This window comes from Lytechinus variegatus, chromosome 6 (assembly GCF_018143015.1).
Source record: "Lytechinus variegatus isolate NC3 chromosome 6, Lvar_3.0, whole genome shotgun sequence".
Classification (NCBI taxonomy): Eukaryota; Metazoa; Echinodermata; class Echinoidea; order Temnopleuroida; family Toxopneustidae; genus Lytechinus; species Lytechinus variegatus.
Genome location: NC_054745.1, coordinates 32,150,621 through 32,215,429, shown reverse-complemented (window position 1 = coordinate 32,215,429; position 64,809 = coordinate 32,150,621). Strand labels below are relative to the sequence as shown.

Below are 64,809 nucleotides of genomic sequence, written 5' to 3'. Positions count from 1 at the left end.
ACCAACCTGGCATCAAGAGAAGGCTTACGTATTCTCCTTATTTACAATTTGCTTTTAAAAGAGCATTTGGATAACAAATATCCAAATTTTAATTCTTACGATAATTGCCATTTATTTAAGTACACTCATATTAATTTACTGCTCGTGGGGGACTTATTTTTAGTTTGAATTTTGTATTAACGAAAGTTCACAGAAGACTATACTCTCTAAATGTAACTGAGCTTATGATCCTGGGAGTGTTTTACAAAGATTCGAGTGTGACTAAACTTACCAGATACATTATATAACGCATCACCGCACTTTAAACCGTGCTAAACGGACGCTCAGTATTGTGTATTAAAGATTTCGCGTTAAATATCATGTGTGCACCGCTTATGTCAACAACAACAGCAATGACTACTACTACTACTACTATTACTACTACTACCACTATACTACCACTACTACTACTACCACTACCGCATACATTCGTAATTCCGAAGCTTCGTTATTCCGAAGGTTCGTATTTACGAAGGTTGGTAATTCCGAAGGTTCGTAAGTACGAAAACGAAATGAGGTTCGTAATTCCGAAGGTTCGTTAGTCCGAAAACAAAGTGAGGTTCGTAATTCCGAAGGTTCGTTAATCCGAAAACGAAATGAGGTTCGTAATTCCGAAGGTTTGTTAGTCCGAAAACGTAACGATTAACGAACCTTATTTCGTTTTCGGACTAACGAACCTTCGGAACAACGAACCTTATTTCGTTTTCGGATTTACGAACCTTCGGAATAACGAACCTTCGAAATAACGCCACAAAGGTTCGGATTAAAACCCGTTTACGTTTTCGGATTAACGAACATCGAGGTATAGGCAATTTACATGTTTCAGAATTACAAGCCTTCGGAATAAAATACCTTCGGAATTACGAAGTGTAACTACTACTTCTGAATCAATGTTGTTAAAATGATATATAACATACTTTATCCTCTTCATTGCTAGTAATGCACCTTGGATATAAGTAAGAACTGACCACTAACACTAAGATATCTGTAATTCACATATACATGACATAAGCAAGTTTGTTTTTGTATTCAAATACAAATTTCATATTTAATCAAGAAATTCAACCATTCGGGGCTAATTTGAAATGTCAGAGAGTAATTAATCATCATCATAGTCGTTTAAAAGTGTTACTCTTAATCAAATAAAGTAGATTCCAAATTAACTGTTCTTGGAGTTATTTATCAGTTCTTCGTGTGTACGAAAATTCCTCATTAATTTCATAATTGTTTCGTCGTATTTTCTTGCCATAACAAAAAAAAAATCATATGTGTTTTTTTATCTTATTAGTACACTCTAAAAATGTTTTACCCAATATCGGGTAAAATGAGAACATGCATGTTGGTTGGGTAGAAAGATACCCAATAATTTTGTCAATATAACGCAATGTTGCTTTGAAATAGCCCAATACGTGGTAAAACAAAAAAATACCCAGCAAACATGCATGTTTCCTTTTTACCCAATATTGGGTAAAATTTTACTTAGTGTTTTTAGAGTGTATATGCAATGTTTCACAAATATTATTCTTGCGGGGGAAGTTCACCCTGAAGAAATGTTTGTTGTGAAAATAGCAGAAAAATGGGGAAGGTTTTAGGAGAATTTGTTTAAGATTAAGAAAGTTATTAAAATGATATGTTTAGGATTTCTGTAATATAAAACCTATGAATTTCATCCTCTTTCATGGTATCTGATGCCTTTTTTTTCTTTTAATGACTGGGAATGAAATGATTTGTCTATTGATATATAACAAGCACAGTTAAAGCCATTTACAATTTTCTGAGAAAATGGCATTTCAGTTATTTTTTACCATTCGCTATCTATGAATGCTGCTTGCATATGACGTCACAAATCAAATAATTGAAATTCTAATAATATTTCAATTCTCCTTCGGCAACATTTTAAAATTATTTTCTAATATTTCTTAAATAAACTTTTTGTCAGGGTGAATATACATTTCAAGATTTGGACTGTTTAATAAATGGGTAACGAATATGGTATCTGCAGCATTAAGAAAACTACTAATACCATAATAGCAGTCAATAAATATTAAGTTTCCATGGTAGTCAAAACAATGGTAAAATCACCGTAATGTTGAATATCTACGAAATTACTCCCTGATCCCTACATCTTGTTCATAAACTTATCAGGTATTAATTGTTCATTTTTAAAACAAAAATGTTGATATCTAAACAGATTTGAAGATTTTTAGAGGCCCTTTTACTGCTAAAAGGGTAAAACATTGACATAGATTTTTTTTTAATTCAAATATGAAAACGTTTTGTAAACTCTGAGAGAACAGCCATTCCTATGGTAAAACAAATGGAGGAGAATCGAACAAAATAGTATGCACACACATATAGCTATTTACATATACACACACACGCACACACTCACACACATATATATACCATGGAAACTCGTGAATTTGTTTCGCATTTCTAGTATTTCTAGCATTTCTAGTATATATATACATACATACATATATATATGCTAGAAATGCGAAACAAATTCACGAGAAAACCAAGATGCTTATGTGTGTGTGTGTGTGTGTGAGAGAGAGAGAGAGAGTGGGTGTGGGTGGGTTAGTATGTGTGTGAGAGGGTGTGTGTATCTATCATGTAGTCATGTAATACTATGTATGGTTGAGATTCTTCAACATGAAGATGCGGAAGGCAATTTTATTTCAAGCTGATTATACATCCATTACCTCTGTTCGCATTTACAGAAATATATATATATTCACAACAAGAAAGTAAGTCCCTCCTTTTTTTGAACAAACATCCATTTTCTGAACAAGGAGGACTTTTGGAGATCCTTTTACATGACTAGGTAATTTTATAAGCTATGTCAGTCTGAGTGAATCATGTATTACGGACATTTTTCTATGTCATACTCCAGTGAGCACCACCAAAAGGCCAGCTTGTAACATAAAAGTCACGTGCCAATTATCATGACTTAATATTAGAATGATTCCCAAATTAAAAAGTCGTCAGTAGGCATGCAAAAGGTAGACTATGCAAGTTCTATTTAGTAAATTTTACGGTTAAATAAACACAAGTTAAAATTTGCTATAATAATTTTTGTACATTTCTATCGTAAAAAATAGAGTTAACCGAAATGAAAAATAATTATCTGTAAATTCAAACAGAATTTGACTTTGTTATAATATGCCCCTCATTAAATAATCACCTTGAAATTTAAATTAAATGCAATACGTGCAATTGTAACTTCTTTCATTATAGGACAAATCTACCCCAGAAAATATTGATTTCAATCAATAACGAAAACTTAAACAAGCACCCGAAATATTTCATCATAATAGCATAGCAGAAAGTTATGACATTTTAAAGCTTCGCATATTTTTCACAGAAATGTTATTAATAAACAACTCAATAATTATTATGCAACTTATGAGAGAGACGATGATATCCATCACTATTTATTTTGTTTTTATTTTTCAAAGGGCAACTCCACCTCAACAAAAACTTAATGAATAAAAAGAGAAAAATTCAACAAGCATAAAGCTGAAAATTTCATCAAAATCGGATGTAAAATAAGAAAGTTATGACATTTTAAAGTTTCGCTTCGTTTCACAAAACAGTTACATGCAAATCTCGGTCGGTATGCAAATGAGGGAACTGATAACATTACTCACTATTTCTTTTGTATTCTATTATATGAAAATATTTTGATTTTCTCGTCATTGTCATGTGAAATGAAGTTTCATTATTCCCTGAAAACGTGGAATTCCATTATTTTAACATTTTGTGCTTCAGACAAGGAGGTCCTGATCATCAAATTCATAAAAATTTACATCCGATTTTGATGAAATTTTCAGCATTGTGCTTCTCTGATTTTTCTATGGTGGACTTGACCTTTAAATAACACAATATTTCATTTTTACATCAGAGCTGACTATAAGCGTCATAAGGAGTTGACTAAACATTTCAGTGTTTAAACAATGGTAATTCCAAATGTCCATGGAGGAATAAAAATGTTCTGCAGGACAGTGAGAAAATATATTTCATATTATAAAAAGAGATAGGGTTGGGGTCATCAGTCTCCCCATTAGCATACATACCAAGATGTGAACATTACTTTTTGTGAAATTTGTGAAAGCAAATTAAAAAAAAAATGCCATAATATGCTCATTTTGCATGTGATTATGACGAAATTTTAAGTGTTACACTTGTTTGATTTTTTATTCACACCATCTTTTTGTTGAGGTGAATTTCTCTTGTAATGAGTGCAACAGGTTATTGGCTATCTGGAAATAGTGATCAAGGTTTTCTTCTTGAATTGTAAATTTGAATGAACTTTTAACTCGCCAAGGAATCTTTGATCTTTTTACCTGTGCACAGGCACAACGCTTAAGTGAAGAAGGAAAAAAATATGAAGTGTCATCTTTTATTTATCTTACATCGGCTTTGGGTGAAATTTAAATACCATGCGCGACCAAGGGGTCTTGAAAAGCACATGTATTTTCCATATTCTGAAAATGCACCCCTTAACAAGTATTGGCGTGTGAAACCCTACCCTTAACAACTATTGGCAAGTATTCCCAGAACTGAGCCCCTAAACAAGTAGAAAGATGTATTTTCCATATTCTGAAAATGCACCCCTTAACAAGTATTGGAAACAAACGACACTCTTAGCAAGTATTCCCTGAAATGAACCCCTAAACAAGTAGAGAGATATAGCTTAGCCGGGTAATATAGGAGCGCCTTGAGCACCTAACAAGGTGGATATGTGCGCAATATAAATACCCTATATTATTATTATTATATTTTATTGTTACTAGTATGTCTCGTGTCCATCAGTTATTTACCTTTAGACGCCATTATTTTGGTGAGTACGGCCCCATCTTCACACCTCGCGCAAATCGGACTCTAAGTGTTGGGGCAAAAAGGACATCCTTTATGAAACATTTTGATTTTGTTTTATCATCCCCGCATATTTCACCCTAAACACGTATATTTTCCGAGCGAAATAGATAACCCTTTTCAATATTTTTGTGTTTTTGACACCCTTATCACGTTAAATACGTAACATGCCCTATCTTGAAAAAGATATCCTTTTTACGTGTTTTGGGGTCGCTCATGGTATCCACTCGTCAATTAAAGCCCCCCCCCCCCCCCGGATTCTAATCCTAAATCCTAATTCTATCCTACATCCACCGAGTCCTGCTTAGGCCTACTTGACAAATTAACAATTTTTCATATTCAACCCTAAAACATTCTTCTAAAATTAAAAGTTACGAACATGAATGAAACCCTTATCATTGGCATACCAGACATATATTCTTGAATGATGGAGGATTATTTTTTTCTCACATAGTACGGTATGTATTATATTGACACTAAGATATACATTACTTTGGTTTTGCAACAAATTGGTGTTTTGGGTTGTTTTATTTTCTCATTATTTTTTTCTTCACCCGGAGCTGCATTCCCATTCTCACTTTCCACCCCCCCCCCCTTTTCTTTCATTTTTCTTCTTTTCTTTTATTTTCTAATTCAACTTATTTGGATCCTCCACGATTTTTTAAAGCCTGCAGTTTTAGGCACGGAACTCGCGTGAGAATTCCGTTGTAAAAGGCCTCAATTGCATCGATGCCTCATTGGTCAGAAGTTCCACGTTTTACAAATAGCTTTCCATACATAGGTACATACAGCCGCGAAAGCAGGTGGAGTGATCGAGGTCAGGACAGGAGGTGAGATTTCAAGTTTACAATTTGGTTTTTCCCAGGGTTTTTTCACTTCACGTCTAGTTACGATAGTGTTATTGTTTGTGCGAAGCCTAAATGTCACTGTTTTATTTGCCTATCGACACATGGATAGTTGGATACCCGACTACTTACTTAGCTTTAACTTGTCGACGATCCCAATCAATTCACGACCTTTTCACGTGTCCCCATATGTTGAAAAATATGTTTGATGAGCAATGCCATGATTATGCTCTCATTCAATGAACAATGTTATTAGGCCTATATGACCTTGTTCTCTGTTGTTCGTATGATGTGGTGACCATAATTTGTGCACATTTTAGAAATAATCATGAATAGGCTTGAATTGAAACGGATATTTCAATATTCGGATAGGGGCCTACCCGACACAAAACCGGACGGCGCGGTGGACGGGTTTCCAAAAAAAATTTGGAGTACCTTTAGAATCCAATGTCATGAATCGATTACAAGAGCAACCTCCGATCCTATTCCTAATTGTTGCTGCCGTTGTGCAATGATAGCAATTTTGTCGCCCTCTACGTTACGTTCGTGAACGAATAAATAGGGAGATGGATAAAGGATAGGGGGGGGATAGCCCCGTAAGGAGTACGGGTACACGACTTGTCCAATATGGTTGATGCCCGGGGGTTGATGTATAAGAGAGTGGCAGCAATATTAGGTGTATAATGAGAGGACTTATAAAGGGAAGATTTATGAAGGGATCAATGAGGGGGCGCGTGATGGAGGACATGTGCAAAGGTATATAATCATGTTGATGATGTTTATGTTTTGGTTAAGGAATGATATACGTTGATATGTATACAGGGATACTGGGAGATTTTTATGTTATGGATATGAATACTTATACTTGGATACTATTGGATACATGGATACTTGGATACGTGGATACATGGATACTTGGATACTATTGGATACATGGATACTATTGGATACATGGATACTTGGATACTATTGGATACATGGATACTTGGATACGTGGATACGCGGATACGTGGATACTTGGATACTATTGGATACATGGATACTTGGATACGTGCATACGTGGATACGTGGATACGTGGATACTTGGATACTATTGGATACATGGATACTTGGATACTATTGGATACATGGATACTTGGATACGTGGATACGCGGATACGTGGATACGTGGATACTTGGATACTATTGGATACATGGATACTTGGATACGTGGATACGTGGATACGCGGATACGTGGATACTTGGATACTATTGGATACATGGATACTTGGATACGTGGATACGCGGATACGTGGATACTTGGATACTATTGGATACATGGATACTTGGATACGTGGATACGCGGATACGTGGATACTTGGATACTATTGGATACATGGATACTTGGATACGTGGATACGCGGATACGTGGATACTTGGATACTATTAGATACTTGGATACGTGGATACGTGGATACGCGGATACGTGGATACTTGGATACTATTGGATACATGGATACGTGGATACGCGGATACGTGGATACTTGGATACTATTGGAAACATGGATACGTGGATACTATTGGATACTTGGATACGTGGATACGCGGATAAACTGATACGTGGATACTTTGGTACTATGAAGGAACATCAAGGAGTTCCTGATACTCTAGAACATGGAAGCCACATAAAGAAGTACATGATACTAAAAGAACTTTTAGAACGAAGCATCACACACCCTAATTACCCTTTCTGCCAGATAATTTACATCGTTTTTAATTTGTATTTTTCTTGAGAGAAAGATAGAAAAGGGTATACTTTAGTGAATTGTTCCAAATTGGCTGTTCTCTTTATAGCGAAACATGTATCAATTGCCTAAGCCCATATTATTACAATTTGACCTATAAATTTTAATCCTTTTTAGAATTGATTTTATTTAATTAAGTTGATTTCAGTAAACAAAACATAAATAAACTATTTGGATTATTACAGATTTTTCAGTAAAGGCTAATATAATAACATGTACGAATATGCAGCTTATAAAAGGTGAAGTCTATACCCAAAAAATTATTGATTTGAATCAGTAGAAAAATAAGTAACAAGCCAATTTCATAAAAAAAATATGTAAAATAAGAAAGTTATGCCTTTTGAAGTTTTTGCATATATTACGCAAACCAATTACAATCATGTACAGCTCAGTGATAAGTAATAAGACACGAGCAACAGATAACAACAAAATAGTAAGAAAGGGGATATTAAGAACGATATACCACACTGAGACGTTTTGGTTATATTGAAATAACCAATCAATTTCAAAACATGTCGCATAGAGACATATTTGACATGGTTACAATTCGACGATTAATTTCACCCCGTCCTGCTTGTGATTGCAACGAGACACATCGTACAGGGCCTACATCACAATCCCTTTTTTAAACAAATTAATTTCATTCAGGGCTATGTCTTGTTGCGCTTTTATCTCGTTGTTTAAAAAGCGCTAAAGAACCAATTTTACTTAAACACTTACAGATTCGGTCATCGGATTTAAGCAGTCATTCCTACTCCCTGGGTGTATCTTAGCCATTCGTCAATGTGAATGTCTCGTTCTGATTATGAATTATCTAATATGAGTCGTTCTATTTATCATTTTTAACTTAAAACTAGAGATTTAATAGTTCAAAATTGACCTGATAATTATTTTTTGTCCGATTTTTTAAGAAAGATGTGAATAAGAAGTAAAGGAGTGAATATAAAGTTTTGTGAATGAGTTATTGCATGAATGGCATACATTGTATAATTTATTTTTTTCAAAAATTATAGAAAGAATGAACTTGATGAAGAGAAAAGGAAAAGAGGGAGAAGAGAATGAAGAAAAATAGGAATAAGAAGTAAGGGAGTGCAATAAATTTTTTGTGAATGAGATACTGCATCATTGGCATATAAATTACTTATTTTAAAAAAATTATCTTCCTACTTATACATCCAGAAGACTTTCAAAAGAGCATGGAGTACTAGAACTGCATTTGTAACAGAACATCGGCATGCAATGACGCCTTTGATATAATATTTTTTGAGCACAAATGTTTTGAGCACAAATTTGATTTGACTTTCATTGGTTGGTTATTATGTGAATGTCTCGTTCTGATTATGAATACGAATAAGTATTAGTCCTATATGACTCGTTTTATTCTTAATTCTTTATTATGAAATGTAATTTCTAATATTTCATGAATTCAGTTTATACCTAGATAAAAATTGAATAAAGTGACCGGTTTATGAAAAGACATGACCGTGTTAGCGCTATTTGAAGTGGTGAAGAGGAATGTTATCTGACTAAACTTAGTGATTCGAGTGCAAAGCGCGAATAAAAATATGTTATAGGGCCTATTGGCTTGCGATCAGAAATTTCATATTTTAATCACGTTTTGTATATACACAATCAGTCCGAAGCGCGTTTTTTGTGTGGAAATCGTATTTTGCTCCTGTGTCCCGGCGTCCCGACAAACCCTTCCCGGGACGCCTATTTGTCCCGTATTTCAGAATATTGAACAAAATGTAGTTAATACATTTAAAAGTGGCGAATTTTCATTAAATAACCAACAGCTGACGAAGCAGGGACAACAATTAAATCGATAACTGTAAACTTTTGCAAGTTCTGCGGTGATTTCTTGCTAACCTAATACATTGCAAACGAACTGGCCTCCTGCCTGTGTGTGGCAGGCTACTAGCTAGGCATGGAGGATCGAAGCAAATTCTCAATGGTGCAAAAATACAGTTTTTCCACCAAAATAATCACAAAATCGGCGGGAAATTCTTATAATTATACTATGGATTCTCAGATTAATGATTTGGAGATGTAATCGGAGGAACATGTTATTGACTTTTCATAGATCTAGTTGTTTCAGCGTTCGTTTTGAGTCTTGGTGTGCACGATGCCGCGATGTTTCATCTAATTTTTAAGTTTGACAATATTTTTCACTTTGAAATTTTATTCATTTCTAAAACATTTTATGTTTAAAATTTTGAAAATACATTAAAAAACACCAAATAAAATTATGATTTTTATTAGATGATTGGATTTTTTTGTTTACTTGAAGTTTGAACTTTCCCTTTTTCTCTATTTTATATATACCCTATCCTTTCTGCTTGCCTTTTTTGTTCCATCTATCTTTCTTTCCTAGACATTTTCTTTTCTCTCTCTCTGTCTGTTCATTTTTCTTTCTTTCCTTCTTAATCATTATACTTTTTTATTTCCTTCATTCTTTCTTTCCTTATAATTACCTTGGCATCCTTCTCTCTTCGTCTCCTGTTTCTTTTCGTTCTTTCTCTCCTTCCATTATTTTCTCTTTTTTCGTTCTTTCCTCCTAGCTTCATTCTTCCCTTCCACTCTTTATTCCTTTCTTTATTTTTCCCTTCTTATTCTTTTCCCTTATTTTCACTTTCTTTCTTTTGTTTCTTTCTTTCAAAGAATGAAGGACATTTTTCTTTCCTCCTTTTTCTCACCTTTCCCCCTTTAATTCCCTCCTTTATTTTGTCTTTCAGACATTTAGTAATCTTCCCTTCCTTCCTTTCTTTCTTTCTTTCTTTCTATATTCATTTCAAAGAATGACGGAAACCTTTTTTTATCTCTTTTATTATTTCTTTCATCCTTCTTTTATTCTAACTTTGTTATTTTTTCTGTTTTCCTTTATTTTCTTTCCTTCCCAATCATCTCTTTTCTTTCTCTCCTTCATTCTTTCGTTCACCTTCCTTCTAATTATTTATATTTTTTTCGAAAGTCTTATAATTATACTATGGATTCTCAGAAGCCCACACTTTGTGTGGGCTTCTTTGTTGATCTTATTGTCCCGTATTTCATTTTGTGAAATCTGGTCACCCTGGACTCTCCCTTCCTTTCCCCCTTTTCCACAAACATCCCAGATGCCCGGCCGTATCCTCGTATCCACGTATCCGCGTATCCTCGTATCCATGTATCATCGTATCCATGTATCCACTTATCCTACGTATCCACGTACGTATCCCAGTAGTATCCACGTATCCTCGTATCCATGTGTATCCACGTATCTTAGTATCCATGTATCCACTTCTGTCTCAAAGACTTATTAAGTATAAAGTTCTGAAAAAGTACGTCGTATCCATTGTTTTTCTCGTTTTAAAATCTAGAGATTTTTGTAATCGATTCATGACATTGGATTCTAAAGGTAAGCCAAAAATTTTACCCTGAAAATTTAATTTGTACCTATGTGAGTTATAAATTTAAGATTTTCAGTTATACTTGAGTTTTGAACCTATCCGATGATGGCAAGAGCACAATGAACAATTGTCCATATAATTTCCACACAATGATTCGGAGACCGCTGATTGGTCAATTGCGCAGATCACGTCATGATCATGTGGTCCCCAAAATAATTCCTTCGGACTGCGTGCGGAAGTATCGATAGCGATAACGATATCCAGTCACGTAATTTACCGTCACGTTGTGTATGCGTGAAATGGTCTTGGTTTGTGATCGGATCGCTCCGGTATTGATTGAAAATTATCAAAACTCTGCCATTTCATGCATATTCATGCGACGCTCTGAAACCCGGAACAACAACAACAAAACCCGGAAGTTAATTGACTTTGTGCACGTTGTGATAGACCAAGGCCCCACATTAACTTTTTTTGTTGGTGGCCCGTTTTGGCCACCAAAACCTTATAATAATTTTTGTTGGTGGCCTGTAGTTTGGTGGCCCCAAAAATATAAAGAAAACATTAGGCCTAATTAAAAATGAATAAAACAAACTTCTGAAATATCAATTCTGCAGCCACTACCACTAAGTTACTTTCATTTTGTACATCTTGTATGTAAATCGTGCTTGCTGTTATTTTTACTTTGCTTATTGATTTGTGGTAATATATATGAATTGTTCTGTCATTGTAAATATGATGAAAGAGAATAAAAGAATTATATTGTTTCCAGATTGTGTGGACTTTTTTTAAATCTCTGCATAGGCACACACTCATAATGGTAAAGTAAATAAATAGTGCATAGCAAACTCAGATAGATGTACAAAACAGTGATTTTTCCTTTCTTCCTTTTTGATCCTAAAACCTAGATTATGCAGGCCCCAAATCCAGTTTATTTTCTCTTTTCCAGCATATAGCAGGAGGAAATCACAGAAAAATATGCTGCAAAATTAGAACAATGCATAAAAGGGGGAAACAAACGAAAAGGATTTTTAGAATAGTATTTTGAAAAAAAAATAATAATAAGTAAGTGAAATAATACAAAAGCTCTAAAGGAAATGAAGAAAGAAAAAACAAGGAAAGAAAAAAAAAATTAGAGTAAAAAACAAAAGAAAATGAAAGAAAACTGAATAAGACCAAATTAATAAAAAATTGGGAAAATTATGATTATTATCATTCAGTAGAAACATATTCTTTACTCATGTATATTTAATGGGAAGGGGTATGAATACTGAATAGTTTAATCACTATAAAAAAAAGGCAAAAGTTATATCTGGAAAAAACAGTGAGAAAAGTCTTTCCCTATATTTGACAAAATGATGGAAAAATTCACATTTCATATCAATGAAATGCCTTCCCAAAGTATTTATTTCCTTAAGAGTGGATTAAGAAGTCATTCATAAACAAGAAAAAAAGAAGCTGTCTCTCGGCAGTGGCTGGATGACGTCATGTAATAATAAAAATGTACACGCCCACTAGCATTGAACGCACCGCTATAATAGAGGGCAAATTCAAGTTTTTGAGCGCTATGGCAGTAGAGGCGCCGGTCCCAAAATGTTAACATTGTTCCGTAAACAAAACAAATCATTTCTTGATAAATTGAGATTGTCCTTGTTTAAGGGGATGTTTTTTTTTCTGCACTTTCCCCTGCCGCGGGACATGGATGGCAGTAATAGGGATTGAGAGTGCTAAAAATTGATTCATTGACCTCAGTTTCCCCAGTTCACCGTCTATATTTCATGAGATGCTGTCTTCCAATAATCTTGTGAAACCTGATATGTTTACATTTATGGTGAGTCCCCCCATGTCTGCGCGATCTCCCAAGTCAGCGCACCCGTGTATCTGCGCGATTCTAGTAAAAGAAGTTACGCAACGAGCATGAACTTTACACATGCAATACATAGACGGGTATTCATAAAAAAATCCGACTCAAAATGGTGGAAAATAATGAATTCAGGGCATTTCATGTGACTGCCTCAAAATGCTGCCTTTGTCATCAAAATCCCCGAATCGTGTGCAAAGTGAATGAGTGCGCAGTCATGGGGTACCATTTTTTTTCAATCTGAAAATGACTGCCCGAGGTTTTTTCAAGGAAATCCTATATTTTCTTTCATTTTTCAATGAGAAATTTGGTATACTTACTCTTAATGATATAAGGAACATTATTAACCCAAAAAAATTTTTGAAATAAGAAGAAATTCATGTTAAATCTTAACTCAAATTGTTAGGTGCGCAGACTTGGGGCCCACCATCATACTAGCGCACTTGATCGATGTCGGTACTTGACAGGTGAATGAACTTGACAGGTGTGGATAAATCTTTGAAATCTAAGACGGTTCATGTAAAACTGGGACAATCCCAATTCACTGACTGGTGCCTCTATTGTCTGGTGAATACAAAAATTATTCCCAAGTCACTAATGAAATATAAATTGCAGAGTATGGAAATTAGTATTTTTGGTCACAAAAGTGTTATTTTAATTATTTTAAAGTTTGGGTTATGTAGTGCAGTGTCATTGGCATACCATAGTCCTACCTGTAGATTCCACACATTGAGCAAGTGAGAATATGATGTGATTGACTTTGCATTTGGCAAGTCCAACTTAAGTCAGTTTATAATGATATAGACTAATCCTGATTTTTTTTTTTTCATCCAGGTTTGATTTGAGTACAGATATAAAGGCCTACAATTGAACAACCATGTTTGCCAGGATCGGATGGAGGATTCTCCTATTACGAAAGTGAGCATTTTCTTTTTCATTAATGATTAGCTTAACGTAATGTGTACATGTAGCCGTTGTCATGGGCGGAAATCCCAGGGGGACACATGTCTCCCTAGACCAAAAGCTTCGGTCTCTGTTATGTTGGTTGTTCAGCTGAACTCCGTTGGCTTCACTCACCAAATACAGAGACCGAAGTTCTTAGCGCGATCTGTACAGGGGACTCAATGGCCATGTGTTTATGTACTTAAGATCGGACAAAACAGGGAAGTGAATTTGCGTGACAGCCGAGGTAAGTCACCGTTTTTGTCTCACCTGCATAGCAGAGTGAGACTATATGCGCCGCTTTTCCGACGGCGGCGGCGTCAACATCAAATCTTAACCTGAGGTTAAGTTTTTGAAATGACATAATAACTTAGAAAGTATATGGACCTAGTTCATGAAACTTGGCCATAAGGTTAATCAAGTATTACTGAACATCCTATTAGAGTTTCATGTCACATGACCAAGGTCAAAGGTCATTTAGGGTCAATGAACTTAGACCATGTTGGAGGAATCAACATCGAAATCTTAACCTGAGGTTAAGTTTTTGAAATGTCATCATAACTTAGAAAATATATGGACCTAGTTCATGAAACTTGGACATAAGGTTAATCAAGTATCACTGAACATCCTGCGTGAGTTTCACGTCACATGACCAAGGTCAAAGGTCATTTAGGGTCAATGAACTTTGGCCGAATTGGGGATTTCTGTTGAATTCCCATCATAACTTTGAAAGTTTATGGATCTGATTCATGAAACTTGGACATAATAGTAACCAAGCATCACTGAATATTTTGTGCAAGTTTCAGGTCTCATGATTGAGGTCAAAGGTCATTTAGGGTCAATGAACTTTGGCCGAATCAGGGGTATCTGTTGAATTACCATCATAATTTTGAAAGTTTATTGGTCTAGTTCATTAAACTTGGACATTAGAGTAATCAAGTATCACTGAACATCCTGTGCGCGTTTCAGGTCACATGACCAAGGTCAAAGGTCAATGAACTTTGGCCGAATTGGGATTATCTGTTGAATTACCATCATAACTTTGAAAGTTTATGGATCTGATTCATGAAACTTGTACATAAGAGTAATCAAGTATCACTGAACATCCTGTGTGAGTTTCAGGTCACATGATCAAGGTCAAAGGTCATGTAAGTTCAATGAACTTTGGCCATGTTGGGGTTTTTTGTTGAATTACCATCATATCTTTGTAAGTTTATTGGTCTAGTTCATAAAAAGTGGACATAAGAGTAACCATGTATCACTAAACATCTTGTGCGAGTTAGAGTAGTTTTCAAAGTCAGCACAGCTGCTATATTGAACCGCGTGATGCAGGTGAGACGGCCAGAGGCATTCCACTTGTTGTTCCTTTTAACTTGATTTTTCTCCGTTTTTTTGGCAATTAATGCCAAGAGGGAATATTAATTTGCATTTTGGTCGCGTTAATTTTCAATTTTTTTATTCATTAAAGACAAAAATTGAAAAGCCCCGACGGGGGGATTTTGCATTGCAAGTCCCCTAATGGTGGCTGCACGATAGCGAGCCGTCTGTACTTTGTGTATGAGGAGTAAAAAAAAAAGGTTAAAAAACTCCTCGAAACAGACGGCTGCCAGCTGTCTAATCTCTCCCCTGCTATTTTTTGTCTTTTTATGATGGAAATACATCATCCAAATTTGAAATAAAACATGTAGACGTAGTTTGGACGAGATGACCTTGCTTTTTTGGTGATAACGTTTTTTTTTTGCTTGTCAAATTTTCCAGCCCTTGCTTGGTCCCCCTCTGGGGAGAGATTTCCGCCTATGGCTGTCAGAGGACTCTTAGGTAGGACAACAAAATTTTTAAAGGCAAAGCTCTTAGAATTGTCATGAAAATACAAGATGAGCCAAGTCCTAAAACATGACTATTTCTTCAAAAGCTACAGAAATTCCTTGTAACTTTTGAAAAAGTAGCAAAATAGATCATGTTTATGTGCCAAACAATACAGTGTATATAGAAAAAAATCCTACCTTGCTGCGCTGTATGTTGCATGGATGAGCGCATGCGCGCATTACACATATTTCGTGCGTAAACATAGCCGCTTGCCAGCAAATCCATGAAAATCTATGAACTTTGTCATGCAAGCCTATATCTATGGCTTCAGTATACATTGAGCGATGCCCAGCGCAGGTCTAATACAGCCACACATTGAAACTTCAACAATTCAAGTTTCGAAAATGATCCATAAATTTGGACTTATTCGAATGCAAAATTCATAAAATAAAAAAATTCAGTTTTTAAATGAATATTTTTTTCTTATAATTACAGGAAAATAACATTCTGCGTGTATCAGAATGCATGCCACCGATGGAAGCATGGACTCGCATCTTCACAAGATACATCACTCCAGTTCATTTACAGAGTGTTCAGACGAGCAGGACTTGTAGGATTGGGAGGATTGTGTGCTCTTCCTGTTCACAATGTAAAGGAGGATGGTGTGAAAGGATTGCCTGTGAGTATGGCAAAATCTGCATCCTTCAGTGATTCATTCACACAAGAATTAATGAAAAATTTTTTTTTTACTTTTCTTGCCCTTCGTCTTTTTTATTAAAGGGAGTGTTGCAAAGTACCATGGATACTGTCAACACAGTGAGATACGCTATTTCGACAAGTTCACATAATGGCAAGATCACTTGTGAACGGCTACACCAACACAAACAATAAGTTGCCCAAAATAAATTTTGAGATTTTTCTTAGTTTGAAATCACATCCTCAGCTTTAAAACCGGCATGTTGCAGACCTTCATTTTTGAGGAGCGCGATCGCGCTGGCGCTCCATAAAAAAAATAAGGAGAGCAAAAAATCGCACTCCTCAAAAAAAAAAAAATTTAAAAAATTTCACATTTCACATCTTTAAATCCATGAAATGGCCTTTATTTTTCCATAATTCCTTGAAATTACTTTGATTTAGTTGAAATCTATCAGAAAAAGTAAGAATATTCATCTCTTTCCCGACTCTGATTTTAATTTAATCTCGGTAAATATTGCAGTCCCATGTAGTCCCATATGTAGATTTTCATGGCAACACCATGGAAGTCTACATGTGGGACTACAATATGTACCGAGGTAAGTTCAAATCAGAGTCGGGAAAGTGGTGAATATTCTTCATCTTTCTGATAGTTTCCAACTAAATCAGAGTAATTTCAAGGAATTACGGAAAAAAGAAGGCCATTTCATGGATTTAAAGATGGAAAATGTGAAATTTTAGCAATTTTTTTTTCTTTTTTTTTAGCAGGAGCACGTACGACATCTTGTAAACGTATTGACGTGACCCAGGCCTAGTTTCACCACAGATTGATTAATATCTAACACAGCTATTACATATATACAATGTTAAGAAAAATCTACAATTTATCATACATGTATTGTAATGAATTGATTTGAGCTCCTCACGGAGAGCGATTCTGAGGAGCTCAATTGAGCTCCTCAAAAAAATAAGGAGAGCGATTTATTGAGCTCCACAAAATTATAAACGTGAAGGACTGATGTTTGCTCAGTTGATCAGGAGTTCAAACCCCGTCCGCGTCAGACCAAAAGACGTCAATAGATAGGAGTTGCTGCTACCCTGTTTGACATTCGATGATTAAAGCGATAGAGCCTCGTCGATCTGGTGCTGCACAGTGGCTGCCGGGCCCACGATCAATTGGGCAAAACAAACTTTTTGAATATTTCAGTTCATGTCTATTTTGAACATTAAAATCTGAACTGGACTTAAAATGATATATAATTTGTCAAACTTCATCAACAATAACTCACTGAAATACTTGATTGAATGCAGAGAAGAGCTTCAGATAGGAGAAATCAGCGTTTGAAGATCGGGTTAGCTCAACCATGAAATGTGCACAATGCAATTTCATTGAATCTTCCAAGCTGTCTGCAAAAACTTGTGTCAAAGAAACTCTTGTATCTTGTTTTCTATTCAACTTTACAACTTGAAGATTTTTCAGTATGAAGATGAAAGAATTCTCCTTCAGACAAGCTAACTTTTTTAGTTTTTTCTTTTTAAGACAAAACTAAAAATTTACTGTTATGGGTATTACAAAAAACACACCAACCGGTGTGTTGGCTCAGTTGGTAGAGTGTCCGTCTCACAACCGGGAGGTCGGGGGTTCAAACCCGGCCGCGTCAGACCAAAAGACGTTAAAAGATGGGAGTTGCTGCTACCCTGTTTGGCGTTAAAAGGGATAGAGCCTCGTCGATCTGGCGCTGCACGGTGGCTGCCGGGCCCACGATCAATTGGGCAAAGCAAATTTTCGTAGTATTTCATTTCATGTCTATTTCGAACAATAAATTATGGATTTTCATTTTCATTTTTTTCATTTTTTCATTCCCTGGCGACTTATTGGTGGTTGTTGCACTGATGTCAACCTCAATGGCCCGAATTCACAGAGGTGGTCTTGAAAACCCACGGTTGAGTCCATGGTTTATTGCAGATTTCCTGTATAAAATATGCTTAATTTAGCTCGTATGGGGCACGTGTATAAAAAATGTCCAATGCTGATGCGCGATGTTGCCACATTGCGCCAAATTGATGCCTGATTCGCCATTTCATTCATGAGTCCACTGTTTGAAGAGTGGACTCATGTTATAATCTGGTATCAGCCAATCAAAATGAAGGATTACAGTAGCTTTTAACTGTACTTGCAAATTTGTTATTACTACAAGTTTTATGAAACATGCCCCAGATGAATTTTGACAGGGTGTCTTGGATAATTTTTGTCTCAATGGCCTGTAATCTGAAGTCAAGTTTAACTTAGTCCATTGTCTATCTCTGTGCTAAATTATGGGAAGCCAAAAGTGTCAAAATTTTTATTAATTTGTATGTTTTGTATGTTTACTGTGCCCTTACCTGATTCATCGATGGTGAAGATGATCATCTATTTATACTTCCTAGACAATAATGAATGATTTGAGAGCCAAATGAGCTGAAATATGATATTTCTACTGTTAGTGATTTATGTACATGTAACATTTTGCTATCCATACTTAAACCACAACTTTAAACCTGAGTTGAAGTTAAACCCGACTTCGGAATACGGGCCAATATGTTCTTATTTTCATATTACTTCTTCTAGAAAGTTAACCCTGATGCTCTGACCAGTACTACCCTTATCAAGAATGCTGCGGCCATGACGGTCGATTCTGCTTCTGCACTTCTAACCCAGACGTTTGTAGCTGTCATCGACAAGTACAAGGAACTTGCTAAGGTACAAAACATTCATTTAGCAGGTGCTTCATTTCTATGAAAGTATTTCTGATTCAAAAGTGCGGGCGTGCCCATTTCACTCAAATCATCAAACTTGACGTGTCCTGCAGAGTTCTCCAGCCCATCAGGGAAAATTGTTTTACTTTTTTTCCGGTCAGGAAAAAAATCAAGGGAATTTTTATCAGCCTAAAGGTAGAAAGCTCGCTAGTCATACTGTTATATTTTTCTTGCATCAAAACAACATCTATTAAATGACTGGTTATGGTGGTACTAATTAGTTTTACACTATTATTTTTATACTGAAAATACATGTAATTCACTGCAACAGCTTAGTAAATGTGAGAAACTAGGAATGGGTTTAAATAATTATTAGGCAATTTTTAAACTTCAGAGAAAAATCAGGGAATTTTGTTTTCTTGAAAAGCTGGGAACCCTTGTCCTAGCGGGAAAATTGTCCTTCCGATTGCGTTGAAAGGAAATTATGTGAGCATGGGCCACGTCAGATTCTCAGAATTCAACAGATTTCAAGACGGTGTGATTTAATTTCAATTTAATTTTGATTTCGGTTATTTGACACAGATTGACCCTGCAGCAAAAATAGTTCAGTTCGCAATATGTCGTTGTAGCAGCAACGACTTCTGTTTATGGGAAAGGTGTCCTATTTGTGTATGAAACCGTTTCAAATCAAATAAATGAAAATAAATTATAACACGGACCTGTCTTAAAGGGGAAGTTCACCCTGAAGAAAACTTTGTTGTAAAAATAGCAGAAAAAATAGTAAAAAATATTGGTGAAGGTTTGAGGAAGATCCGTTAAAGAGTAAGAAAGTTATTAGAGTTCAAAATTTTGGATTTGTGACATCATAAACGAGCAGCTGTTCCATGTGTTATGTAATATAAAATTCATGAATTTCAAATTTTGTATGGTTCCTGATGACTTAATTTTGTTTTCTATTCATGATCGGGTGTGAAATGATTTGTCTATTGATATACAAAAGGTACAGTGAAAACCATTCTCAATTTTCTGAAAAAATTACATCTCATTGATTTTTTACCATTCGCTACGTAGGAATGCTGCTCGCATATGATGTCACAGATCAAATAATTGAAATTCTAATACCTTTTTAATTATTTGATGAATTTTTCTCAAACCTTCTGCAATATTTTTTATTATTTTTTCTGCTATTTTTACAATAAACTTTTTCTTAGGGTGAACTTCCCCTTTAAAAAGAGATGCAATTGATCCAATCGACCAAAACCATGGAAAGCCAGCAATACTAACATCTAAAATGCACATCTAGTTAAAAAAAAATTCTAGATACGACATACTCTTGCATTCAATGTCATCTTGAAAATTCAGTGTGTGCTTCCTCTTAAAGGACATTGTGCAAATTTCCCGTGGGAAAAATCATGACATTGATGGATTTACATCTGGTTGAGGTTAATTGGATCAATCACACGACAGGTGGGTGTTTCATAAAGCTCTTCATAAGTGACGAATGACCTTACGCATGACTGGTGATTCTTTCTTGTGCTATGTGATATCCCTATGTAATTGATTTATGACCTAAGACCATGTTCCAGTCGTGCGTATAGTTGTGCGTAACTTTACAAACAGATTCATGAAACCCCCACCAGGGGGCCATTTCATAAAGCTGTTCGTACATGTAAGTTAAGAACGACTGGTGAACCTTTCTTACGCGCTTAACCATCGCCAATGAATATACCATTTACCACAAGAAAGGATCACCAGTTCTTAAATTCGCTTGTAACTTACGAACAGCTTTATGAAACACCCACCAGGGGTCTGTTTCATAAAGCTGTTCGTAAGTTAGAGCGACTTTAAGAACGACTGGTGATCTTTTCTTGTGGTAAATGATGTTCACCAATAATTGTAGGTGATTATTTAGCACGTAAGAAAGGATCACCAGTCGTTCTTAAATTCGCTTGTAACTTACGAACAGCTTTATGAAACACCCACCAGGACCAAGAAATTTGCAGTTGATTGCAAATGTTTTCTTGCAACATCTTGGTAAAATATTGGAATCCTCTATTTTTTTTATGTTTCTCATTGTCGTATAGGATATTGAACTTCTGATGGATAGAGTTCAGAAGCATCGGCAAGCTGAGAAGCTTGGCTACCATTCTGAAGAACTGTGGGAAGAGGTCATCGAGGCACGGGTCAACATCGATGATCGCAGGCATGAGCTACAGGTATTTGCTTATACCTCTTTCTACGTTAGGTAGCCCTTATTCTGAAGTCCGGTCTAACTCTGCTAAAATTATGGAAAGCCAAAAATGTCAAAGTTTACTTACATTGTATACTTCTTATGTTAACTTAGACAAGAATAACTGCCGTTTCTGGGGATTTTCTTAACATTTCTGACATTTCACTATGTATTGGTGAGTGGAGCCAATGTAGTTCAGCGGAGCAACCAAAATACAGAGACTGAAGCTTTTGGTCTGTTTACTGTGCTCTTTCCAAAGTTGTGTATGGCGAGAAAGCTATCTTGGTTGTCCTTCTGAAGCAGTTAAGAATGATTTGAGAGAAAAGCTGATTGATTGATATTATACTTTGGGAGATTTTAGCCATTATTCTATCCATAGTTAACTTGACTTGGGGGGGGGGGGCTGATTCATCCCCCCCTCAACATTTTTCGTGATAAATCCACTGCTCAATTTTCTTTCTTGGGGGCGCACGTGGCTTGCTGACTTTTTACTGGTACAGGGTTCCATAATTGCTCAAAAAAGTGAATTTGTGTACAAAAGCCTATGTACATTTTCTAATAAGATAAACACAGAATTATCTTCTTTGAGGTCAATATAATATTAAATTTGTGAATGATTACAAGTCTTAAAAAGATTACGTTCTAATTGGTTACAATCAATAGCCAGTATGAAGATTGCTATGATTTCATTATGGTTCTGAAACAAATTCGCTTTTATACCTTTGGTATTCATATCGTCGCACGCACCACGAACTGTCCTCTCTGCGCACTTTGATGCGAAAGTTACTTTTGCAGAAAATGCATTTAAAGAAAAGTTTTTTTTCAAACCAGCAATAAGCGCACCTACAAGGAGAGCAAATTATTTACCAGTGTCTTTGTTAAAAAGTTCAGGTTCCAAAGTTTCATCCCGTATCTTTATATTTTCTTGAAGTCAATTATTTACGCCACAGTGGGCAACGTAACAGAGAGGACGGTTCGTGGAATAGATACAGTGCGCTTAACTTTCGCATCGAAGTGCGCAGAGAGAACGGTTTGTGGTGCGTGCGACGATATGGTTTATCATCAATTGATCTAATGCCAATTCGTCCAATTACCAACTCATCTACTATCATTTAGTCAACCACCAGCTCATCTTCTCTATCCATATGGATTAATTGCCATTTCATCCACTCACCATTTCTTCACAAATAACCAGTTGGTCCACATACCATTTGGTCTAATTGGACTCGATGTTAATTGGACGAAATGAATGAAAAGAAAATGGGTATTAGATCAGCTGGTTATGAGATGAAATTGCCATATACGATCCGGTGAATAGACGGAGTGATTATTGGACCAATTGATAATTGGACCAAACGGTTGTTAGACGAATGGCATAAGACTAAAGGAAGGTAGACCAAGTGCAGGGTGGACGTATTAGTAATAGACGAATTGGCAATTTACCCAAGTCATAACAATTCAGAACAGGGACTCATTTGTTCCATGATCAAATCATCTCATCAAAGTGGTCTTAGTTAAACCTGACTTCAGAATACAGTCCTAAGAATTTGATTTCATTGACTTGATAATGAATTTGAATGAATTAGGCCTCCCCTTATCCGGATCTCTCTATTATCCGGACGCACACTTGCCGAGATTTTTTTTTTTTCAAATTCAATCAAGGACGTGAGGAAGTGAGATTTCAATTTGAACTCCATCTTTAATGCAAACTCCTTTAATTACATATATTTTCAAATATAGTCTACCTACAACAGCATTATTTTTCATGAAAATATCTCACCCAAATCACCGAAAGAACGAAGGCGGGATAATTTTCCAGTAAATCAGGGGGCAACCCTGATTTCGATTTCAACCGCCTATAATTTCCACTTATACAGCAGTGAATACTGTACGCCCACTAAAATAGATAACGTGTACCGGTAGCTACTGCCGTTACTTCGGGGAGGCGCAGGCAGCAGCTGCGTGTATTATATTTTGGGTCTCCCAGATCCGGATAAATCCCTTATCCAGATTGGTGCTGGTCCCAACGTGTCCGGATAAGAGAGGTCGGACTGTATTGGCAATAACATTTATTGCACTGTTCCGTTCAGTGACAGTTGTCCTAATAGGCTTATCAAACATGATCCATTGCCGACTTTGCATCTTTGGGAATGTCAATTCTCTTGTGTATCCTGCTTCCTCAGGACCTTGAAGCTATTTTAAACAGTGCCCTCTTAACCCTGGAGGCAGCATCCGAAGCAGCCTTCCAGGCCGGCAACGAGGAACTAGCCATGATGGGGCGAGACCGATGCCAGTACGTCAACACGCAGATCGCCCTGACTAGAGCCGTCATCCAGAAAGCGGAGACTGCTCTGGTGAAACTGCAAGCGGAAACCATCAAGGAGACCAAAACAGAGAAGGAGGATGCTGCTGAAGGAGCAGGTTCCTGTAAATAGTCGACAGAGGTATGTTTCATTTTAGATAATGGAAATGTCTGGTGAAGCTGAAAGCAGAGACCAAACCCCCCAAAGAAACAGAGGAGGATGTTGATTCAGGAACAGGCTCCAGTAAATAGGACAGAGTGAGGATTGTTACAGGGCCCTGTCTTACAAAGAGTTATGATTAATCCAATCAATCGTAAATATCTGGAAGTCGATTAGTGTCATAATCTTTTCTTCAGGAAATTTGCAGTGTCCTTTGTAAACGAAGGAGACTGCAACAAATTGTCAAGAAATCAATTAATTTTTCGGATATACAGTCATGTCTAGAATTTTTTATGTTGACTTTGCTGGCTTTCCATAGTTGTGATTGATAGGATCATGCGCAACTCTCTTTAAGACAGGACTCAGATCTCCATATGCAAGATTGGCAATCAACCGTAGAACATTACATGTATTTTACAAGTGATTGCTTTAACTTCACTGTACATTTGATCATAAAAACCAAGCGTGCGATTAACCGCCAATCTTTGTGTTATGGTGCCTAGATCTAAAGATTTGCAATCAATCAATCATCACTAAATGGCATTGGACAAGCAAGATCTAGTTGTTACATACACTCACCAGGGGATTATTTTTAATGTGCCTAATACCAATTAATCTATCTACCAACTCGTCTGTCATTTAGTCTACCATCAGTTCAGCCACTATCCACGTGGTCTAATTACCATTTGAACTAACAAATAGTGGTCCACTAGCCATACAGTGAAATACTATTTGGTATAATTGGACTCGGTGTTGATTGGGCGAAATGAATGAAAAAATGGATATTAGACCAACTGGTTATGAGATGTAAGGGTCATAGACTAACTGGTGATAAGACAAAGTGATGAGTGGACCAAATGGTTGTTAGACAAAATGTTGATGATGGAATGGCATTAGACTAAGTGAAGGTAGCCCATTTGATGAGTGGACGAGTTGGCAATAGACATTTACCTTGCCGGTCAGATTTGTTCTTTTCGTGTTTGCAATCCATCCCCCTCCATTTACAAATGTCTCCTATAACCCCTTTGAATGTTATAACAGAAATATGGCACAGTATAAATGCTGTAGATCATCATCATCATCATACCAAACAATAATTGATCAACAATGATCATGGGCAGGGAAAAAATTTTAATTGTGTCTGATAATTTTTTCTATGTAAATTCGTCCCAGTTTTTGTTGTGAATGAAAAATCTCTCTAGGTATACATATGATAGATTTTTTTTTGCTTTCTGAGATGACCATAGCAGACCTCAGAAATCATATTTTTGTCAAAATTCTTACATTACACATAATTCTGTTGTGATCATGGCAACTTGTAAATGTTGTAATATATTAGCATCAAATTCAGTTACCAATAGGCAGTTGAAGTAAGGGTATTAGCAATCAATGGCAGCTTTGATCACCCTGTGTTTAAGTCCAGGGGGAGTCTTCTTTGTCCATTGCGTCCAAGACGGCTCCCTGTGAAAGTCACACAGAAAGATTTCACATTCTGCAGGAAAAATAATAAGGATAACATAGTGTAGTAGATTTCACGGTACACCATGTATCTTTCTTGGGCAAGTTTTGACCTGAAAAGGACCACCCAATCTCGACGTTGCGACAGGTGTGTTCTTGTCGTCTTCAGAACGACATTCTCCTGAAGACAAGAATACGCTATTTTTCTTTGCCATGGAAACCTTTCAGAATTTACATTGTAAATAAGGATGACAATATCCAGATGGCAAACAAATTACTGCACTTGTACAACTGACAGTTTGATTCTTTCCAATTGATCTCTTATCTCCCTCCGACGCCTCCAGTCCCTGTAGCGCTCCCAGAACTGAAATTACTCCCCTGTTAGTCACATACAATTTGGGGTGTTGCCCCATTCTCCACCTGCCCATTCTGCCTTACCGACAGTTGGATTTATTTCTGGATATTCTCTTATTTCCTTGAGACTTCCACTACGAAGATTGCCTGGAATTTTGCAACCCTAAGCAACGGACACACCCAATCCCTTTAGGCCTGTACATGTTTTCCCTTGCACCAATCCAAGCGATTTCGCTGAGTGGTCTTGCTACAGCATCACATGTAGCACATAGATATACATTTGACTAGTACTGTTAAAAGGATATTCTACTCAATTCCTTCGCTGGTGGTACGGGAAAGGTTCACATCACTGCTCTAGGTGAACCAAACCATAAGCCACTTAAAGGTACATTTCAACATATTTGAATCTGTTCCTTTACAGTGCTGATCCTGCACTTCCTGTCGTCTCCAAAATGACGTGCACTGCAGCTTATTTTTGACCTGCCATCCCAAAACCAACAATTAGTCGACCCTAATGAATATTGAGATTTTTATCGAGCTTGAAAATTCATTTCCTAAGCCTTAAATTAATATATGATATGTTAAAATTGACCAACAATAACCTTAATAAGTACTTGATTGCATGCAGAGGAAATTCAGCAAGAGGGTAAGGAAAATAAGGAGAAAACAAGGTTTAAAAAGTTTGGGGTTCACTCAAGCATGAGATGTGCATACTGTGTAATCTCAGTGAAACTTCCAGCAGTCCGAAAAAGTAGTGTCCAAGAAAATCTTGTATCTTTTCTCTTATTCTACTTTTTCACGACTTATAGATTTTATAGTAGGAAGAAGAATTGCTCTTTCAGATGAGCTATTTTTTTTATTTTGGGTTTTGGAGACAAAATTAGTATTTTGGCTTTTTACAGAGAACCTTACCTGCCAACTTATTGGTGGGTTGGGGATGGTAGGTCACATTTACACTTAGGTCTACCTTTCTTTATCGTTAACGGCATCACATCATCAAGCTCCATGAAATCAGAACAGGCTACATTTTATTTCCTACAGTGCTTACATCCATGACAAGGAAGGGAACTCAGCATATGTCTCCCATCATAGCACTCACACATTTCTGGGCTGCACGGTACATGAGATAAAGCATCGGCATTTGCATGACTAAGACCTGCGTGGTGCTCCGTCTTAAAGTTGAATTGTGTTAAGATCTCTTACCGTCTAGCCATTTGATTGGATCTCTCTCGGAAGGACATTATCCATCTTAAGAGCACTATGATCAGTTCTCACCACAAATTCACGTCCAAGTAGATAGTGTCGAAATTGATTAATAAACGTCACGACAGCGAGAAGTTCTCGGCGACTTACACAATAGTGTCGCTGTGACTTTGTCAGAGATTTTCTTGCGTAAACTATTGGCTGCTCCTGGAAACATTCTGTGAAGAATCCCACTGCATCTGCGATTGCAATGCTCCAATACCAAAATCAGATGCATCGGTATCTAGTATGAAGGTTCCTTCGTTTGAGAGGTATGTCATAACATTGTCAAGAAAATAAAGATTACATTTCCCATCCTTAAAGGTCAAGTCCACCTCAGAAAAATGTTGATTTGAATCCATAGAGAAAAATCAGACAAGCACAATGCTGAAAATTTCAGCAAAATCGGATGCAAAATAAGAAAGTTATGACATATCAAAGTTTTGCTTATTTTTAACAAAATAGTTGTATGCACGAGCCAGTTACAATCAAATTAGAGAGTCAATGATGTCACTCACTATTTCTTTTGGTTTTTATTGTTTGAATTATACAATATTTAAATTTTTACGAATTTAATGATTAGAACCTTCTTGCCTGAAGCACAAATGTTAAAATAATGGAATTCCACGTGTTCAGGGAGGAATGAAACTTCATTTCACATGACAATAACAAGAAAATCAAAATATTTCATACAGTAAAATACAAAAGAAATAGTGATTGAGTGATTTTATCAGTACCCTCATTTGCATACCGATCAAGATGTGCATATAACTGTTTTGTGAAATGAAGCGAAACTTTAAAATGTCATAACTTTCTTATTTTACTTCCGATTTTGATGAAATTTTCAGTGTTATGCTTGTTGATTTTTTTCTCCTTATTCAAATCAAGTTTTTGTTGGGGTGGACTTGTCCTTTAAAAACATCCTGAGACTACAAATATATATTTGGCATGTAATGTAGTAAAGCTCGTAGCATTCTTATACTGAAACCTGCTCCAGGCTGGTAACGACTATATCTCATTTTCTTGAGTTCGTCTACTGGGGGTCTAGGGACCGGTGCGATATTGCTTGGGATATTAGGTAGAGGAACTTCCTCTATGTCTGCAGTTCCACCTTTCAGTTGCAGTATATGTACCTGCATGTCTCTCACATAGTCGTAGGTTTTTGGGGACCTGCTTGTCTTTTGTGCTCCATGACTTTCCACGCTTTGAATAATTATGTGCACTTCACTCTTATTATCAGCGACAGGTTTAGGGTTCTTTGACAGTGGCATATTCTCTCCCGACATTGTTGTTATGGTCCCGTACAGCCAACTGCAGCCTTGCTAGCATGACTGGATACCCAGGACCAAAATCCAATTGAAACCAGTTGGATTTCTAACTGGTTTTCAATTGGTTTCAATTGGTTTCAACTGGTTTCAATTGGTTTTGACTGGAATATATTCATTGAAACCAATTGGAACCAGTCGGGCAACTGGAAACCCTAACTAGAACCAGTTGAGTAACTGGAAATGTCTTCCAACTGGAAATGACTTCTAACTGGAAATGACTTCTAACTGGAACCAGTTGGGTAACTGGAAATCCTAACTGGAACCAGTTGGGTAACTGGAAATCCTAACTGGAACCAGTGGAGTAACTAATGTTTTCCGACTGGAATTGACTTCTAACTGGAACCAGTTGGGTAACTGGAAATCCTAACTGGACCAGTTGGATAACTGGACATTTCTTCCAACTGGAAATGACTTCTAAATGCATAGTCAAATTCGGTCCGCTTGGGAGCATATTCAGAAGCATTCCATGGAATGATTCCAAATCTCCAGTCCTGCAGGCTTTGTTGAGGTGCCTGATATCCTTGACAAGATTTCTATCAGATAGAACTTCTTGCAAAGCTACATGAGGAGAATCAGGAGTGAGCCACTTTATTTTTCTTTCTTTAGTGGATTCAAGTGGGGTATGAGCACCGGACACTCATGATACTGTTAAGTCTGCTACGAACTCATACAAAACGTAGACTACAGGCGTATGTGCAGGTTCATTAGGTTCATTTTAATCAGATCAGACTATCGAAGAAAAACTCTCTCTCCCAATCAATGTTACCCCATTATATACCCTGGTGATGGTCTGAAACTCGACCACCCCTGGAAACGTGTTTGTCATCACATACAATGTAAGACATTCATGTACCTTGGGCCTGTCATTTCCCAGACAAATTTATGTATCGGACCACTTTCTCTGGTCAGTGGAAATAGAGACCCTATTTATTATCAAGTGGTCAAAATGTTACATCTGCCTAACTATATGACATATCAGGTCAAACACAGGTCAGGCATGTGACCGTAACACTACTCTCCTGAGTTCCAGGTGTGGACATTGCACACTTGGTGCGTGATTGATTGCCATGTTTCTACAAGCAGTTCCTCATCACCTTTGCAGTGGACAGCTGCATTCCAAAGATGAATTCTCACTGCCCTTATCCATGGCCCTAGCATTTCACATTCCTTTCTCTAGCTTTTAGCGATAAGCTTCTTAACAATAGACTTGCCCATGTGCCAAACATCAAACTGATGATCAATAAAAGGGAATGCTTTTCCCTCATCAACTTTCTTATCCCTGCATGTCTGTCAGTTGCAACTGTGGTAATATTGCAACCCGCCTCCAATAATTCATCAAGAGCCCGCTCAAATGCTAGCTTTTCCCTGGCCACGGAACTTGTGGCCTCTGTGACTTGCACTAGTGTAATGGCCATGATTTTGCTTGTCTTCATTTCCATGAATGTATAAGAACAGTATCCCCACAAACTGTCAACCCTTCCCCACTACTGAGATCTTTACACACTTCATTTATATTCCTTTGGAAGGCTTTATGTGTTGCTGATTGAAAGGAAAAGTCATTTCAACATCCAATTGCCTGGCAGAACCCCATTTTTCTCTCTGATACATGTGAATGAATGTGAAGGAAAGTGGAAAATGGTCGAGGCGAAATGTCAAGCTGCTCGCATGCTACGTCACTTATTTGATAGTATTGGTTAATTTTTTGCGATCGTTTTTTTTTGCCAATTACCTGCTGTTGTGGGCAAATTTTGGTTCTACGCTTGACCCTTGACCATGTTCTATCCTGTATCCATCCACAAACTTCTTTACATATTCATCCTCTTGGAAAAATGTCTTACGGTGAGAAGTTCCAGCAGCACTTGAACAGCTTTCTTTCTCCTCACCAAACCAAAGCACCCATCACTTGACCAGTGACCTTAAAATTAGATATAGGCAAATCAGCAAATAATAAAACAAACTTTAGTCCATGAATTAAGACATTTTACCTGCAATAACATTGGCAGAATTGTGATTTTATCTACCAATGCAAACAGAATTTGCATTGGATTTGTACATACCACATTTGTGAAAAGAGCAAGATATGCAGTTCCCTCAAGGGCGTAGTACATGAAGCACACGGCTTATCGAGTGTATTACTTTGAAAAGCACTGTGTGATCAACACTTTACATAAGTTTCCTCTGACGTTTGACCATGTTCTATCCTGTATCCATCCACAAAGTTCTTTACATATTCATCCTCTTTGAAAAATGTCTTATGGTGAGTAGTTCCACCAGCTCTTGAACCATCTTTCTTTCTCTTCACCAAACCAAAGCACCCATCAATGAAAACAATCACTTGACCACTGACCTTAAAATTAGATATAAGCAGCGTTTTGTCAGCAAATAATATGGAAAACAAACTTTGAGACATGAATGAAGACATTTTACCTGCAATAACATTGACAGAATTGTGATTTTATGTACCAATGCAAACAGAATTTGAAAAGGATTTGTACATACCACATCTGTAAAAAGAGCAAGATATGCAGTTCCCTCAAGGGCGTAGTACATGAAGCACAAGGCTTATCGAGTGTGTTTGCAAAGCACGGTATGGTCAACACTTTACATAAGTTACAGTGTATCTTTGACACTTGACCATGTTCTATCCTGTATCCATCCACAAAGTTCTTTACATATTCATCCTCTTGGAAAAATGTCTTATGGTGACTAGTTCCACCAGCACTTGAACCAGCTTTCTTTCTCCTCACCAAACCAAAACACCCATCGATGCAAACAATCACTTGACCAGTGACCTTAAAATTAGATAAAGGCAACATCTTGTCAGCAAATAATGTGGAAAACAAACTTTAGTACATGAGTGAAGACATTATACCTGCAATAAAGTTCACAGAATTGTGATTTCATGTACCAATGCAAACAGAATTTGAAAAGGATTTGTACATACCACATCTGTAAAAAGAGCAAGATATGCAGTTCCCTCAAGTGCGTAGTACATGAAGCACAAGGCTTATCAACTGTGTTTGCAAAGCACTGTGTGATCAACACTTTAAATAAGTTACCTTTGACGTTTGACCATGTTCTATCCTGTATCCATCCACAAAGTTCTTTACATATATTCATCTTCTGATAGAAATGTCTTATGGTGAGTAGTTCCACCAGCATTTGAACCAGCTTTCTTTCTCTTCACCAAACCAAAAAACCCATCAATGCAAACAATCACTTGACCAGTGACCTTAAAATTTGATAAAGGCAACATTTTGTCAGCAAATAATATGGAAAACAAACTTTAGTACATGTATGAAGACATTTTACCTGCAATAAATTTGACAGAAATGTGATTTCATGTACCAATGCAAACAGAATTTGCTTTGGATTTGTACATACCACATTTGTGAGCAACTTTGGGTCTGACATGCACTAACAAAATCCTATGTATAATTGCTCATAGCTACTATTTATCACATTAAATAAGCATGGATTAAAGGGATCAATCGATTGTTCACCACACCAGCGAAGCCACTGCTTCCATGCCGACTCGTTGGTTGGTTCTATCTCGCCAAGAGAGGGCGATGAGACTTGAAGCGTGTTCATAAAATCCAGCTGAGCGCCAACATTTGTTGAGATGATCCAAGCGGTTAGCTGGAGGCTTGGAAATGGATTCAGATGCTCCACAAGAGGATCGGTTGGTAGGAGTGGTATGTCGATCAGAAACAGAAGGGTTATGGGAAACCATGGTTGGCCCTCCAAAGAGGGGCGATTAACAACGCCTTGTCCACCTTGTCTTCTCGAAACTTCTGTAAGGAGACAAAATGGCGGAAATAAATACAAGATGAGCGAATGCCAAGAGATTGAAAAAGCATCCACCACAAATGCCCTTGGGTTACTCTTCCATAAGACATAACATGGTAAGGTCCATTCCCAGACCAAAGACGATTGTTGTCACATCTCTGTGTTTTATCATCAGGAATGGCACTTATTCTTCTTAGGCTTGACACATTAGTGCTGGCATGAAACGTGTCCACTAGCCATTTTCCTGCTTGATGACAACCAAGTTGCTCATATAGCCAGCCCAAGATTTCAGTGACTCGTGTGATGCTCTTGTATAAATTCCTTCATCACACTCTGGTGGAATCAACACTGGAACTCTTCCTCCCTGTCTTCCCTCTTTTGTAGATAACTGTAAGGTTCTGAGTTAGGCGTTGCTCCAGAGGGGAGAGGTTTTGCTTGATCTCTTTCGTAGTTGACCCCCTAGTTCTCTGTTTGTATGATTTTACTCTAAACAAAAAAGATAGAAAAAGAAAAGAAATAGACAAATTATGATCCATTCTTTTAAAAGAAAGTGTGCCTGCTTCAGAGGCTGAAAACCACTCGTCTCCACCACGGGCTCTGCCCTGGTTCCTTCAAATTCAAATTTATCATTAAAAAAAATGACAAAATTAAGTATTAATGTGAGATGTTTATAAGAATTGGATGATAAAGCACAAGGTATAAACATTATGAGAGAGCAAAAAGGAAGAGATTCCTTGAATAATTGCTACCCCCAACAAAATCCACAAATTACAAATTATTGTAATAAACACCAGTCAATCAGGATTGCAGTTCCATGAAATGAAGCTTGAAGTTCTAGTCTTTAATGCTGTCAAGACCAACATCAAAGAGGTCATCAGGGGATTTAATCGTTTTGAATTCATCATTAGTGAGCTTGCATACAGTGTTGCCATTGCTAGTTGATACTCTCTTCACATGGGGACTTGACTTTCTCACATGAAGGACAGCAAGTCTCATTGGGGTGATGTCTTCATTGATGTAAATGCCCTGCATGCTCTCAATGCCTTTCAACTTGAATCGGCCGGCATACAATGCATCTTTTTTCCTCAGAGTAAAGCGTGCCAGAATCTGTCGCTCCTTTCCTCTAGACTTCTTGCCGATGCGCTGACATTTAGTCTGGTCCTTTGCTTTCAGCTTTACTCCAGGTTTCTCTGCCACTTTGTTGTGGAGCATCTCCTTTCTTTCCTCCTCTTCACCCTCCTTTCCCTCTTGAAATTTGTTAATACTGCAGAAACGAAGATTGCCCCTCCTTAGTTGCTGCTGTAGGTCATCGTCCCTATATAACGATATACTTACCATTTGTGATTGAACTTGGCCACTATCACACATGATACGGCGGATTTGGACTGAATTGTCTGTAAATTTTTTTTTCAAATTTCGGCGCCAATTTTGATGAAAAAGCTGGACAAGTCAATTTGGTGCATGCCTGTAGGATTTAACCACTGAAAGAGCAGTTTAGGTAAAAACCAAATTATGATGTAGTTAAACCTCCCGGCTGCTTAAACTTCTTTTGTGAATCTCAAAATCAAGACATGGTCCAAATTTAAACCTTGGAGGGGGTTTAAACCAAGCCCTTCAATCAAATGGGAAGACCGGTTACATATTACATATAACATAGTTATAAGGAGAAGTATTAAAAGGGACCATAGAAAGAAAGCACGAGAAAAGGGGGGAATTTAGGTAGGAAGAGAATGAATCAGAAAGCATAATGCTGACAATGTCATGGAAATGTAACAAAGTCATTGAATTTGAAAGTTTAGGAAAAATTACCAGAATTTGCACATAAGTATGATCATCAGGAATATTTGTTAGGCTTATGTTAGAAAATGAAATCATCATTTTTTCATATTTTCATACATGTGTGTATGATACATGTATGTCCCGTGTGTCATGAAATTATTTCCAGCAATGCATATCTTCACATTGAATAAATTTTCACCCCATTTTTTCTTGAAGGACAAAATGTGAATAAACATGACTTCTTGTAATAAAATACAAAAGAACAAGTGGGGATATGACATCAGCTTGTTAATTGTGGGTGCGTCATGGTTTAGTGGTTCTGACTCACCTTTCAAACACAGGTTGTGGGTTCTAACTCTTCTTTCGCCCATGATACACACTTTTATCTGAAATTAAGCTATGATCTGGCCTTTGTTACCCATCTTTCGTCAATATTGATCCTGTCAAAGGGTTGGGGTAACTTTGCCTGTTCTTAACACGTTTAGCAAAAGTTCTAAACTCATTACCATGATGTTGACCCTCAACTCATCATGCAAGAAATGCTGAACGTGCGCTACTTCATGCATAAGGGTGTGAAACATCTGAAAGTCATCAGATGCTACGTCTGGAAAGATAACAACATGGAACTTGTTGATTACTTGATCGGTTAACGTTACACCGTAACAACTACTCTTGTGTGGAAGCTGTCAGATATTTCTGCTCTAGTTGTGCAGCCCACATGACTTCAGCCGTCCTGGATATCATGGTCTGGAAGCAGTGAGTTTATTGCATCATACAGTGCCACAACATCCTTGGTTTTGGGATTTGCATTGCAAGATTTGGATACCTTTTCAACTTCCTCCTTTTTTTCCATCAAGTATTGCCTGTTCCTTTTGCTTTTTGATGTTTGCTTTGACCAGTCTTTGGTAACTGTACCTACAATGCCAGCTAGGGTCCTCAATATTCCCTTCTTCACAAGTGGAATGAAACCAACTCTTGCATCTACTGCACTTCACCATTGTACTACCATTATCTGACATCGTACACTGGCAGTATACTCGGAATTGCCATTCATACTTAATGGCAGGAGTAGTCTCTCTCCTTTTTGACCGAACGATCCTATCAAGGAATGCTGATATGTCTCTGGTTTCCAAAACATGTATTAGTGCTGGACGCATAATCTTGCTATGGCAAAGTTCTCAGTTCCATAGTCCACTCTAAGCCGTTGAGGAAGACCAAACAAACGTATACCACTTACAAAGCCATGTAAAACGGTGTCTGCTCTATTATTGTTTACACATTGCAGAAAAACAACTGTTCTTGAAAATCCATCTATTCCTCCATGGATGACTAAACGCCATAGAATGAGCTTATCATTTCCATCCACATGCCTGCAAATTAAAGAATTGAAATACATGACAAATAAGTGCATCTTCAAATGATATAAATTATGTACAAGTAAGATATAATGCAACCTTAGCCTCCACATACTTTTTACTTATAATATACAATTTTCATTTTATGCAACCATTACCTTCTGGACACTTGCACGCTTACCATCATCAGGTAAGAGATCAATCGCCAACATTGGGTTAAGGATGGAGACACTCTGTCTGGCATGTCGCAAATTTTTTGCATGTCGGACAGAAAATTTTGAGTTACCTTTTCTAAAATTGCAGGAATCATTCATTTCTACATATATGATTCCAGTTAATGTATAAAAAGGATGATTGATATATATGTTAATATTTATAAACATGCAGTTTCAAAACAAAGATATTAAGTGTTACCTAGGACCATTTAATTTCAGAGATAGAATTCCATCCGACATGCTTTCAAATTTGCATCACGTTATAAAATTTGCGAAAAATTCAAGAAAACGGTTAAAGATTGAATGGATACTTATACTATATGAAAGAGGAGATATGAATCATCAATAAAAAATGAGAAAACATCGTTTAAAAACAATTTTCAAAAATAAGCATGATGGTTACCAATTTTGAAACAGGCCCATACAAACGTTTTAGTTCCTTTGGAATATAGGACGTAGTACATGTAGGTTGACATGGAAAGATAACTTTCCTAAACTTCTTCAAGAAAGCTTCAGCTAACAATGTCTTTTCTCTTGATGTAAGATGCAAACCGTCCTATTTATGACATCTGTCATCAATAGAGAAGCAGTCTGGTGATTCAACGAACTCACATAATGGTGTACTAGCCGTGAAATTGTTCAGTTTCAAATTAAAAAAAAAACACTGGCTTCATATAAGTCCTGCCTGTCCCACCTAGGAGCAATCCCACTGAAGATGATTGTTGCATATGGATACATTCTCGAACAGTAAAATACAAATGTTTATACTTCTTTTCGGGAATGAATGAGAAATCAAAGCAGAATGCTGACAATTTCATAAAAATCTGATAACAAAGTCACTGAATTTGAAAGTTAAGCAACATTTTTGGAAAAACTACCGGAATGTGCACTTGATCGTCAGGAATATTTGTTAGGCTTATGTTATAAAATGAAATCATCATTATTTCATATTTTCGTACATGTGTGTATGATACATGTATGTCCCGTGTGTCATGAAATTATTTCCAGCAATGCATATCTTCACATTGAACAAATTTTCACCCCATTTTTTCTTGAAGGACAAAATGTGAATAAACATGACTTCTTGTAATAAAATACAAAAGAACAAGTGGGGATACGACATCAGCTTGTTAATTGTGGGTGCGTCATGGTTTAGTGGTTCTGACTCACCTTTCAAACACAGGTTGTGGGTTCTAACTCTTCTTTCGCCCATGATACACACTTTTATCTGAAATTAAGCTATGATCTGGCCTTTGTTACCCATCTTTCGTCAATATTGATCCTGTCAAAGGGTTGGGGTAACAAACTTTGCCTGTTCTTAACACACTTTATCAAGGGCTTAGCAAAAGTTCTAAACTCATTACCATGATGTTGACCCCTCAACTCATCATGCAAGAAATGCAGAACGTGCGCTACTTCATGCATAAGGGTGTGAAACATCTGAAAGTCATCAGCTGCTACGTCTGGAAAGATAACAACATGGAACTTGTTGATTACTTGATTGGTTAAATGTACACCGTAACAACTTCTCTTGTGTGAGAAGCTGTCAGATATTCTTCACTAGCTGTGCAACCCACATGACTTCAGCCGTCCTGGATATCATGGTCTGGAAGCAGTGAGTTTATTGCATCATACAGTGCCACAACATCCTTGGTTTTGGATTTGCATTGCAAGATTTGGATACCTTTTCAACTTCCTCCTTTTTTCCATCAAGTATTGCCTGTTCCTTTTGCTTTTTGATGTTTGCTTTGACCAGTCTTTGGTAACTGTACCTACAATGCCAGCTAGGGTCCTCAATATTCCCTTCTTCACAAGTGGAATGAAACCAACTCTTGCATCTACTGCACTTTGCCATAGTGAGCACTACCATTATCTGGCATCCTACAATGGCGGCTTTGGCGGCGGAAGCCAAAAATTTTAGGAGGGGACAACCAACAATTTTTTGACATGCCAAAAAAAAAAAGGTTCTCAACCCAAAAATTATAGGGAGGATGTAGGAAAATAAATTAACAAGCAAAAAAAAAGAAAAAAAAAGTCATCAACAACAAATTTAGGGGGGGACCGTCCCCCCCTCCTCAAATTTAGGGGGGACACGTCCCCCCCGCTTCAGTCGCCTATGAATGGCGGTATACTCGGAGTCACCATTCATGCTTAATGGCAGGAGTAGCCTCTCTCCTTTTTGACCGAACGACCCTATCAAGGAATGCTGATATATTTTTTCCTACTTAGGTGCAGGTAAATTTTAAAAATCATCATTCATTCTAAGACTACAATCAATTCATTGATACTTGGCTGGGAAAAATCTATAAAATTGTCAATGTTTTATCTGAGGGAAAACTTCTTGGAAATTTTTTGCATGTCGGACAGAAAATTTTGAGTTACCTTTTCTAAAATTGCAGGAATCATTCATTTCTACATATATGATTCCAGTTCATGTATAAAAAGGATGATTGATATATATGTTAATATTTATAAACATGCAGTTTCAAAACAAAGATATTAAGTGTTACCTAGGACCATTTAATTTCAGAGAAAGAATTCCGTCCGACATGCTTTCAAATTTGCATCACGTTATAAAATTTGCGAAAAATTCAAGAAAACGGTTAAAGATTGAATGGATACTTATACTTCATGAAAGAGGAGATATGAATCATCAATAAAAAATGAGAAAACATCGTTTAAAAACAATTTTCAAAAATAAGCATGATGGTTACCAATTTTGGAACAGGCCCATACAAACGTTTTAATTCCTTTGGAATATAGGACGTTGTACATGTAGGTTGACATGGAAAGATAACTTTCCTAACCTTCTTCAAGAAAGCTTCAGCTAACAATGTCTTTTCTCTTGATGTAAGAGAAAAGACATTTATGACATATGTCATCAATAGAGAAGCAGTCTGGTGATTCAACGAACTCACATAATGGTGTACTAGCCGTGAAATTGTTCAGTTTTAAATTAAAAATAACACTGGCTTCATATAAGTCCTGCCTGTCCCACCTAGGAGCAATCCCACTGAAGATGATTGTTGCACATGGATACATTCTCGAACAGTAAAATACAAATGTTTATCCTTCTTTTCGGGAATGAATGAGAAATTAAAGCAGAATGCTGACAATTTCATAAAAATCTGATAACAAAGTCACTGAATTTGAAAGTTAAGCAACATTTTTGGAAAAACTACCGGAATGTGCACTTGATCGTCAGGAATATTTGTTAGGCTTATGTTATAAAATGAAATCATCATTATTTCATATTTTCGTACATGTGTGTATGATACATGTATGTCCCGTGTGTCATGAAATTATTTCCAGCAATGCATATCTTCACATTGAACAAATTTTCACCCCATTTTTTTCTTGAAGGACAAAATGTGAATAAACATGACTTCTTGTAATAAAATACAAAAGAACAAGTGGGGATACGACATCAGCTTGTTAATTGTGGGTGCGTCATGGTTTAGTGGTTCTGACTCACCTTTCAAACACAGGTTGTGGGTTCTAACTCTTCTTTCGCCCATGATACACACTTTTATCTGAAATTAAGCTATGATCTGGCCTTTGTTACCCATCTTTCGTCAATATTGATCCTGTCAAAGGGTTGGGGTAACAAACTTTGCCTGTTCTTAACACACTTTATCAAGGGCTTTATAGCAAAAGTTCTAAACTCATTACCATGATGTTGTCCCCTCGACTCATCATGCAAGAAATGCAGAACGTGCGCTACTTCATGCATAAGGGTGTGAAACATCTGAAAGTCATCAGCTGCTACGTCTGGGAAGATAACAAAATAGAACTTGTTGATTACTTGATCGGTTAACGTTACACCGTAACAACTACTCTTGTGTGAGAAGCTGTCAGATATTTCTGCTCTAGTTGTGCAGCCCACATGACTTCAGCCGTCCTGGATATCATGGTCTGGAAGCAGTGAGTTTATTGCATCATACAGTGCCACAACATCCTTGGTTTTGGGATTTGCATTGCAAGATTTGGATACCTTTTCAACTTCCTCCTTTTTTCCATCAAGTATTGCCTGTTCCTTTTGCTTTTTGATGTTTGCTTTGACCAGTCTTTGGTAACTGTACCTACAATGCCAGCTATGGTCCTCAATATTCCCTTCTTCACAAGTGGAATGAAACCAACTCTTGCATCTACTGCACTTTGCCATAGTGAGCACTACCATTATCTGGCATCCTACAATGGCGGCTTTGGCGGCGGAAGCCAAAAATTTTAGGAGGGGACAACCAACAATTTTTTGACATGCCAAAAAAAAAAAGGTTCTCAACCCAAAAATTATAGGGAGGACGTAGGAAAATAAATTGACAAGCAAAAAAAAAAAAAAAGGTAATCAACAACAAATTTAGGGGGGACCGTCCCCCCCTCCTTAAAATTTAGGGGGGACACGTCCCCCCCCCCCCCCCCCCGCTTCCGTCGCCTATGAATGGCGGTATACTCAGAGTCACCATTCATGCTTAATGGCAGGAGTAGCCTCTCTCCTTTTTGACCGAACGACCCTATCAAGGAATGCTGATATATATTTTCCTACTTAGGTGCAGGTAAATTTTAAAAATCATCATTCATTCTAAGACTACAATCAATTCATTGATACTTGGCTGGGAAAAATCTATAAAATTGTCAATGTTTTTTCTGAGGGAAAACTTCTTGGAAATTTTTTGCATGTCGGACAGAAAATTTTGAGTTACCTTTTCTAAAATTGCAGGAATCATTCATTTCTACATATATGATTCCAGTTAATGTATAAAAAGGATGATTAATATATATGTGAATATTTATAAACATGCAGTTTCAAAACAAAGATATTAAGTGTTACTTAGGACCATTTAATTTCAGAGAAAGAATTCCGTCCGACATGCTTTCAAATTTGCATCACGTTATAAAATTTGCGAAAAATTCAAGAAAACTTGTAAAAATTGAATGGATACTTATACTTCATGAAAGAGGAGATATGAATCATCAATAAAAAATGAGAAAACATCGTTTAAAAACAATTTTCAAAAATAAGCATGATGGTTACCAATTTTGAAACAGGCCCATACAAATGTTTTAGTTCCTTCGGAATATAGGACGTAGTACATGTAGGTTGACATGGAAAGATAACTTTCCTAACCTTCTTCAAGAAAGCTTCAGCTAACAATGTCTTTCCTCTTGATGTAAGATGCAAACCGTCCCATCTATGACATCTGTCATCAATAGAGAAGCAGTCTGGTGATTCAACGAACTCACATAATGGTGTACTAGCCGTGAAATTGTTCAGTTTTAAATTAAAAAGAACACTGGCTTCATATAAGTCCTGCCTGTCCCACCTAGGAGCAATCCCACTGAAGATGATTGTTGCACATGGATACATTCTCGAACAGTAAAATACAAATGTTTATCCTTCTTTTCGGGAATGAATGAGAAATTAAAGCAGAATGCTGACAATTTAATAATAATCTGATAACAAAGTCACTGAATTTGAAAGTTAAGCAACATTTTTGGAAAAACTACCGGAATGTGCACTTGATCGTCAGGAATATTTGTTAGGCTTATGTTATAAAATGAAATCATCATTATTTCATATTTTCGTACATGTGTGTATGATACATGTATGTCCCGTGTGTCATGAAATTATTTCCAGCAATGCATATCTTTACATTGAACAAATTTTCACCCCATTTTTTTCTTGAAGGACAAAATGTGAATAAACATGACTTGTAATAAAATACAAAAGAACAAGTGGGGATACGACATCAGCTTGTTAATTGTAGGTGCGTCATGGTTTAGTGGTTCTGACTCACCTTTCAAACACAGGTTGTGGGTTCTAACTCTTCTTTCGCCCATGATACACACTTTTATCTGAAATTAAGCTATGATCTGGCCTTTGTTACCCATCTTTCGTCAATATTGATCCTGTCAAAGGGTTGGGGTTACTTACTTTGCCTGTTCTTAACACACTTTATCAAGGGCTAAGCAAAAGTTCTAAACTCACATGATGTTGACCCCTCAACTCATCATGCAAGAAATGCAGAACGTGCGCTACTTCATGCATAAGGGTGTGAAACATCTGAAAGTCATCAGCTGCTACGTCTGGGAAGATAACAATATAGAACTTGTTGATTATTTGATCAGTTAACGTTACACCGTAACAACTTCTCTTGTGTGGAAGATGTCAGATATTTCTTCACTAGCTGTGCAACCCACATGACTTCGGCCGTCCTGGATATCATGGTCTGGAAGCAGTGAGTTTATTGCATCATACAGTGCCACAACATCCTTGGTTTTGGGATTTGCATTGCAAGATTTGGATACCTTTTCAACTTCCTCCTTTTTTTCCATCAAGTATTGCCTGTTCCTTTTGCTTTTTGATGTTTGCTTTGACCAGTCTTTGGTAACTGTACCTACAATGCCAGCTATGGTCCTCAATATTCCCTTCTTCACAAGTGGAATGAAACCAACTCTTGCATCTACTGCACTTTGCCATAGTGAGCACTACCATTATCTGGCATCCTACAATGGCGGTATACTCGGAGTCACCATTCATGCTTAATGGCAGGAGTAGCCTCTCTCCTTTTAGACTGAACGACCCTATCAAGGAATGCTGATATGCTTCTGGTTTCCAAGGCATGTATTAATGCCGGACGCATTTACGTTTGAATGTACACATTTTGGCTTGGGTCCTCCCCTAAACACAGCGATGGAGCAAATGATATGAAAAAAGTCCACATATTCCAAATCGCAAAGCCTGGTCTGGCCAGCTGACAGGGTGATTTCTCTTAGGGTTTTGTTCTTCGTCACCGGAGGGATAATCGTCTGGTAATGAACCAGGACAGTTCCGTAGATTGCTGGTTTCTTTGTCACTGAATGGATGTTATTTTGATGCCATGTCAGGCAGTGTTTCAGGTGTGGTGTTGCATGAATCTCTTCTATGTTTGTCACATCTACTTGCTTGCTGTCACTTGCTGAGACATCCAATTCTAGATCTTGTTTTGGCTCAATCATCCCCTCACCAGGTTGGCCCTTTTTTGTGCCTGTCAGCATAGTCCATCTTTGGCTTTTAAGCCTTATTTGGTTTGCATTTTCATGATTTGTCAATGGCATGTCTTCCAAGTTGGTCTCCAATTAATTCATGTTTAGATTTATTCCTGAGACCTTGTTCCAGCAACAGATTGCGACGACAGTTGTTTGTGTCGATTATGGATAGCTGTAAGTCATCAGCTGGTACGTCTGGGAAGATAACAACATAAAACTTGTTGATTACTTGATCGGTTAACGTTACACCGTAACAACTTCTCTTGTGTGGAAGCTGTCAGATATTTCTGCTCTAGTTGTGCAACCCACATGACTTCGGCCGTCCTGGATATCATGGTCTGGAAGCAGTGAGTTTATTGCATCATACAGTGCCACAACATCCTTGGTTTTGGGATTTGCATTGCAAGATTTGGATACCTTTTCAACTTCCTCCTTTTTTTCCATCAAGTATTGCCTGTTCCTTTTGCTTTTTGATGTTTGCTTTGACCAGTCTTTGGTAACTGTACCTACAATGCCAGCTATGGTCCTCAATATTCCCTTCTTCACAAGTGGAATGAAACCAACTCTTGCATCTACTGCACTTTGCCATAGTGAGCACTACCATTATCTGGCATCCTACAATGGCGGCTTTGGCGGCGGAAGCCAAAAATTTTAGGAGGGGACAACCAACAAATTTTTGACATGCCAAAAAAAAGGTTATCAACCCAAAAATTATAGGGAGGACGTAGGAAAATAAATTGACAAGCAAAAAAAAAAAAAAGGTCATCAACAACAAATTTAGGGGGGACCGTCCCCCCCCCCCTGCTTCCGTCGCCTATGAATGGCGGTATACTCGGAGTCACCATTCATGCTTAATGGCAGGAGTAGCCTCTCTCCTTTTTGACTGAACGACCCTATCAAGGAATGCTGATATGCTTCTGGTTTCCAAGGCATGTATTAATGCCGGATGCATTTACGTTTGAATGTACACATTTTGGCTTGGGTCCTCCCCTAAACACAGCGATGGAGCAAATGATATGTAAAAAAGTCCACATATTCCATATCGCAAAGCCTGATTTCGCCAGCTCACAGGCTGATTTCTCTTAGGGATTTGTTCTTCGTCACGATAATCGTTTCTTTGTCACTGAATGGATGTTTCTTTGATGCCATGTCAGGCAGTGTTTCAGGTCTGGTAGTTGCATGAATCTCTTCTGTTTTTCACATGTACTTGCTCGCTGTCACTTACTGAGATATCCGATTCTAGATCTTGTTTTGGCTGAAACATCACCTAACCAGGTTGGCCCTTTTCTTTGTGCCTGTCAGCAAAGTCCATCTTTGAAGCCTTTATTTGGTTTGCATTTTCGTGATTTGTCAGTGGCACGTCTTCCAAGTTGGACTCCTATTAATTCATGTTTAGATTTATTCCTGAGACCTTGTTCCAGCGACAGATTGCGACGACAGTTGTTTGTGTCGATTATGGATTTGGAGAAAAATATGTGATGAGTGAAACAGCTGTAAGTCATCAGCTGCTACGTACATGGATGGGAAGATAACAATATAGAACTTGTTGATTACTTGATCGGTTAACGTTACACTGTAACAACTTCTCTTGTGTAAGAAGCTGTCAGATATTTCTGCTCTAGTCGCGCAACCCACATGACTTCGGCCGTCCTGGATATCATGGTCTGGAAGCAGTGAGTTTATTGCATCATACAGTGCAACAACATCCTTGGTCACACTGAGCGTTGTCTTGAGGCTTACTTACCCCTGGCACTGACAAACGTTGATTCTACAGTCCTCTATGATTTATAGATCTTTGCTCCAGGGGTTCCAGTTAGAAAGAAAGTCCTCCCTTCCTAATAAAAACCACAAGATAGCTGTTGGTTTTTCCAAAATATTGTTGGTTGTAGGACACAAGTGGAATGAAACCAACTCTTGCATCTACTGCACTTCACCATAGTGCTACCATTATCTGGCATCCTACAATGGTGGTATACTCGGAGTCACCGTTCAATGCTTATAATGTCATACCTTTTTTGAATTTCTTTCTCAAATTTCTGGTATCGTTATCGATAGCAATGATTGCCTTAACCCAGGCTGCTTCGCTATTTTCAGCTTTCAGACCCATGTGAAGGAGAAGAGATTTCATCTTCGCCAAGCTCCATTCGGTATGAGCACTGTTGCGTCACAATGCAGCTCCAATTACGGCCCAGCCCATCAAAATCGAACCATTCCGCGCATGCTGCTCTCTCTTCCCCAGCGGTGCCTCACCGAAACGGTGAAGGATCGACGTTGTTTTCCTATGGCTCTGCTGGCCTTATTGTTTCCCTCACCGATGTGCCAAAACCTTTGAGCAGTAGTGTACAGTGCAACAACATCCTTGGTTTTGGGATTTGCATTGCAAGATTTGGATACCTTTTCAACTTCCTCCTGTTATCCATCAAGTATTGCCTGTTCCTTTTGCTTTCTGATGTTTGCTTTGACCAGTCTTTGGTAACAGTACCTACAATGCCAGCTAGGGTCCTCAATATTCCTGACTTCCCAAGTGGAATGAAACTACCTCTTGCATCTTCTGCACTTCACCATTGTACTACCATTATCTGACATCGTACACTGGCAGTATACTCGGAATTGCCATTCATACTTAATGGCAGGAGTAGTCTCCTTTTATCAAGGAATGCTGATATGTCTCTGGTTTCCAAAACATGTATTAGTGCTGGACGCATAATCTTGCTATGGCAAAGTTCTCAGTTCCATAGTCCACTCTAAGCCGTTGAGGAAGACCAAACAAACGTATACCACTTACAAAGCCATGTAAAACGGTGTCTGCTCTATTATTGTTTACACATTGCAGAAAAACAACTGTTCTTGAAAATCCATCTATTCCTCCATGGATGACTAAACGCCATAGAATGAGCTTATCATTTCCATCCACATGCCTGCAAATTAAAGAATTGAAATACATGACAAATAAGTGCATCTTCAAATGATATAAATTATGTACAAGTAAGATATAATGCAACCTTAGCCTCCACATACTTTTTACTTATAATATACAATTTTCATTTGATGCAACCATTACCTTCTGGACACTTGCACGCTTACCATCATCAGGAATGAGATCAATCGCCGACATTGGTTTAAGGATGGAGACACTCTGTCTGGCATGGAGCAATATTGCTCCCAGGATCTTACCCAGTGCTCTCATCTCTCCATTTATTAGCCTGGAAGTGGAAGCAAGTGTTGAGGGTACCATTTTGCCTGCAATATTAAAATAAAAGAATGGCAAGTCAAATATTACGCATTCAACATTGTTTTTCCTTGCAGACAATCCAGATTTAGACACATACACAAATCAATTAGCATGGCAATTTGAAATGAATGCCAACTTTTGTTACAAATAAGTTGCATATTTCATTTACCAATGCAAACAGAATTTGCATTGGATTTGTACATACCACATCTGTAAAAAGAGCAAGATATGCAGTTCCCTCAAGGGCGTAGTACATGAAGCACAAGGCTTATCGAGTGTGTTTGCAAAGCACAGTATGGTCAACACTTTACATAAGTTACAGTGTATCTTTGATGCTTGACCATGTTCTATCCTGTATCCATCCACAAAGTTCTTTCCATATTCATCCTCTTGGTGAGTAGTTCCACGAGCTCTTGAACCAGCTTTCTTTCTCTTCACTAAACCAAAACACCCATCAATGCAAACAATCACTTGACCAGTGACCTTAAAATTAGATAAAGGCAACATCTTGTCAGCAAATAATATGGAAAACAAACTTTAGTACATGAATGAGTAGTTCTACCAGCACTTGAACCAGCTTTCTTTCTCCTCACCAAACCAAAGCACCCATTAATGCAAACAATAACTTGACCAGTGACCTTAAAATTAGATAAAGGCAACATCTTGTCAGCAAATGATATGGAAAACAAACTTTAGTACATGAATGAGTAGTTCCACCAGCACTTGAACCAGCTTTCTTTCTCCTCACCAAACCAAAGCACCCATCATTGCAAACAATCACTTGACCAGTGACCTTAAAATTAGATAAAGGCAACATCTTGTCAGCAAATAATATGGAAAACAAACTTTAGTCCATGAATGAAGACATTTTACCTGCAATAAAATTGGCAGAATTGTGATTTTATGTACCAATGCAAACAGAATTTGCGCATTGGATTTGTACATACCGCATTTGTGAGCAACTTTGGGTCTGACATGCACTTACAAAATCCTATATTGTATTTTTAATAATTGCTCATAGCTACTATGCTCATCATAGCTACTATGATCATAGCTACTATGCTTATGTTTGCTCAGAGCTACTATGAGCAAATTAACACATTAACTACATGTAAGCATGGTTTAAAGGGATCAATCGATTGTTCACCACACCAGCTAAGCCACTGCTTCCATGCCGACTCAAAGAGAGGGTTACATTATAGATAGTTTGCTATCGATTAAGCTATCGTTTAAGCTATCGGTATCGTTTAAAAATAGTTCCGGCAGTGCGTGTCGCTGAACGCGCGAATGTGCGTGCGTTTGAAAAGCGTGCGCACAAATGCGTACGTTTGAAAGTGTGCGCGCAAAATGTGCGCGCGTTGGATGTGTGTATATATCGTTAAAACGCTACCCTATAAATCATTATTTAATTTATATTGTTACCAAGCAGGTACATTACGTCATCACGGGTCAGTTTACGTGTCGTCCGAAGAAGAACTTTGCTTCACAGCCGATGGCGCCTTTTTTAGAGGAGAATGATGTCATCCCTGAGGAGGAGCCCAAGGAAGAGTCTGAAGAGGAGGGGTTGAGTGCAGAGGACCTGTGGAAATTAAAAGAATTTGGTTATTATAGTTATCCCAGCATTCGGGATAATTTGAAAGAGCGTAAAAAGAGCGCCATTGGGTCTAAGAAGAGTGGTGGGTTTGTGTACAGTCGCGGTGAAGATCTGTGGGCCCCCCTGGCAAAACCAAAGCATGGAAGATATTATACCCGGGGTGAAAGAGCTCGAGCCAACAGGTGGTTTGGTAAAATGGTACACAGTTCGTATCTGATCAGTAAAAATGCTTACAACCACATCAGGTTTAAAGGTCGAGAAAGTCGGCATAAACTCAGGGTTGGCATGGATAAATCTCTTTGGAAAGCTTTGAAGGAAGAACTGGTAGATGAAGGTCCTTTAGTCATCGACGGTGCCGATCAAATGTTTTTTGACATGTACCGGCTCTTGTGGGAAAGCCCTAGCTTGGAAAGAAAACCTTCTGTGTACTGTAAAAGTGAATTGTTTTTGTTAGGAGGGGTATTGGAAGGGTTGAGTCCCGTTCCGTTTGATCCTGTCAAGGTGGAAACGGCAAGCAAGGTGCCCGAAGACAAGTGTTGGAATTTGGGGTATACCGCTAGCGGAAGTTCTGCAGGATGCATCGATATTCCTGTCGGAGACCTCATCATCGACGAATCACCCCGAAAGAAAACGGAACCGATAAAGGTGAAAATTCCCCTAAGAAAAGATTACGTCACCGGTGAAGCCACGCCTACTTTGGAAAAACCCGCTCTTTTTTCCAACGCAACCTTATAAAAGAATTTGAAACGATAGCATCAATTTAGTTTGGCTCTCAGATCTTGATAAATAAACACCATGGCTACCGCTCCAAAACCCTTTCCAAAAGCACACACCTCGGAATACAAGAGACTTGCAAAGGATCCTGCTACATGGTCTCGACCCTATATTGAAAGACGTATAACGCATATCATGGAGGGGCGGCCTGATGAAAAAGTGGACATGGAACGGATGTTTGAACAGTACATCACAGACAAAGAAACGAGCATTTTACGTGGGGATTATTTTAAGATTCCAGAACTCCCCGCCAAGTTTAAAAACGAGTGTATCGAACATGCCAAGAAGTATCCCCCTTTGTTTGAAAGCGAAGAAGAAACCGGCGACCCGGACGTTGCCAAAGAAAATAAAAAGAACGAGAATGTCGAACAATCTGCCGAAGGTTCAACAAGCAAGGCAGGAAAAACTCTCCAAGGATTGTCTACCAAGTTTGTAAAACTGTGCATGGAATACGATGACAAACAACAGCCGGACATGGAACCCGACTGTACGTGCAAACCGAAAACTGAAACGACAGGCCCTATCATCCAAGAAGGATGGGGGGATTTGAACCCTCGAAACGTTGGATGGTGGGCTCATGGAAAAGTGTTTGAACATCCCCTTCTCTTTTATTACAAGTATGCTGCACGTACCAAAAGGAGAGGAGATTTTCGAGCCTTTAATTTGACAACCATGACCAACTTTCCATCTACCCACGTTCATCCCGATCTGATCGCCATCTACAACATGATGAACCACATGGAAAACCTGGACACCTTTTTTGAAATCAACGGGATGTATACTACCGAGAGGTGTGGGTGTCCTCAGTGTTTTGATTGGGTTGGCTTCAAGGATTCTTCTGATTGGCACAAGTACTGTAGTGTCATAGGAAAGGTGTTTGAACCTTGGAACATGTTGTATGACCTAGAAAGAGATAGAGACATGGTGGAGCCATATCAGGGTTACATAGAGGACCGATTTTCTTTGCTGGTCGGTTCGATGTTCTACTTGACAGGCATGGCTATCCATCTTGAAGAACACCTGTGGCGTTTTAGAATGGAAGATGATGAACGGAATAAAAGCCACCCCTTTTACGGACTACCCAACCACAGGCGGTTGACATTAATCCGCGACGTGTCGCGTGCAAAAGCCATCGATTATCGTATAAAATCGCGTGAATTTGACACGATCGTTCAGAGAATCCAAGAAGGCCTACCTCCCGACACAGAAGAGTGGATGCTTTCTTGCTACAAGGATCATTATCCTTACAACAACGATATTGACAAGGTGATTGAAGGGGAAAGTGAAGCTGAAAGAAAGGAGCGGTTGAAAGCACAACGCCTGAAAGAGATAGACGGTATATCAATCGGAGAGTTCATGTACCTGCATGTTACATGCCATCATCCTGCTTCAGATCTTGATGATATTGTCGATACTGATAACCCCGGACCGTCGGTTTCCCGCTTTCGGATTAACTACAGGGGACTTTGGTTTGGTAGCGGAGAACATCCCGACATATGCTTCAAGCATTTTTCAGACGAAAAGAAAGAGGAAAGAGAAAAAGTTGCATCTCACACACAATGAGCAGACCCAACGTTCCAGCTCTAGGCCCGGACCAACCCTATTGGTGGTTTTTGAAACGGCATCAACTCTTTTTCAACGATTACAAAGATGATCTTGTATATTCGTTGATTTTAGGCTCGAGCCCGGGACACTATGATTTTCAATATTTGGGCACTTTCATAAAAGAACGGTTACCGCTCGACCAGATAATGTTGACCATGATCAACAGATATTCGTATCCTCCACCCCATGCCCGAGAAATGGAGAAACGGCATAAAGGCGACAAGGAAAAAATGTTTATAGAAATGGTAAAATGGTGTTATTGTAATTTGAATTTGGAAAGAGATTACGATCAAGTCGTATACCACAGGGATACACGCACCCAAGCACACATTATTGAAAGGGTAAACAACCTTATGGTAGTGGTCTTGGCCTATACCGGAATTGCACGCTACATCTTGAATCATTACCCCCATTGGGAGAACGAGGCAGACAAACAACCTTTCATCCGGGCTGTAGAGTTGATGGACTCGGTGGGGATTCTTCCAAAATGTGTCAGTTGCCATAGAAGCTATCTTTCAGACGATGGAACGTGTGTCTGTTGTAGATCTACTGTGGTGTAAAAAGTAATATTCATCCGCGCCGAATGTAAAGTATAAAAGGTGCGGGTGCGAGAGCTTAATTTCATTTTGTGTTAAAATTTGGTCAGAATGTCAGAAGGAAACAAGCACATGAAATCTTTTACCGTTGCCAAGTTGATGGATCCTGAGACTGGGGTTTGGAAACCCATTAACTTAAAGGAGCTTTACGGCAGAGGACTGGAAGCCATCGACGAAGTCAAGTTGATAATGGCAGAGGTAGCCCCCAAGATGGGGGCGTATAAACAATTGTGTAGACGTTACAAAAGAATGTCCGAAGAACTGAAAGCATGTTCTAAACTGGTACAACGCATGTCTAATGCTGGAGCTTTGAGCGACGAAGTAACTCTTGGAATCGACTCTTATATTAGCGATTTAAAGGTACAATTTGAATTTCAGAAGAAGACTTTGGAAACGATCCGTCGGATTCACAGTCCCTATACCAAAGAGCTCGATGAGCTATTGTTAAAATTACAAGATAATGTTAGTGTAGTCGATAAATTGATTCCTTGTGAATGTGATAAGGGTGAATGGGACCTGGATACGGTAGAAGCCAATGTAAATGCCATGGTTGAACAGGCCAGAAAAGCCTCTGCTAAAAAAGAAGAAAAGATTCCTATGATGGAACAACGACCTTTGAAACGTTCGGCAGGTGACATGCTGTCTGAAGCATGCATGGAAATCGATCACACCACTAAGATGGAGAAGTATATTAAACGTAAAAAAAGGGAACACAAGAAGGTCGAAAAAGAACTGGCCCCCCTGGCAACTCCGTTGGTATAAATAGAAGCTTGTACATAGCATTGTTAGATTGATGAAAAGGCATGGTTTAGATATGAATGTTTTAAACAAATTGTTAGCTCTGCTGTTTGCGTTGAGTTTGGTCATTTTACAACCATTTGTATATATTAGGCATGAATTGATACGTAGAGGTATTTTAGAAGAATGGACAGCCGCAAACTGTACTCAGAAATTAGTGCTTGGTTTAAGAAAAATATCTGTCACTCCAAAACTATAGAGGTACTACGTGAAATTATTGTGAACTCTTTGAGACGGTGTATACATCCGGGCGAATCACCACCTTCGTGTGCGCACTCTCCACATATTCCTCCTCCTCGAGACATCTATAAAACGGACATCGACACAGATCGAAAACCACATTCGAGAAGTTATACTCGAGGACGGTACTACTAGAAAGAGACTCTGAGCCAAGTCTATGATCGCCATGGGATCTTCACTACCTTTTTGTTTGAACAACCGCAGGAAGAGGAGCGCCGAGGCAGTACCTTCAACTGCCCCGGCGGACTACGAATGGTTGTACTACAGGCAAGCTGTCGCCAACGGATGCTGTCCCATTCTTTGCGAAGACAACAATTATTCGTCAGGCATCGACTTTGAATTGGACTATAACATATACATGGCCGATCAAACAGCCCTCGATGGGATACCCAGGACACCGCGCATCTTCAGCTATATGTTTGATGGACCCGAAACCCTGAGTTCAACGGGACAAAGCCTTCGCGATGTGGTGTTGGCTGTGCGGGATGTGACAGCAGGCAAGGTGACCATCGCTCCCTACAAAGTGTTGTACCACAAAGGCAACAGGTTTGATAACCACAGTCAGATAGAGGAAGACAACCTGTACTTTAATGCCATCCCTCGAGGAAAGCTGATGAGAGTGCAAGGAGCAGGGTTTACAGTCACCTGCAACCAGTTTCAAAACCTGCTGACAAATACAGGAACCAGTGTGTTGACTGATCTTGGGATCCCAACATCTTCTGACAAACCATCTACATCAGGGCTGAAGAGAGAGAGACCCATCACCATGTTTCCAGAGCAGAAAGAGGAGGAACTTGAAGAAGGAGAGATTCCATCGGGACAACCCCCTAGTGTGAAGAGATCCGTTCCCATGCTCATCCCAGGAGCCAAACCTCGACACAAGCTGATGCGATGAACAAAAAAACTCTTATTTGTATATAAATAACCATGTAGTTTGCGGCAGTGTAGTTAGTGTAAGATTTTTTATGATGTGGCAAGGTGAAAACGAGGGGTTTCTTGATGTGTCCGACACTGATGTGCCTTACGGGGGGTATAAGCATCCTTTTACAATGGTCATATCAGGTCCTACGGGGTGTGGTAAAACGTATTGGCTCTTGCATCTGTTAAAAAACGAAGAAACCGCTTTTGATGTGCGCTTTAAAGAGATAATTTGGATTTATGGGGCCGATCAGCCCGAATTGTTTAGACGTCTGCGCACTTTGTTTAAATCTAGGATCAAATTTCATAGAGGGTTGCCTTCGGAAGATTGTGAAGAATGGTTGGATAAACATGTAAAAAAACAAAGTCTTATTGTAGTCGATGATTTGTTGCATGAATGTAACGATAATTTGTTTGTACAGAATTGTTTTACTAAATATTCGCATCACAAGGATGTTAGCATTGTATTTATTATGCAGAATTTTTTTCACAAAGGCAAGTGTATACGTAATATTACATTGAATGCACATTATACCGTGTTGTTTAAAAATCCTCGAGACCAAGGGCAAATAAAATGTCTTGCTAGACAGTTTGAAAATACAAACGAAGGTGTGAATGCATTTTTATCCATGTACAATGCAGCTACTGGATGTGAAAGAGGGTGTATGGTGATTAATGTAAGGCCCGGGTGCAAAAATACTGCTTTGCAATACAGGGCCGAAATGTTTGATGGTGATGATTGGTGTCAAGATTTTATGGTGCGTCGTTAGATATAAATAGAGAGAGTGATTGATTAAAAAAGAGAATGATGGAAGATTTGATGTATAAATCGTTGCCTCTTTGGATCGGGGCTGCTAAGAGCAAATCCGATGCCAAAAGTTATTTACAAAATCATCCTAAACCTGTTGTATATGCTTTAAACCATATTAAAAAGGGAGAATTTGGTAAACCTGGACAAGCGGATATTGTAAACGATTTTGATCCTAGTTTAAAACAAATTCGAAAAAAAGCCAAAAAATGGAATCGGTTTTTGTCAGAAAAGAATGAAAAAAAACAAAAAAAGATTTTAAAACAGATGAAAGATGTTGATTTTAAGGCTGTGGGTAAAATTGTAAGCCCTCATGTGACTGCTTCTTATCTAAACCAGAAAGGAGGAAAAATAAGCGAAGGGGTAAAAAGTGCTTTGACCGATGTGGGGGTGGGGGCTGCCCAAAGTGCCGCATCTGCAGGATTGATGGCTGCAGGCATGTCCATGGGTCCCGCAGCTTTGCTACCCTTGGCTGTAGAGGTTGTGGTAAGGAGTATAAAGGAGGCAATCAAATCGGCAAACGACCCAAAAGGGACACGTTTGCGCTTAGCAAGAAAACCAGTTAAAAAGAGAAAGCCACCGGAAAAAAATCCAAGATCGACAGGGTCTTGAACCCCACCCCCTTCATGTATTTCTTCTTGGACCTGGCGCACCTGTTCAAGAGCCTGTTCGTTTTGTTCCACCCCCTCAATAATCTCATTTTCTAAGTGATTGATATCTCTTTGGTGATGTTCCAAATTTCGTATTAGTTCGTTCACCTGGCGTTGTACCTCTTCCTCATCTCGGGGTTGTTCTAAAATCCCATCCAACTCGTTTTGATACCGTGCATGCTCCTCTACAATATCCTCAATGTTCAATTGATCTAACAGGTCGTTGTTTAATTCGATTTCTATTCTGACATTGGCCATTTCGGCATTGTAATTCTCGTATTCTCTGGCTAGATTAGCAGCCCTTTGACCGACTGCCATCCCCTCCCTTTGAACCTCTGCGGCTCTTTCCAATAGCCTTTCTTGTCCGTTCAAAATATCATTCAACCTGTTCACCTGATCAAATAGATCATGGGGGTCAACAGGGTGGTCCAACAACTCGTCTATTTCATTTTCAAGTTCTTCAACACCCTCTCTTCTCCTTTCCTGCCCTTCAGCCAACCCTATCTCTGCATCTATTCTATCAACAATTATATCTTGTTCTTCTAACACCTCTCTGCCTAATTGCTGTAAAGGGGCATCGTAAGGGGGTGGGGATAAAGGAGGCGCCACACCTTCTCTTTCAAATATTTCTCTTTCGGTTTGTTCTAAAGGGTCTCCCAATTCTTCTTCTAATCTTTCTCGTTCTCTTTCTAACCGGGCAGGAGAGATGGGACCCCTTAAAATTTCATCAAGGATGGTTTCATCCCCTTCTCTAAAATGCCAAGCCCTTCTCATGGCAGCTTCCAAATCTTCCCCCTCTCTCCTATCAATGTCTTCTCCATTAAACAAGATGGCTATTGCATTATACAGGTCTACCATTTCATCGCTCACAGCCAAGTTTACATTTTGGACCATGGGATACTCAATTTGCCCCCTCATCATCTCATCAATTTCTTCCGCTGTAAACCTTTCTCTTTCCCCCTCGTTTTTTTCTTCGTTCAAACTATCTATCAACCATCTAACATTGTTCAACATTTCTTCTCGCCTTTCCCTAACTTCGACATCTAAATCAAACTCGGGTAAAACATCGTCATAAGGTTCAACATTATTATTTACATTATTATTTACATTATCTCCGTACAACTCCACAAACGGAGGCGATTCATTTCCATATACATTCACAAAAGGGGGGGATTCGTTTCCCCCGCCATACAAATCCACAAACGGTGGCGATTCATTTCCATAAACATTTACAAAGGGGGGCGATTCATTTCCATATAGAGTCACAAAAGGGGGAGAGTCGTTACCGGTGCCGCCTTCCAATTCAGGAAAAGATGGCGATTGCCCCCGAGCTGCAACGCGGGTGCGTAAAGCTTCAAATCTACGAACAATATTGGTATAGATTGATTTCAAACTTCGATTTAACAACTGATAATCATTTAAAATGGGATATATTACAGTGGTTCGAAGTTCTTTGATCCAGGTTAAGGCTGTTTCTTTTTCTTGTGTTGACCCCAAAGAATCCAGGGCAAATTCGGTTAACTCGGCAATAAGTCCATTCACCTCTTCAATAAATTCGAGGGCTTGCAAACGTCGTTGAGTAGGAGACACCGGCGATGAAGGGGCTGTTTCCGCCATCTTTTCAGATGAATTTCTGCATAAAAAATAAAAAGAAAAAAACATTAAGTATTTTTTTCAAACACACAAGGCATCCATGCTAACATATAATTAGTTTTTTGGTAAATAAAATAATACACAAACAAATAGTTACCTTAATGACAAGATTTAGGACTCTTTCTTTTCAGGAGACGGGTAGAGCGTCTTCGATATGGTGTATCAGGGCGGAACTCTGTCAACAGATCCCGTCTAGCACGCTGTGGAGAGTTGACAATCTCTTCCCGATATACAGTGGTTGTGGGTTCTGAAGATAAAAAAGATGAATATAAAAAAATTTTAATCGAGAGGCCTGTTTTAAATACATTTCATAGCATATAAAAATACATGCATTTTTTACACTCTATTCGATACACAATTCTATAAACAAATACTTACGTTCAAATGGTGGAACATATCCTTCAAGACAGATCACATCGTCGTCTTCCTCTTCAATCGTTGGTGTTGGGAGCAGGTACCCCTCTGTTCCTCGGGTTGGGGAGTCTGGAATGTCGCGACGGTTGTAGCAAGGACTCCAAGGGGTCACAACGAAAGGTGTTGAGACCGGCAGATCGGTAGATGAGCTTACGATGTGTCTTTCATCTTGGTTCATGTCAGCATCCTCTTTGGCAGGGGTTAAGACAGCATCAACTTCTTGAACATTGAGAGCAGCAATCCCCTCGAAAGCGGCGTCTTCAAAGTTCCACTCCTCAAAGGATTCTGAGCAATCTAGCATGTTGGGTGGTGGTGTTGGTGGAACATGATCAGGTTTGGGTGTAGAGGTCCTGGGTTGTGGGGTGTGAAGAGCGGCTTCTGGTTCGAGAGTTGTAGGTCGAGAGGTCGATGCTTCTGTAAATAAATAAACAAAAAATAAACGATCGTTACCTTTTTTGCCAAGTTTTATAGATAAAACCAAATTGCAACGCAAAAAAATAATTAACTTTTACCTACCACGTTCTGCTCGGGGAATCCACAAATTGGCAATGTCGCGATGTTCAATGAGCTTCAGTAGGTTGCAATCGCTACACCTTTCGACCAAGGGCCTCGGTTGTTCAGGAGGGTCATCATAGGGATCACGGGGTATTTTGACCCGTTCCAGGTCTTCGATGACTTTTTCTTGGGCTGTCAGCTTCGCTTCAAACTCATCCCTCTCTCTCATGGCATACATCTGACGGCGCCTCGAAGCCTCTAACAGGACGGCCAACATCAGCCAGATGTCGTCTTGCCTGCTCAGCTGTAGTTCTCGGTCTTTGTCGTCCAACATGGTTAACGTATGAAGAAGGGTAGGAATGAGGAGAGTACTCAAGGTGTTGTATTTGCCATTGAGTTCCTTCACTACACCTGTCAGGTATTGGATTTCCCTTTCTTTTGCTACGTTTGCTACCAAGAGATCCCTTTCTGCGGGATTCTTGACGTTCAATTCAGTAATCTTTTTTGCCATGGACTCCGCCCTAGGATGATACCGGAAATAGGAAGGCATAAAGTCAAGCTTTCCACCACGCTCTACAATGGTATTCATTATCTCTTGGGCCTCTTTCACATATTCCGCTCGGGTACTCATGTGCTTATCCGCATCGTAGACAGTGCCAAAAACAGACTCCCACCAGGTATAATCTCTCATACCCTGGAACATGCTCTCGATTTTATCCACTGCCTCATTCTCAATCTTCTTACATTCTTCCATCTCCTGAGGGTTTGATTTCAGGTGTGCAATCTGACCGGCAACATACTTATCCCAAGCCATAAAGCCGGGTTTTTCAGACAGTTTCTCAAACAGAGCCACGTAACTGATACCATAGCATTCGTCATACATTTCTTGCGCCTGTTGAAACGATACATACTCTTCTTCGGGGGCACGCCCCTCATCAACATCCAACCCGCTATTGTCAATCACCATCCCCTCATCCTTCTTGCTCGATTCGCCGAAAAACAAATCATCGACAATTTCATGGACACCTTTATCATGCTCGTTAGGAGAAGCGGGGCTTTCAAACGTCATACTGGTAGCGGTACTGCTAGTGCTGGTAGTGCTAGCAGTGCTACAGGTGCTGATGGTACTAGCAGGGCTCTCAGGGGAATTCATAGCATCATTCAAACAGGGATTTTTCAAGGCATCAGCCAAACTCACAATGGCTCCGTTAGGATCTCTAACACACAACTTTCGTCCTGGGGGTGTCATTGTTTCAGAGAAACGCCCCTCGCTCCTTTCACGACCGTCAGCATGGTCAACACACTCCCACCGGTTGTATAATTCTCGCGCCTCAATACAGTTTGCACATGGGCGTACCACCATTCTACTCACACAAGGGGGGGACAGATCCATTTTGACGCGGTCCATGGCAACGTAAGATTATCAAATATGAATTAAAACAAATTGACCAAAATTAATTGTTGGATTTCAAAGCGAGACCTCTCTGGTTGCTCAGAGCTAAAAACACAAAATAACAAAAAACATACAATTTATTCTTCATCACATGGACCCACAGTAAACATCAACTGTTCACAACGAATCGTCTTGTCATCTTCCGTTTGAAAATAAACACACACACCATAGGGTTCCCATAAATAACCAAAAGCTTTTTCGCGAGTATAATAAATGTGACAATAATCGCCTGCCCAATTTTCTTCTAAGCGAAGTAACACCTTACGAACGCAATAAGATTTATCATCGCATAATTCATATTCAACATCCGTGTCACTTTTCCACATGCAATTATCTACAAAATGAATTTCGCTATCAAAATTGGCAACTTCTTTCGAACCCATAATTTATCAGACACACGCTCTGAAAATAAGACTTAAATTTTTAACTTACCAATTAACATGTACAGAAAAAACCAATAATATCCAAAGCTAAACAACTGTTCTTGAAAATCTATCTATCCCTCCATGGATGACTAAACGCCATAGAATGAGCTTATCATTTCCATCCACATGCCTGCAAATTAAAGAATTGAAATACATGACAAATAAGTGCATCTTCAAAAGATATAAATTATGTACAAGTAAGATATAATGCAACCTTAGCCTCCACATACTTTTTACTTATAATATAATATACAATTTTCATTTGATGCAACCATTACCTTCTGGACACTTGCACGCTTACCATCATCAGGAATGAGATCAATCGCCGACATTGGTTTAAGGATGGAGACACTCTGTCTGGCATGGAGCAATATTGCTCCCAGGATCTTACCCAGTGCTCTCATCTCTCCATTTATTAGCCTGGAAGTGGAAGCAAGTGTTGAGGGTACCATTTTGCCTGCAATATTAAAATAAAAGAATGGCAAGTCAAATATTACGCATTCAACATTGTTTTTCCTTGCAGACAATCCAGATTTAGACACATACACAAATCAATTAGCATGGCAATTTGAAATGAATGCCAACTTTTGTTACAAATAAGTTGCATATTTCATTTACCAATGCAAACAGAATTTGCATTGGATTTGTACATACCACATCTGTAAAAAGAGCAAGATATGCAGTTCCCTCAAGGGCGTAGTACATGAAGCACAAGGCTTATCGAGTGTGTTTGCAAAGCACAGTATGGTCAACACTTTACATAAGTTACAGTGTATCTTTGATGCTTGACCATGTTCTATCCTGTATCCATCCACAAAGTTCTTTCCATATTCATCCTCTTGGTGAGTAGTTCCACGAGCTCTTGAACCAGCTTTCTTTCTCTTCACTAAACCAAAACACCCATCAATGCAAACAATCACTTGACCAGTGACCTTAAAATTAGATAAAGGCAACATCTTGTCAGCAAATAATATGGAAAACAAACTTTAGTACATGAATGAGTAGTTCTACCAGCACTTGAACCAGCTTTCTTTCTCCTCACCAAACCAAAGCACCCATTAATGCAAACAATAACTTGACCAGTGACCTTAAAATTAGATAAAGGCAACATCTTGTCAGCAAATGATATGGAAAACAAACTTTAGTACATGAATGAGTAGTTCCACCAGCACTTGAACCAGCTTTCTTTCTCCTCACCAAACCAAAGCACCCATCATTGCAAACAATCACTTGACCAGTGACCTTAAAATTAGATAAAGGCAACATCTTGTCAGCAAATAATATGGAAAACAAACTTTAGTCCATGAATGAAGACATTTTACCTGCAATAAAATTGGCAGAATTGTGATTTTATGTACCAATGCAAACAGAATTTGCGCATTGGATTTGTACATACCGCATTTGTGAGCAACTTTGGGTCTGACATGCACTTACAAAATCCTATATTGTATTTTTAATAATTGCTCATAGCTACTATGCTCATCATAGCTACTATGATCATAGCTACTATGCTTATGTTTGCTCAGAGCTACTATGAGCAAATTAACACATTAACTACATGTAAGCATGGTTTAAAGGGATCAATCGATTGTTCACCACACCAGCTAAGCCACTGCTTCCATGCCGACTCGTTGGTTCTATCTCGCCAAGAGGGGGCGATGAGACTTGAAGCGTGTTCAGAAAATCCAGCTGAGCGCCAACATTTGTTGAGATGATCCAAACAGTTAGCTTGAGGCCTGGAAATGGATTCCGATGCTTCACAAGAGGATTGGTTGGTAGGAGGGGTATGTCGATCAGAAACAGAAGGGTCTTGGGAAACCATGGTTGGCCCTCCAAAGGGGGGCGATTAACAACGCCTTGTCCACCTTGTCTTCTCGAAACTTCTGTAAGGAGACAAAATGGCGGAAATAAATACAAGATGAGCGAATGCCAAGAGATTGAAAAAGCATCCACCACAAATGCCCTTGGGTTACTCTTCCATAAGACATAACGTGGTAAGGTCCATACCCAGACCAAAGACGATTGTTGTCACGCCTGTGTTTTATCATCAGGAATGGCATTTATTCTTCGTAGGCTTGACACATTAGTGCTGGCATGAAACGTTTCCACTAACTGTGGTAAAGAGTTTTAATTTTTGTATCTAGAATATTACTAGACCTTGACCTAAGCTAGAGTGATTATACAAATACAAGCAAAGCAGCACAAATGGCAGCAGTTTTTTAGACTTCTAATTGTACTTCCAACCAAGTTCCAACATTTATGACTTCGATCATAGTTAGATTTCTACTCAGAATTTATAGGGTCTAGTTATTGACCAAATACTACTGAAATAAGTACTGGTAACTTGAGTTACCTCTACCAGTAAGAGTAAGTCTTTATAGAACATAGACTCTCAAGTAAATAATTACCAATTTTTATTCCCCAATCTTGCGGGCGCGTTGTCACCACCCCGTCTCTGAACTTCCTCACCGCCGAGGTGCAGCATCTGGTTCACACTGATCCGGGAGTAAACCCAATTGCTCTAGAGGCCGACCAACGCCAACTCCGACTTCCCCTGCTTGATTTACGTCTTCACCATCTCGCTCGACATCTGACTCCCACTCTGAATCAGTCGAAACGGGAGCGGGGCTTGAAATGGGCAACTCGATCTCGTCTGAATCCATCATTTCTTAGAAAGTTACCAGGCTAGGCCAGCGACAGAGCTAGATGATCATCATGCATAACATTCTCACATCTGAAAATTGGTCAACATGTTACGACGCAATGGCCATTGAAAGTTGAAGGTCACGCCCATTTTTATCAAAACAAGGAGAAAAGGGCGGGCTGTAGCGCAAGAACCGACGGACCGATTTGACTATTTTTTTTTGTTTTGTTCGTGGGCCATGGTGAATTTCATGTGTACCAATTTACAACGAATTCTGAGACGGTCGGGCGCAACCACTGGGTGAATCCAGATGGAATGACCCTACTTTCCTACTTGGTTAATTTTGGGTTAGCCTTTCAAAGAGGCCTACAATACTTTTTTTCTACTTTTCCTGTGTCTTGAATATTCAAGACTAGACTAGCGTTTTCTTCACTGGCTGAGGGTACATCAGGTTGAACACGTAAAATGCTGCCAAATATTCAGCAGTGGCTGACAATAATGTGCAACACTCAATCCTCTCCCCTTCGACACAAACACCATAACTGCACCCCTCCAGTGCTTCTCTTCCTTTGCACACAATCATCGGTCCCTCTGATGGTATCTGCGGGCAGAAAACAAACCACGGCATAGGAATAATTTTACCTGTCTGGTTAACTATCTGCGAAATTGCAGCAAATCATAAATTTTCTGTCACTTGGAAGTTGGAACAGTGTGTTTGTCATTACTAGAGGTATCTCTCTCCCTCTTCTTCCTTGCTTTCTACACAAAGCACTCTCCACCTTGAATAACTGAATTTAGGTAAACAGCATAAAATCTTAAACATACATGTATTTAGTGATACTCCAAATCATGCAACTAACTTGCTCACTAACAACTAGAAATATTACTAAAAGTGATTAATATCCCCCACCCAAAACAACAGAGTAGGATGCTTCACACTCTTTCCCCCGATTTATTGCCAGACTGGTCCAGAACACAATGAAAAATTCTTGACCATTCCTTGGGAAAGTTCGAAAGTTTTTTTTTATGTCATTGCTGCTTCTGAGTTTCCCATACTGTATTAAGAAAAATTGGCGATCAGTGGAAGAATTACCCAAGTACAAACGCCCTTATAGTGCCATAACCCAAATGGAATTATTTTGTAAAGTGAACATAACCAATACAAAATGGCTTTGTGTACTAAAGTACTTCCTTTCCAGAGGTGTTCAATTTCTATGTATCTGAATGTTTTAAGGAAACCATGTGAAAAAAAATGACATTTTGGATGCAACAATGTTTGTTTCATTTATCATAGATGTATACCCAGTTACAGGTTGGGTATCCAGACAGAGGAAATTAACTCTTATTTCAAAGAGAATGCAAGTTATGTTTCACGGAGATCCCAAAATGTACTGTTGACCACTTTATAAAGAAAAAGTAATCCCAATATTAACTTCACTTTATTTTTTTTGTGAAATCAAAGGGGGAAACAGGGTAGCTTGATTTTTGTTAAGTGTCCCGACACCCAACCATCATCCTACTTTAGGCACAACTCCACTACAGCAACATGCTGACCAATTTCTTTTAAAGACCCCAGCCAAAGAAATGTCATCCAATCTTCAACCAAGAGCTTAATAAAGTTACATTTAGAATACAAATATAGACGACTGAAATTCATATCACACTTCATTATTGCTCAAATGCCGGCTAAAATTGACTGTCCAACCCCTCTCAAGTACAGCCGTGATAGACAAAACAATGTCACTGTATTCGCTGACATGTTGTGTAGAGCAAACTTTATTCCCTTCAAAGATTAAATGTATTGCCTATGTACTTAATGAACATGTTTAGACTTTGTGAAGTGAAAAATGTTAATTTGGAAATTGAAGCTCATATCAGGCTGAAAATAGATACATCATAAATCAAGATAATACAGTATTCACCTTGATTTTAATAATTCTATGAAGTTTTCTCTGAATCCTCGTTTCTAAATAAAGAATTAATTTGATGTTCATTTTTAACAGAATTTGTTGATGTCACTAATTTCTTCTGAAATTGTGCATCACCCCAGTCACCCTGCAGTCTTTTATGATTCTATTCATGGTGCTGGGTTGTAAGAGGTGCTCCACATTTTTGCCTGTGACAAACAGTATCTTTGTGCCCTGAATATCAACATCATCATTTCTTATTTTTATTTCCATGTTAACATTTCAAGAGATTACCTTGAACAGTATTTGAAGAAACTGAATGGAAATCAATCCCATATCTTTCACAATCTGAGCTTATAACAATCTATTTTCCAGTCCAATACAATTTATATTTCCATATAATTGATTTTAATGATCAAAGTATATACATTTTACCAAGTACATTGGTAACATGTGTAAGTAGTGTAGGAGGTTTAAGATTACTCTACAAAACATGTCATCAAATGTAGACATACGGTCTGGTCTATCGTGGCCCTTCTACTGAATGATTGGACAGTCAAATTTAAGCCAATGTTTGTGCAATGATAACAGTTAAATATAACATTCAGTCATCTAAATTTGCATTCTACCTCTGCTTAGCTATTGGTCAAAGCGTGTTGAAGAAACAGGTGAATTTTCTCTTGCTGGGGTCTTAAAAAAAATGATGCGAACTTTGTGAAAATTGTTAATTCAACTTGGATTAAAAAAGAGCAATTCACACTTATGCTGTCCTCATACCCACTATCTAAGAGTTTTACCACCATCTTATTATTTACATTATATTTATTATAAGATTAGATTATTAGATTTTACTCTATTCCAACTGGGCTTTTTGACCCCCTCTTTTCACGGAGGGGGGGGGGGGTCAATCTGAATCCCCTTCAGATCTCGACCGATAAGTTTTAAAAGTCATGAAACAGCGGGCGGGATCATCTTGCATTACGGACTTATGACGTGAAATGTCGAGGAAGACAATTTACATCGCAATTTGACCCCCCCCCCCCCCCCCCCCCCCTCCAGTTGGAATAGGGTTAAAGCCAAAAGTCTAAATCGACATTATCTTTGCAAAGACATTCGCAGAAAGACAGTGAATATTGCAATTGTAGCATAACTAGCAAAATGTTTCATGCAATATTTTTACCAAACATAAGTTTTAAAAAGGAAATCAGGAGATAAAAGAAAATACAATTCAGGCTAAAGGAGATGGGAGATAAGTTCTTTTGATATCTTCACAAATGGAAAAATATTTTCAAAGATATGGTACATCTTAAAATTTCAGAGTAGGTGGGTAACTTAAGTCTATGGCATAAATCAAACCCATTAGCAAAACACACGCTTTGGCAACACTGTCAATTCCATCCACAATCACGACATCAGCAAGAGGCTCTGCAGGTCCTTCTCCTTCCCTCCTCACCACGAGGATCTTCATAGGACACTGGCCAAGTTCTTCCATCAGGTTCTCATAGTCCTCTAATCCTTTAATGAAAATTATAATGTATACATGAAACAAAACATTTAATGATAGAAAAAGTAGAAAAGAATGCTGTGCGCAATGAGAGTATGTGTTATATTAATTGTTACAAGCAGTTGAGCAGAGCAGGTAAACAGAGGGGATTAAAAACTCTTGTTGGTCACAGTGGCAGAACTAGGGTGCCGTTATAAACCTGATAAGGCCAGGGGAGTGTTTCATGAAAGGACTTGTCGGACGTTCTATCCGACAAGTCTTGCTTTATCCGACAGTTACCATAGGAACTGTGTTTCTCAGCCAATCAAAATTAAGAAAGTTGTCAGATCTGACATCTTGTCGGACAAAAAATGTTGATGAAACGCTCCCCAGGGCTCCATAACACAAAGATTTGCAATCAATCGCAAAATATTAATGACCAATCAAAATCATCGTTGTATGTGCACTCGGTTTGAAATACTGACTGGGGGCCAATTAGTTCTTTCATATTTGCAATTCATCACAAACCTTTGTGTTATGGAGCCCAGGAGTGGAATCTTAACCACCCCCCCCCCCCCTCCCCATCAACATTTTGTGCAACATATTACTTAGCAACTGGTACTTCGCATGGGCTTGTACATGTATGCATGGTATAATTGTTCTTGGGTTGTTGTGATTAATGTATTAGTGCTTTAATAAAAAATCTGATTTATAGAAATTGTAATTATAAAAAAGATATCTTATAATAATTGGTTACCATGGAAAATGTTACTTAGCAACAGTTGCTATGGTGCTCATTGTGTCTACCCATGGAATCATTCATCACATGAGGAATCTATGGGACAGATTTAATTTCTGAGCTATTCTGAGTGAATAATAATGATCTGAACTAAGATAATGAATTTGTTGCTT

At 38.4% G+C, this 64,809-nt stretch overlaps 2 protein-coding genes across 5 annotated transcripts; one reads left to right on the top strand and one right to left on the bottom strand.

The window, feature by feature from the left end:
- The first annotated feature begins 5,703 nt into the window (after nt 1-5,703).
- LOC121417384 (diablo homolog, mitochondrial-like) lies at nt 5,704-46,948 on the top strand. 3 transcript variants are annotated; one of them, XM_041611072.1, is made up of 7 exons: nt 5,704-5,750; nt 13,628-13,711; nt 16,037-16,220; nt 18,843-18,974; nt 21,055-21,186; nt 23,384-23,644; nt 46,870-46,948. In XM_041611072.1, the coding sequence occupies exons 2-6, from the start codon at nt 13,671-13,673 to the stop codon at nt 23,633-23,635; spliced, it is 741 nt and encodes a 246-aa protein (XP_041467006.1). In that variant the 5' UTR covers nt 5,704-5,750; nt 13,628-13,670; the 3' UTR covers nt 23,636-23,644; nt 46,870-46,948. The 3 variants fall into 3 exon arrangements, with proteins under 3 accessions (XP_041467006.1, XP_041467007.1, XP_041467005.1); XM_041611073.1 differs by lacking the exon at nt 46,870-46,948 and adding an exon at nt 26,516-26,634; XM_041611071.1 differs by lacking the exon at nt 46,870-46,948 and having other exon boundaries at nt 23,384-23,715.
- An 8,026-nt stretch (nt 46,949-54,974) lies between these two features.
- LOC121417383 lies at nt 54,975-60,670 on the bottom strand. 2 transcript variants are annotated; one of them, XM_041611068.1, is made up of 4 exons: nt 56,007-60,670; nt 55,455-55,904; nt 55,174-55,323; nt 54,975-55,056 (listed from the first exon to the last, which is right to left on the bottom strand). In XM_041611068.1, exons 1-3 carry the CDS (start codon nt 57,391-57,393, stop codon nt 55,175-55,177), a joined length of 1,986 nt encoding a protein of 661 aa, XP_041467002.1. In that variant the 5' UTR covers nt 57,394-60,670; the 3' UTR covers nt 54,975-55,056; nt 55,174. The 2 variants fall into 2 exon arrangements, with proteins under 2 accessions (XP_041467002.1, XP_041467003.1); XM_041611069.1 differs by lacking the exon at nt 54,975-55,056 and having other exon boundaries at nt 55,087-55,323; nt 56,007-59,746; nt 60,272-60,670.
- Nucleotides 60,671-64,809: the final 4,139 nt, after the last annotated feature.

Bases quoted from the DNA above. Each gene is read 5' to 3' on its own strand.
- LOC121417384 (XM_041611072.1), top strand. From the start codon at position 13,671: ATGTTTGCCAGGATCGGATGGAGGATTCTCCTATTACGAAA. The intron at 16,221-18,842 runs GTGAGTATGGCA...TACTTCTTCTAG, and splicing joins ATGGTGTGAAAGGATTGCCT to AAAGTTAACCCTGATGCTCT. The intron at 18,975-21,054 runs GTACAAAACATT...ATTGTCGTATAG, and splicing joins AGTACAAGGAACTTGCTAAG to GATATTGAACTTCTGATGGA.
- LOC121417383 (XM_041611068.1), bottom strand. From the start codon at position 57,393: ATGGACCGCGTCAAAATGGATCTGTCCCCCCCTTGTGTGAGTAGAATG. The intron at 55,905-56,006 runs GTAGGTAAAAGT...ATTTATTTACAG, and splicing joins GATTCCCCGAGCAGAACGTG to AAGCATCGACCTCTCGACCT. The intron at 55,324-55,454 runs GTAAGTATTTGT...TTTTATCTTCAG, and splicing joins ATATGTTCCACCATTTGAAC to AACCCACAACCACTGTATAT.